The 72,089-nt window shown below is 32.6% G+C and overlaps 4 protein-coding genes, 1 long non-coding RNA gene, 1 other non-coding gene and 2 pseudogenes across 6 annotated transcripts; 3 read left to right on the forward strand and 5 right to left on the reverse strand.

Moving 5' to 3' along the window:
• Positions 1-8,201: 8,201 nt before the first annotated feature.
• On the reverse strand, positions 8,202-8,999 carry LOC101264245 (NAC domain-containing protein 22-like). The gene has a single exon (XM_004228715.5). The coding sequence runs from the start codon at positions 8,997-8,999 to the stop codon at positions 8,202-8,204; it is 798 nt and encodes a 265-aa protein (XP_004228763.1).
• Positions 9,000-27,657: 18,658 nt separating this feature from the next.
• Positions 27,658-28,304, forward strand: LOC138341886 (secreted RxLR effector protein 161-like). Its single transcript, XM_069293985.1, has 2 exons — positions 27,658-27,805; positions 27,982-28,304. Exons 1-2 carry the CDS (start codon positions 27,658-27,660, stop codon positions 28,302-28,304), a joined length of 471 nt encoding a protein of 156 aa, XP_069150086.1.
• Positions 28,305-31,943: 3,639 nt separating this feature from the next.
• LOC101263931 (mitochondrial dicarboxylate/tricarboxylate transporter DTC-like) lies at positions 31,944-32,297 on the forward strand. Its single transcript, XM_010318291.1, has one exon. The coding sequence runs from the start codon at positions 31,944-31,946 to the stop codon at positions 32,295-32,297; it is 354 nt and encodes a 117-aa protein (XP_010316593.1).
• Positions 32,298-42,979: 10,682 nt separating this feature from the next.
• Positions 42,980-45,333, reverse strand: LOC138340826 (uncharacterized). Its single transcript, XR_011213672.1, has 3 exons — positions 45,174-45,333; positions 44,132-44,327; positions 42,980-43,362 (listed from the first exon to the last, which is right to left on the reverse strand). It is a non-coding gene; the product is annotated as an uncharacterized lncRNA (long non-coding RNA).
• Positions 45,334-50,328: 4,995 nt separating this feature from the next.
• On the reverse strand, positions 50,329-50,491 carry LOC112940766 (U2 spliceosomal RNA; annotated as a pseudogene).
• LOC138341888 (uncharacterized) lies at positions 50,365-59,647 on the forward strand. The gene is made up of 8 exons (XM_069294002.1): positions 50,365-50,399; positions 50,556-50,611; positions 50,756-50,876; positions 56,351-56,547; positions 57,453-57,843; positions 58,045-58,737; positions 58,879-59,038; positions 59,159-59,647. The coding sequence occupies exons 1-8, from the start codon at positions 50,365-50,367 to the stop codon at positions 59,645-59,647; spliced, it is 2,142 nt and encodes a 713-aa protein (XP_069150103.1).
• Positions 59,648-67,670: 8,023 nt separating this feature from the next.
• Positions 67,671-67,844, reverse strand: LOC112940770 (U2 spliceosomal RNA; annotated as a pseudogene).
• Positions 67,845-69,717: 1,873 nt separating this feature from the next.
• LOC112940763 (U2 spliceosomal RNA) lies at positions 69,718-69,911 on the reverse strand. The gene has a single exon (XR_003245034.1). It is a non-coding gene; the product is annotated as a U2 spliceosomal RNA (small nuclear RNA).
• Between the last annotated feature and the right edge of the window lie 2,178 nt (positions 69,912-72,089).

The raw sequence follows: 72,089 nt of genomic DNA on the forward strand, positions 1-72,089 counted from the left end.
CCCGGTATTCCATGTGTCGATGTTGAAAAGATACCATGGGGATGGGAACTACATCATCCGTTGGGATTCAGTTTTGCTTGATGAGAACTTGTCTTATGAAGAGGAGTCTGTTGCTATTTTAGATAGAGAAGTTCGCAAGTTGAGGTCAAGAGAGATTGCATCCATCAAGGTGCAATGGAAGAATCGACCCGTTGAAGAAGCCACTTGGGAGAAGAAGGCGAATATGCGAGAAAAATACCCACATCTGTTTACATATTCAGGTACTCCTTTTCGCCCTTGTTTTCCTTCTTTTGATCGTTTGGGGACGAACGATGGGTAAATTGGTATCTATTGTAACGACCTGTTTAGTCGTTTTGAGCAACAGACTTCAATTCTGGAAAAACTGGCAGAAGCGACGGACCGTCGCAGGGTCTCATTTCAAAACACATAGAAAATCTGAAATTGGGTACTGAAAATCGACTCTCTGAACTTCGTGACGGAATGGCAGGACGGACCGTCACAGGCGTGACGGACCGTCACAGATTGTTCAGTGGAAGTTGACTCTCTGACCCTTGCGACGACCTGCAGGACGGACCGTCGCAGGCACGACGGTCCGTCACAGGTTGCGCAAATCCCAGGCAGAATCGGATTTCCTTACGCGTTTTAAGGGACATTTTTGGACTATTCTTTCTTTAATTATAGATTTCATGGGTTTATATTAATAACTCAAATTCTTGGGGGTTAAAAGAGGTAACTCTAAGGTAATTAATGGGGTATTATTGCCATCTTTTATTCTTAATTATATACTAATTAGGGTAAAAGAAAGAGGGTTTGAATAAAGGAAATAGAAAGAACAAGAGAAAGAGAGAGAATCGAACGAGAAGGGAGAAACAAAGCTTTGGGGAAATTCTTGCTTGATTCAACTCTTCGGTGGAGGTAGGTTATGGTTTTCATGCTATTCGTAGTAAACTCTTAATAGCGAATGACATGTGTTAGTAGTATTGTAAACCTTCTATATGCTTAATTGTATGCTTGCATGAATGATGTGATTATGTAATTGTGAATAAATAAGCATGATGAAGCTATTGAATCCCAAATCTTGAAAAGAAACCCTAATCTACTTTGTTAATGATGATGCCTTGATATAAAAGAAGGCTTGATGAATGAAAGTAGTGAGATTAGGGGATCGGGTGCCACGTTCCGGTACCAGGATAGTATATGAGGATCGGAGTGTCACGTTTCGACACCAGGATAGAATATGGATCGGGTGCCACGTTCCGGTACCAGGATAGTATATGAGGATCGGAGTGTCACGTTCCGACACCAGGATAGAATATGGATCGGGTGCCACGTTCCGGTACCAGGATAGTATATGAGGATCGGAGTGTCACGTTCCGACACCAGGATAGAATATGGATCGGGTGCCACGTTCCGGTACCAGGATAGTATATGAGGATCGGAGTGTCACGTTCCGACACCAGGATAGTATGTTGAGGAGCGGAGTGTCACGTACCGACACGAGGGGAATAAAGATAATAAATCTTGAAATATGTTAATATATACAATCTAATGAACTAAATTCCCAAATGAGTATGATGAGGAGGTGTGAGTCCTCATTGATGTGCTTGGTGTTGTAACCAAGGGTTATGGTAACTGTAAATGCTGCATGCTAAGGATATTAGTTGATTTTATGATATTGCTTAATACATACTGTTTTCTATTTTGAGTTGGCCGATGATATCTACTCAGTACCCGTGTTTTGTACTGACCCCTACTTTTATTGTTTCTTCTTGTTTATTTGCGGAGTGCAGCAAACGTGCTGTCATCTTCGACTCAACAGTGACTCAAGCCAGTCTTCGTCACACCGGATCTTCAGGGTGAGCTAACGCTTCTAGCTTGGACTGGATCTTCTCCTTCGTGTCTTGATGCCTTGAACTTCCGGCATGGACTAGCTTCTTATGTATTTTTAGCTTCTTAGAAACTCTTAGAATTAGTAGTTTAATGTAGATGTTCTTGTGATGATGACTTCCAGGTTTTGGGAATAATAATAGTTATTGATTTTATTAATGAGTTTAAGTCTTCCGCATTACTTTATGTTGATATTACCTTGAAATATTAAGGTTTAGATTGGTTGGTTCGCTCACATAGGAGGGTAAGTGTGGGTGCCAGTCGCGGCCCGGATTTGGGTCGTGACACATCAGCAGGTACTGGAGTATCTTCACTTGTAAATTTCTGCAGACAAAGAGTGGTAAGCCAGAAAAATACTCGTTGCTGCCATCCTTTGAAATTCACACTGTGAATTTACCCGGTTTCTCTGCTTGTGATACAAGAGTTCGGGTTGGTGCAGCAACAGCACTGTAACACCAGTGTTTTCCATTTCTGATAAACAAAATTGATACAATATAAGTAAGCAATAAATTATAATTGCAGACTTGAAGGAGTATAAAATCACAAAGATTTTTGTCTCCACCAGAAACACAGATTTAAATTAATTTCCTTAAGATTGTTGTCAATCTGTGTTATGAAAATTAGAAAAATTAGATGAACATAAAATTTATTTGTAAAAAATAATTGAATCTGTAAAACTTACCAGAATCTGGAATACTCTTTTTTTGATGATTTAGGAAGAAAATCAAGTCCACTGAATTCACAGTGTCCCCTTAAGGAAATTATTCCCCTCTAGTATCCCAGGTTTGATTTGGAATATAACCTCCCAGGGTAAAATGATCTTAATCAATAGAGTATAGATACCAAAAACTCTACTGTCAGTGAATCAATCCACAGCATGAAAGTACACGAAGAAATATTATTTTTTAAGAAGAAGAAGATCAGAAAATTCGTTAGGAAATATTCTGAAGACTGAATGGTATTTATAGTCAAGAAGAATATATTCTGAAAGGTTGCAACCCTTTCAGAATTGACACGACCATTAATGAAAGGTTGCAAACTTTCAAATGGTATTGACTGTTCCTGAAAGTTGCAACCTTTCAGAACAGTGGCGGGAATTTTTTTTAAATATAACGGAATTCGGGTTAATTAAAAAGTTGAAAACATTTCGGTTAACTTCTGTTACCAAATAATTAATTGAAATCTCTCGATCGATCATTTGTCAAATCCGAAGCGAGCGACGACGACGCGAGAGGGTTCCCTCTTTCCAACCCTTTTAACAATTAATAGGAGTGTTTATTTATTTAAACTCTCCTATTTTCATTTTCATTACCGATGAGGGACTATTGCCCATTAAAGTATTAGATGGCTTTTTAAGTTCCCAACCTTTTAAAATTCTAAACTTTTTAAATTTCTCTCCTTCCCTCTATTTCCCATCAATTCTTGCTACATACCCAACAAAGTTCACAGAGAGAGTTAGGTGCTGGACAACAAGACTTCTCGCATTATTCAGTTGATTAAATCTGTAACTTTTTGAGTGCAAACCTACTGGGCACTAATTTTTGTTCATCCAAAGAGAATCAACTGATTGAAAGAATATGCAAGATTTATTAGTGTACAGGTTCAACTATTAACTCTAGGAAATCATTGATTTCATGGGAAAAGTTGTCTTCCTAAGACTGCAGGTCCCAAAACAGAATCAACTTGAGTTTGTGGGATAATGTTGCTATTTTGAAGTTATTATGGGCAATACATTAGAAAATGATTGCCTATGGATAAAACCTACTATATACAGAATCAGAATATAGATCAATGCCCTATTCCATCTACTGCAACAAGGGTTGTGAGAAAGATACTAGAGATGGGAAATTTCTAAGGAATATGGTGGCACAAGGTGATACTACGTCAAAGCTGAATACAGTAGTGGTGGGTCGTAAGTTCTCTATTCATAAGATGTATCTTAACCTGTTGCCAATTCATCCTAAGGTTTGCTGTAAAAATAGTTTACACAACAAAATAGTCTCATAAGTTTATATTATGGTTAGCTGCTTGGAAGAGGTTAGCTACTATAGACAGAGAGGTTGCTCAAATTCGGCACTCAAGTACCAATTAAATGAGCCTACTGCGAGGTACGGGTTGAGACCTTTTGATTACCTTTTATTTGCCTCTCATATTGCTGGCTCTTTGTGGACAAAAATGTTGAACTGGATGGGATTTTCTAGACCTATGGGAAGCACGCATACTGAACTAGATTGGGCAAACAGTTGGGCAAGCAAGAAAACAGGAATAGGTCAAACAACCAACTTTGCAATGGTGTCTACGTTATTTGGACGGAAATGAATGCCCATAAGATTTCAAAAGTCTGTCTTCCAATGTGAAAGGTTATGCTAGGAGATTGGACTCTACATCTGTGTGCGTGGTAGAGACCTGCAGAAATGGTCGAAACCACTGCAGAACCTAAGCAAATTTGAGGTTACTGATACTTTATCGTGATAGGTAACTAATGTAAAAAGTTGATTCTTTCTATTTTCCAGTTTCGACAAGGAAAATGTAGTAGAACATGATTCAAAAATAGGTAACTAATGTAAATAGTTGAGTCTTTTTATTATCCCGTGGCTAAACTAGCATTTTGTCGTCTTATTCTGTCTATGGTTGTCGTTGGCCATTAACCAAAAAAAAATTCTCAAACAAATCGAATGGAAGAGTCTTCACGTGCTGGTATGTGAGCAAGATCTCACCGGAAATTTTCATGTTTGATCGGCAAGTGAGTGAGCTTGTGACTTGTTTCAACCCTCAAATTTTTCACCAATTCTCTGATACCAAGTGAAAAATATAAGAGAAAAATATTATTGAATTGTGTATTGATATTATTACAGAGAGACCTAATTTATAGACATTATAATACAAATAATTATTATTCCTAGTTATATTTGTTATTCTAAGTAGGATTGTGTACACCTATTTCTATTCTATCAGTCTCTCTTGGAATAGGCTAAAACAATTTAATATAGGAATTAAAAAAGTGGAAAAAGATCAAAATACTGGGTTTCTGAAGTTTGATTAAGAGTTCCATTTACGATATGTTTTTCCATTTACGAGTCGTAAAAGTCAGATATAGTCGAGTTTTAGGACTTTGATCCACAAGCTCATCTACGACATGTGCTTCTTGCTCGTGAAACTCAGGCTAAATTCCCAATCTCTGAAGTTGATCTACTGATCCCATATACAGTTCGTGGTTTGTTATATGTCCTGTAGATGGCGCCTGTAAATCCCAAAATTTCTGCAGACTTAAGACTTTAGAACTTGTGGGGTGTGAGACCATCTTTGCCCCAATTGTTTAGTACTTCCCTTGTGCTACCTGGCATCACCCATCTGATTCCACGGGTTGAAAATTTTCCATATCTGATCTGTCACATACAATGTAAAAAGAGAAGGTTGGTTATCCCATGTCAATATTACTTCTTTGGCCATGAGCGATGTCAAGAATGCTACTTTAAAATGTAATCTTGGACTCTCCAGATCAGCTTCCATGGCCAGCAGCACACTATTCTTGGACAAGTTCTGTTCTCTATATGCATGTCCTTTGCCATTCCGTACTTATCTCCAGTAGTGCCTTTGAACTGAGATATGGTACTATATGATTCAGTTATCCGAATTCCCAATTATCTAGAAAACTTCTGAAGGTATGCTCCATCCCTGCTCAGACCATTCTTCAGCCAACTTATGTTGTTGGCATAAGTTGTAGATGTCTGGATATATTTGTTTCAATTAATTGTCCATTATCAATCCAATTCTCCTCCCAAAACGATATGTAAATTCCAAAAAAGAATGTTGCAAGCTAATGGCATTCTTGTGGCTTTTTAAACCATGTTTTCAGCTGAAATTTTAATGTTTAATTTATCTATTGCTAAGCTCTGCTTATACAATCTTCAAGTTGTCCCAAATGAGTTAATCTAATCCAGAAACTAGGTCAACCAGAATAAATAAAATTGTGGAGACTTTGTAGCTTTACTTCCCTTCACACACTTTTTCATCCATTGTCTGCAATTCTCATACTCCCTGTAATCTGTTGATCATTCTCCTATGTTATTACCAAACACTACTGGTCCATCATCCATGAGGGGGGTTGGGCACTGTGATTTACAGGGGTTCACAGTGGGATATTGGAGGGCACAAAAACTAGTGGAACTTTTGGATTGTGCTCAATAATATTGACCCTTTAACCAGAGAAACTAGACAAGCTAGGAAGGGAAGTAAATTTTCTTTGACATTGTACTACTTTCAACCTCGATGCGGTTGTAGCATAATTTCTTGTTGGTTTTAACCCTCACCTTCCAAAGGCCAACTGTAGCAATATCTCATCCCTATTGAACCATATTCACAAGAGTTTTACCTTTCAAATCTAAAGATTCATTATGTGATATAGGAAAGCTCCTAGGTGTTATGACTTGTAACGAGCAAAGTCATTTTCGAATGTTTTCTATCATAGATTTGATTATGCAGTGTACTTGTTTTGGTTCAGTACTATTGGTAGTTATTGTCTTTCTAATGGTTAGGTGATAGATAGCCTCCTTTGTTACTTGATAACACCATAACTAATAACAAAACAATGGGAATATTATAAGAATGGCTACTCTTGTTTTCGTTTCTCTTTCTCTATGGACACTGCTATCTTCTTTGTTGGTTTGATATTTTACTCTTGCAATTCTTTTCATTCTATTCTGGTCTGAACTTTATCTTCTTGTCAGGATTCTATATTTCATAACTGACTGGTCTCTCATTTTTACAGCTTCCAGATCCTGTCGATAATATGGAAATGCTTGTTACAGAGTAACCTGGGATCTAATACACATCTCAAGCCAAAAGTTGGAGCGTATCTTTTGTTGGGTATGTAGCAAGAATTGATGGGAAATAGAGGGAAGGAGAGGAATTTGAAAGGTTTAGAACTTGAAAAGTCCTCTAATGCTTTATTGAAAAAGACAATAGTCCCTCATCGGTAATGGAAAGGAAAATAGGAGAGTTTAAATAAATAAACACTCCTATTAATTGTTAAAAGGGTTGGAAAGAGGGACCCCTCGCGCCGAGATAATTTTTCAATACCATTTGAACGTTTGCAACCTATTCTTCTTGCCTATAAATACCTGGACTTGCCTATAAATACCATTCAGTCTTCCAACGAATTTTTGCAACCTATTCTTCTTGCCTATAAATACCTGGACTTGCCTATAAATACCATTCAGTCTTCCAACGAATTTTTTCTGATCTGTGAGTTCAGTGGACTTGATTTTCTTCCTAAATTTTCAATAAGAGTATTCCAGATTCTGGTACGTTTTTACAGATTAAATTATTTTTTACAAATAAATTTTTGTTCATCTTATTTACTGGTTATAAAAAATCTCAGTTACTTTGTGTTTCTGAATGATTTATTAGAACCAATAATTTCTGATTTTATAACACAGATTGGAAACATCTTCTACTTCATCTTTGATGCCAGGATTGTTAACACTGCATGAATATATCATGTAACGAGTTTATCCTTGATGTATGCCTCTCTTCCTCCCCTCCTCCTGCCCTGTTCCCCTAAAAAGTTGAGAACTTGACAAAGAAAGTAATGGAAAAAACCCAGTGTTGGAGTTGAATGTCAAATTTTTATCTGGATGATGAGAGTGATAGACATAGGAAATTAGTAGCTTCTTTCATTGTTACTTCGTATGTTGCTGCTGCAATGCTAGATGACATAATAATTGGCAGGAAGATCTAAATACGCTGATCGAGTACAACAATTCAGAATGGAAGAATGCTGCAGACATTGACATACTCCAAATGCAGTAACCTCAAACTTCACCACAAAAAGCAACATAATAAAATCTAGTACAGAATAAATGACATACAGTCTTTCATGCTCTCTTTATAGAAGCATATAAGCCTCTAGCAACTCATTATAATGTACTACTTACTTGAAAGGTGTATGGTTCCACAAAAGATATTAAAAACAAAAGAACATCTGAGAAGCTAGAACAGAAGACGAGTTCGCAATAGAAACATCAGTTACAAAGGAAAGTAGAAAAATAAAAGACAAACAAGAAAGTAGTAACTACTGTAAGTCTTTTTATCCCATTTATTCCTTCTGGTAAGTTACATTAGCCATAAGAAGGTACCCCTTCATCACACTTGTAATTATTGCTTGAAGAAAGGGATGAAATAATAAAGTAACAATCCAAGGCAAATGTTGGCCAACCATCATTGAGAATAGAAAACCAAGACTGTTCAACTTCACTAAAAGTGCAAGAATTCGAATTTATACAACTTGTTCAAGAATTTTACTAATTACATAATCAAGCAGTAATGCTTCTTAGAAAATCAAAGTCAGCAGGTAAATATTGATAATCAAAATCTAGCATGGATGTTGGTTCAAAAGTAAAAGGAGCTGGTAATGTCTCAACGAAGATGCTTGTCCCCTCGTGCATTTCATTCTGCAACTCCAACTGGGGCAGATATCCCCCTGCATCCACTCCCCTTCCTTGTAATTCCTCAGTAAAACTAGTCGATCCAACAGTGGCAGAACTTTGATCTTCCAAATTCGTGGACTCTTCAGGAACAATATTCACCAACTTCAATTTTTCTTTAGTCTGAGTTTTGGAGCGAGTTCTCTTCTTAATAGAACAGAGAACATAATCTCTGCAATCCTTGTCAAATTTATCAAGAAGATACTCAGGGAGGGTGTATTCCTTCATCAGCCAATCACCATTTTTCTTGTTATACCCTTTATTCATATAAGACATGCTCTTCTTGTATCCAATAACTGGTCCGCCTTTCCTTCGAACGGATTTGCTCTTGTCTTGCTGTTTCCAACTTCCCTTATTTCCCACATCACGACTATATCTGGACTCGCTTTTTTTCTTGAGTTTTGTGATGAAGAAGCGATATTGACTACAATCATTGTCCTCGTCGTCATTAGAGCAGGCTACTCCATGACTGTAAATATCCCATGGTTCTTGTTTCCCGTAAGTATCAACATGAGTGGTAATGAATCCAGAATCATTCATGAATTTTCCAGCAATGAATCTCAACAAGAAAGTAACAGCTTCTGCATCAGTCGGACTGAATCGGAAACCCTCTTTCAAATTCCCCATTATACACTCAATATTTCTTCTTTTCTTTCTACTCAAAACTTACAAGAATGAATCAAATAGAAGAAAACAGAGTTACCAATTTATAGAGAGGTTTTCACGAAGACGCAGTTCTTTAACGCTGCATAAATTTTTTTTGGAAACTTCTTTACATTTTATTTTTACACGGTTTGTAATTTCTATAACCAAAAATAAAATATTTATGGTAACTTTTTTTAGGAAAGAGTTGTGACTATTTTTGATAGATTAATATTTTCCAATTGTTGAACAATTAGTTATTCAATAAGGAAATAATAAATATAAGTCTACTTTCAACTATAATTTTTCTTTATCAGGTAAGTAACTCTAATTTAACACCTTATTTGGATTTTTTTTTATCAATATATTGTATTGTATTGTATGTGAAATAATTTTTTCTTTTTTTTTTTTGGAATAATTTAAAACAGGAATATAATACTATGCAACAGTTGAATAAAATTCATGGTAAAAAATATATGCTAAATCTTTATTTATTTATTTTTACAAATTTTAATTTTGTATAATCTATCTATATATAGTCAGAGAATAAAGATGATACGTCTCATCACTATTTTTAAATAATTAAAAATAATTACATATAATAGAATTAAATAATAAATTACTATTTAATTGATAAAATAATTTTTTAAATTAATGACACATTGCAGCAACACAAAAAAAAATCTTTTAAATATTTAGATAACAAAATTTTAGAAAAATAATAAATTAAAAAGTATAAATGGAAAAAAAAATCATAAACTATTGTGAATCAACCATTTTCAAAAAGTAAAAGTTAAAGTTTTTAACTCTTATTAATAATAAACAAAAAACAAAAATGGCCACTAATAAAAAACATTTTTTACAATGATAAATATTTTTAAATAACGAATCACTATTATTATTTTTATAAGTAAAATTTAATTTAAAATTTTAATTGGTAAATAAAAAAAATGAACAATTACAAACAAAAAGATAAGAACACAAATTAATTTTTTAACAAAAAATCAAACAATTAAAAACGACGTTTAGGACTCTTTTTGTTAATTAAAAAATTAATAATTTTTTTATAAACAAATTAATTTAACTATCCTTTTTTAATTTATTTTTTAAAAAATGGTAGTTATATAAATTAGAGCAACTTTCACATATAGCAAATACAAAAGTCATATTTGTATGCTATAACAAAGTTTGCATAATTGTGCTTTATAGCAAACATAAATATGTAAATTTTGCTATAAATATACAAAAAAACAGTTGTATAATTCGCTAGATATATACAAAGAAATCAATTGTATAATTCGCTATATATATACAAAGAAATCAATTGTATAATTCGCTATACATATACAAAAGAAAGCAGTTGTATACAAATCAATTATATAATTTGTGTATGTATGAAACGAGAAAGAGAGAAAAACAAAAGAAAATTGGACATGGGAACATTTATATTGTATAATTATAAGTATAAAGGACGAAGATATATATATTTGTATATGTATATACAATTTTTCCTCACTTAATACAAATAGAAACACAATTTATATATTTTGTTTCTGTTTGTATAAGCGATAAAGGAAAGGGTGGCGAGCGAGATCTGGGAGAGCGGAGAGCGCGATCTGAAAGAGGGGAAAGAGCTAGGGGAACGAAAATATATGTATATATATAATTTTTTTCTCGCTTTTATACAAACACAAATGCATTTTATACATTTATGTTTGTATAAAAGCGAGAGGGAGCAAGAGAAGGAGGGAGAGTCGCGAGCAAGAGTTTGAGGGAGAGACCTGACTGGAAAACAGATTGCTACAGGGCACAATAAAATCAAAGTATGATTATAACATTTAATTTGATTTATTAGTTTCATTATATACAATTTTCTCTATAAATTAATATCCAAACGTAAGTGTTTATAATTTGGCTAACTAAGTTAATATTTAAAAGATAAAAGAAACTAATCTTATCTTATCCCTAGAAAAAAGTCAATCGCATTACATGGTATTTGAATAGCACGAACATTTCTTAACTCTTTCGCATGCATCTTCTTAAGAATCTACTAATTTCAGAATTTCATATTCTCTTATATCTATTCAACCATTTGAACATGTTAACATTTTTTGCTTTTCCTGATTTTTTTTATATTAAATTTGTTAATGACAATTGATCTTTTAGTGTTTGAAGTGATGAGTAATACATATATAATGGTGGTTGTATGCATATTATTTTAGGTATTAATTAGTTATTTATATGTTATCGGTGTCAAATTTGAACATGAATAAAAATTGATACCTTTCTATGAGATCTACTTCTATTTGATATATCTATTGAAAATTCTATCAAATCGACGAGAAACATTCTCCTATATAATGGAGAATTATGTCTATGTCTACTTTTGTAATTATAATTGTGCAGGTAGAAATTGGACAACTCTAATTTGAACTTGATTTTTGAAATTTTATGAAATTTTAAAGACTCTAACCATATATAATTTTAAATGTACATCTTTAAATTATATAAAAGTGTGTTTCATATGTTGAGAAGGTGTCATAATTTGAAATTAACAACATGATTTCATCTTTTGTAGAGTTAAAGGAAATTCAAAGTCATTAGTTTATGAGAATTTACAGTTTCTACATATTTTTATTTGATAATTCATTTTTAATTAAAAAAATTAATATCTTATATAAGTTGTAAGCTTTATGTTTTGTACTTATTTTCAAATAATTATTAGACGTTGTAAATCAAATAATTTAATAAAGTCACAGAACATATATGGTCAAGCAAATGAGACAATAATTTTAGTGGATTTTTTCTCCAACACTTTCCATGCTATGTTAAAGTAAGAACAGAAACACAATAATAACTCAAAGGAAATATGTGTAATGCATGTGTACAATTGTTTTGATTCACTTTTTTTTAAAGAAAATACGTGATTTATAAATATATCATGTTCCTTTTCTTTCCTTTTTTTCACAGAGGGGTCTTACATCGGGCTGATAACAAAGGAGTATAAATACACCTTAAGAGTATTATATTTTTGAGTTGGTTGTATCAATTATTCTATTTAAAAATCATTCAATGCATAATTAATTTTGTTTGATTTTGTAAGGTTTTTCAGGTATATTGTATTAGAAAATAATGTGATGATTGTTATTTACTCCATTTTAATTAATTTATGTGATGTACTTTAGCTAGGAATGAAGTTCTAAAAATATGGAAAGACTTCACAAATTTTCAATATACCCAATAAAAGTTAAAAAAAATAAGTACACTTTAATTAATTTTTTTTTGCAAATAATTTAGATCAAACATAAATAAAATATTGATATTGTAGTTAAATATTTGTCAAATAATAAATGTGTCATTAATTTTTTTAATATCTAAGAAAAATGTGTCTTTGTTATAAATAATTTGTATTATAATAAATGTCTAATTATGTGAAGTCAGGATATTATTGAGAACCAAGTAAGATTTTCCCTATAAATAAAGGGTTTTCCTTCATTCTAAATAAGATTCGTGAAAGATGAAGAAATCCTAAATATACTTCATAATGAATAAGAAATCTTTCTCTTCTCTCTACTTTATTCGTCTTCTAATTTCATATAGTTTCATAACAATTTTATAAATTTAAAATAAGAATATTATTTATTAATTCAATATTATTATTATTATTACTATTATTATTGTTATTATTATTATTATTAAATTATAATCTGAACAATATCACGTTATAAGTTATTTAACAAATTTAAGACTTGTACACAATATTAGTAATTGCAATGTTGAAATATATGATATAATTTTTTATTTCAAATTTCAAATTTTAAAATATTTGAATTTCAAGATAACTATAATTATACATAATATGCTTCGTCAAATAATTTATATTCGTTATTTTAATTTAAACAAAAATATTTATTTTAAAATATTTGCGCCACGCGGATACATAGTGTAATGACAGCCGGATGATGACAAAAGAGTTTAAACTTATCAAAATGAAGATCTAAGAAAGCAAGTATCAACTTATACAATTTTATACCAAATCCCTATTTTGGATAATAATTAATCAAAGTTATGGCACAATATTATTTTTTTTTTAGGATTTTTTTATTTCATTTAACTAGTTAAGTTATATACACACAAATTGAGGTATAATGTACCAACGAGGAGATCCTCGACGACATAATATATTTCTAATTTTTTTTTAATCAAATGTATCTTAAACTTAACATAGATTTGAAACTACTTATATTGTTGAGTAGCTAAAGCTTAATAAACTAATTCAACTAGTTAATCGACAAACTACATTAAATAAAAAAAGAGAAATAAATATTAGTGAAATTATTAAATATACTAAATGAATTCCGAGAATTAAAAAGAACATTAATAATTATTTCAATTTAAATAAAAAGAAAATTAAACTATAAAAGAAATTTAGAAAAATGAATAAAGGGATAGGTTTACCATTTAGGGTCTTATGCAAAGTTTAACAAACTTTGAATTAGTTATTCCTACATTTATTAGGGATAAATAAGATCACATATGGTGTATAAGCCATTTACCGATTAAATAAAATAAAGTAATCAAACAATGTATTAAATGAATTAAATTTTAATCTATAAATTATTCTTCTTAATATCGCCTAACAAACGAGTCCTTAGTCTTTACATCATACTTCAATCTTTTCCAAAACCATTGAACGATTTATCTCAATATGGTCTTCCCAAATCCATACGAGTTATTTTAATAAGGGTTAGCACCCGGAGTTTATGCAAATTGTTTTCAAATCCTAATTTACTTTTATCAAGTAAAGCTAAAATATCATGGCGTAGATTGATGTTTGCAACCAACCAATCAAGAAAAAAAAATCCATATCCTAATTCTTTGTATCATATAACACACGAAAGCTTTATGAATGTTACACCCCTATTAGGTCAAAACCACACTACACAGAAAAAGAAAGCAATAACAAGAATTGATTGGAATCACAATGCTTACTTCAAATTTAAGATAAAAGAAATAACTTTGTTTCATGGTCTTCACAAAAGCTTAAATAGAGAGAGAGAAATATCTATGGTTTCTCGCTATAGGGGTATACAATCGAATTGATCGGTCTTCAAATATCAAACCAAATCATTTCTATAAAAATTTTAAATTTACAAACCAAATCAAACTAATAACATTCGGATTTTTTTGGGGTTTTCAAATACCAAACCAAACCATAATGTCGAAATTTTAAATTTATAAATCAAACCAAACTAATTAACTTTGGATTTTTCTAGATTTTTGGATATTTTCGGTAAACCTTACATACAAACATATTATTAACTTGTACTCCAAATATTTCTTTATTCCAACCAAAATACAATTATCTAAGGCGTTTCTTAAAAAAATAACACAAAATTTCATATGAGTATTGATTACACAAAAATATTCAATAAAAAATAATAATGAAATCATCATATAAAATAAATATTGTAAAGTCATAATGAAAGTAATCATAATTTAAAAGCACTAAATCATACTAAAATAAGTTTAATAAGTATTATTTACATTATTAAATATTTAAGGAAAATAAAAATAAAAATATGTATTTTAATTGTCTAAACCAATGCAAAACTAAAAAACAAATATTCAATATTATTGTCATTCTTAGTGTTGAATTGATTTCATTTTTGCATTAGTATTAATTTGATTTTGATTTAAGTTTTATTATAACATCAATATCCACAAACTATAATCTTTATTGGACCATTCCGAATTTTAAGTTTCAAAATTGAATGATATATTAAAAGATAAAAACAACGAAATAGTATAAAAAATATTTTAGAATGATATCAAAGTAAATATTTTTACGTATAAAATAAAATTTTAAAATTACATTTATAATGTTGGGTTGATTTGATCTCGTGTTGATTTTTTTAGTTAAAACCAAGCCAATTAAAATATAGTCGGGTTTTTTTTCATTTGACTTGCGTTGCGGTTTGGTTCGATTTTGTATTCTCCTAATTTTGGCATAGGTCTTCCGAACAATTTGATCTTCTACAAATATACAAATCGTAAATGTAACGTGCGGTCTGTACTTTTCTCTATAACTTTATCCTTTTACATCTTATCCAATATTTCTGTCATGATCCAAAACCCATCATGATTGGCACCCACACTTACAAGCCGTTAGGATAACCACTATTACTATCCAACTAAAGCAAATTTTCAAGAACTAACACATTTAAGTTACAGAAGCAAGTTAAATGACTAAAAACGAAGTTCCATTAACAAACAAAAGATCTAACAACTAAAATTTGCGGAAGATAAACCTAAGATCTGAAAGTCAATGTACCGAAACTATTAAACTAATATCAAGTTTAAACAAGAGAATATTAAACTAGCTAAACAAAAGGTCTAAGTTCGGAAATGATGGACATAGACGAAAGAGAACTGTATGGCAGCCATGAAAATATGACTCACCCTTGATGTCGATGCGATAATCTCTAGTCTCCAAAGCGAAATATGTCAATAGTCGCTTGAAGATGCCTTATACTTAACAAAAATAAGATCAAGTTCAGAATCAGTACACAACCACCGTGTAATGGTAGGATCACGCAGCGATATTTCTAGTGCAATATAAACAAGTCGAACAAATATTATATTCACATGCATATATATCAACATAAAAAACATTATCAACATGACAATTTGGCAACACTTTTTATATGTTTAACACATCATTGGTCCTCTCACAGAATTCAAACTCAAACTGTTAATGTACTGGTGTGGTAGCTGATCCCAGTTAGCTTGTTGAAACGTCGAAATCTGATCCAATATTTATATCGGAACGTGACAATCTGATCCAAGTTAGTTTGCTGGAACGTGGCAATTTAATCCAAGTTAGCTTGCCGGAACGTGTCAATTCGATCCCCTCAACACAACATTATCGCATACATAAGTGCATCATCAAGATCATAAATTTAGATCATAGTTGCATGACTACATCATTTATCTATCTCACTTACAACAATTATGATCAACATTGTAACCTTCATATACATACAAGTATCATAAAGAATCAAGAACATGCATATATCACACAATCATGAAATCACAACCATCATCTACCTCGAAACAAGCTTGAAACCCTAAGAAACTTGATACTTTCCTTTCAGATTTGTTCCACTTATTCTTGGCCTATAAACAATCACAATAACACGAAAATCAACAAAGAATAGCTAATTACCTGGATTACTAATATTTCTATACACCCTAGATCAAACCCATGATCCCAACTAGTCGATTTAGGGTTAATTAAACCACAAAATTTATCAAGAAACCCTTCCTCATCAGTATTTACTCATTCTATTACGTTCTACGGATCAAAAGTAAATCTAGGGAGTTAAAAACTTACCTTTAGCCTTAATAATGGTGGAAAACGAGTTGGAATAGACCAGGGATCATTCCTTAGCTCTCTAAGTCAAAAAGTGTCAAATAAGGTCGTTTAGAAGTTTTATTTATGACTTCATTCACATTTGTCCCCCTACATCGCCGCCCATCCCACTGTAGCGGTGTCGTTGAAGCGGCACAAATCTCGCTGCATTGGCACCATTTGAACCAGTGAGCCCCGTTGAAAAATCTTAAAATCGATGACTTTTAACTCCCATCTCGTCTTCTACAGCGGCATGTATCCCTATGAAACAACAATTTTATGATGGAGAGTTCTTAGGGAAATTTCAAATTCCCCCCTTTTACAATACACCCTCAGCCCACTACGCTCAGAAAATGTCCTTAACGCTAAGATCATTTCCCGGAGTCTACTCATTGAAATTTTATTTCGTAAAGTCGTATGAATTCCTTAATGAGTTATCTAACCGATTATGTAATCGAATTCACATTTAATCCACTCGGTTGCTATCGTATATCCCTACACCTTGATGACTTCGATTTTCTCCAAATCTAGACAAGGTTGGGAAAATAATAACACTATGAGAAAAAATTCGGTCCAGATTTTTCCCTCATTGAAATTCTATAACGATGAAATACGATTTTTATAATATATATCAATTTACTCATCACTCATTCCTGAGGGACAACACTTAGGAAAAGAGGGCTATGGAAAGAGTGAAGTAGTACCTGAATCAGTGAACAATTGCATATATTTGTCTCACATGTACTTTTGTAAGACCCCCAAAATGAGTTAGGGTGTATAGAGCATACCATGTTTTTGTTAAGTTTCTAGGGTCCTAAAATTATTTATAATATGATATTGAGGCAATATGTAAAGTTTGAGGTGATTTGGAAAAGAAACGTCAAGGGACGACCAAGACGTTCGATGACTAGTCACCTATGTGCCTCATGTGTCTATGCGTGTTTATATATTGTATGACATGAGCTTATGAAGTCTTAAAATGATTTATAATTATGTTTATATATAGTATATGGAGTTCGTGAAGTATGGAGGTCAAACGTCCAAGACGTTCGAAAGTTAGCCCTTAAGACGCTCAAGTGTGTCTTGATGGAGCCTAGCTTGTTTGGACATGTTATGGGTATTTTTTTTGGGTGAAAATCATGTGTTAAGGTTTGAATTTATGTTGTAAACTTTCGGGTACGACTTCTAAAGGGCCCCGCAAAAGGGCCCACAAGAAGGACACAAGGCTGGTTGAGATATTGCCTTGACAGTGTTAATCGACTGAACCAAACGACGGCCCGTTGGTGAGGTCTCGTCGATGGAAACTTAACCTGGCAAGTCTCAACCCAAAAACAGTCCAAGTTCCGATCGACGAAAGTCACAGATGGCCAGTCGATAGTGATCCGTCGATGGTGGCCTCCAACACTGCCTTGCGGCTATTTTAGTTTAAAAGGTGAATAAGAAATTCACCCCACGTCATAACCTAAATCTAATTGATTAATTTACCTATATTTAGGTGTATATAATGGATCAAACACGTGAACAACCCATTCCCACTCCCTTCTACACGAAATAAACTTTTACCTCCAAAAATCTTGTCCCTAGAAACCTCCATTGTTGGTGAAGCTCAAGAACAGCTTGGAGCATGGATTCCTATGGTTTATTCACCAAGTTTAGAGGTCTTCATGTATACAAAGGTATGGGGATCCTTCATCTCAAATTATCCTTCCATCTAGAGAGTTAATCTCAAAGTTTTCAAAGAGAAAATATGATCAAAGTTCATCTTCTTCAATCTATCCTTGGGTTCTTTCTAAAAACGTTTTAAATGTTTAAATCATGATGAATTTATTTTAATGTATTGGATTGAACGTGATTTTAATTCAATTGGATGATGAACCCATGTTTCCTCCCTAAATCGATTTAGTCCTTGTCTGGGCTTTGTGATCATGGCTTGTTAATGGTTGAATTGCGATTCTCTTGCTTTGAATTGTCTATATATACTATTATTTACATGAATTGATGTTGAATTGATGATGAAGTATCCTTTTGGATCAATGTATGAAGATTTTAACATGCTTAGCTTAGTTTTCCATAATTCACTGTAACATTGGCCTTTTAATAATTTAATATGGAATGCGATTGTGTAGGGATGGTTGTGTCTACTGTCTTACTTGAATATTATTGATAAATTTTAAATAAGTGATTCATGTGGGTCAATGTCGATTAGCCTATGTTTCTTCTATATTTCATTGATGTCTAAAGTAGCATGTTCACTCTGATCTAGAAGTTATGACAAATTGTAGTAGGATTTTGTGTAGACTATGTTGTCCTTAACTGCTGCCTTATATAGATGATATTAATGAGTTGTGGGTATGAAATCTTGATGATCAAAGAAAAGGAGTCTTGGCATGAGCTGATCTAGGTTCTTCTTGCCTACAATTTGAATGTTGTAATGAACATTATCTGATCCTAATTCTAGAGTACATGAAGCAATGATTTAGATTTGATTTATATCTATTTAGATACAACCCTAAATGTATATTATTGACACATTATCATTAATGAGAAAAACTAGGGAAGTTACTTGATTTTCTATGCCTATCTATTGTCTAGAACAATGGTAATGTTTTGCACTAGTTGTATCATGATCTTGTAACGACTTGTACATAGTCTCATTCATGATTTAAGTACATATATATACTTCTCTATAATGTATTAATAGTGAGAAAGGTGTATTGATCAATGATGGTCAAAGATTGATGAATTTTTAAGAATGACTCATTCCTCTACTTTTCTATATTAATGAAGTTGTTGACGCCTTGTATGGCATTATGTGGTATGGTCTACTTATGGTGGCGATGTTTACTTTATTTTCATTATATATGTGTTGATCATGGCCTTGAAGGCGAATTGATAGTTATATGAAGGAGGGGTTATGATGATCACCTTCTGTGTAATTTGTGCCTAGTCTTTTTCTCTAGTTGTGAATCTAGGTGATGTTACTGTTATGATGAGCATGTAAACGGCTATGTTAAGGTTATATGTACTTGTTGTCTATGATGAGGTCTTATAATTCTATATGTGATGTAAAGATAAGTACATAAAGACTAAATCGTATTGTAGGAATGTTGTAAGTATTAAATAATGAGTCTTATGCTATGCTAACCATTCTATGATGTTGTGTGATGTATCATTCACTAGGATGACTTGATAGATGTACTAGCATAGGCAAGGGAATGGGACTTTGACTATGCATTGGACTTGTGCACCTTGATGGGATAGTTCCTAGGTTGGTCTTCTAAGGACATGCATAGGATTGTATGAACATGTTATGAATATGACTTATATGCTATTATGTTAAGTATATGATTTCATGAAGTATGAATGTGCATAGTGTCTTGGAGTGTTGATATGAATGAATCGCTCATATATGTACACATATAGACTTATGCATTGTTATATGAACATGTGTGACATTATGTGTTATGTGAAAGGTTTGCTCACATATATGTATACACACACATGAATGATGATCTAGTCAATAAAGGAGCCTTGAGAGGTGTGTTCAAGTGTATCCTAAGCTAGATAGTGCTAATACTTATGCTACGTCCATGTGAAAGGATCTTCTTACATGATTTAGGTTGATGAACTTTCATCTATGGTCTATGAGTTAAGCATATGAGGGGATGAATCTCCTAAGCCTATATTTTGTAAAGTAATGTGATAATGACTTTTTAATAAAGGGAAATTAACTTAGCATTGAGTGAACTTGTCAATGGAGGAGATGAATTTCCATAGACTAAGGTTCACCCTAAAATCCTATGAGATGAGTCCCGAATTACCAAGTAGTATGTAGAGGGAGAATACCTATCTCTTAGTTCCATAAATTATGCTTCCCACATAGGATCTAGCAAGTGATATCACCTAATGTGCTAGTATGATACTTATGTCTAACCTTGCAAGTAACATGCCCTCTTTTTGGTGTGAGGGGACAACACCAAATTCCATGTTTAGCACCCATGGTCTTAGTGTCGGTTAAGGCTATAGTTTTCCTATAGTAAAATTAACAACAGAAGTAAGTAAATAGGATCCTAACTAGGAGGACCTAAGGGAGGTTACTTAGAATAGGTGGAAGTAATGAACCCATCTAGACATTGCACAAGTAGATCCTTAGGAAGTCCTAGGTAGGTGACCTAATGTGCATGATTATAAGTATGCCTTTATGCATGGCATGGTAGTATTTTTCTATTTGTCTTGAAGAAGTGCATGGTATGAGTCTATGTCATATGGTTTTATTCTTATATGCATTATGTGAGTCTTAATGACTATATGATGAAGATTATTGATATGAATGGAGTTGTCCTTATGTGTTATGTTGAGGTAAAAATTGAATGCTAAGGTTTGTGGTCTCATTAAGGGTTTATTAAGAATGTATGGGGTTATGGAGCTTCATATGTTCATTACACTAGTAGACTAAGATTGGGGTCATGAACAAGGTCTCAAAATGATGTATATGAAGAGAAGTAAATATATGTGTAAATTGGTGTAGCTTATTTAATATCCTAAGGTTTTGACTTAAATGTGTCTTTGATGTATTATGCTTATATGAGGATATCTGTTGGTTATGTAGGTTGTATGTATGCTTTTTTGTGATCTTAAAGTGATGCATTGCACTAAGTATCACCAGAAGGTTACTTGGGAGGTTAAATAAATAAAAGAAAGGTAAATCAGTTCACTGTAAAGTGACTTCAATTATGTCATAAATTCAATATGTGATCTTATGTGATGTTTGGACTTTGAATATGTCAATATGAAGTATGTGAATGATATAAATGCAATTGACTAAAGGTTTTATAAAGATTTACTCAAAAAGGCGTGAAGTATGATTTCAAGAAAATGTCCCTTTTAAATGCATGTTTTTACATAGTTGTCATACTTAGTGCATTCTTGTACTAATCTCATTCTTCTCTACTTTTTACACAAAATGTAGGTTATGGATGCTTAAAAAGGATGTCTATGATTGAGTAGCTTGATATGATTCCTAAGCTCAAGGAAAAGGGTCCTTAAGTTCCAAGGATTCCCTACTCATGTCTTACTGTAAAGTTTATTAAATGTTGTATAGTTATGTCTTATGTTTTTTAAGGGTCGTGTCCCTAATGTATTCTAATATTTTTGAGTCTAAGATGGCAAAGAGACTTAGAGCCTAAGTATGTAATATGATATTATATAAACTTAAGTTTCTAGCATATGATGTGCTATGAAAAGTTTTAAATTATACGTTAAATTTACGATGACAATGCGATGAATGATAACTATGGGCTCGTATAAGACCTCCGAGAGGTCAAGTACGCCATATTACTTCTAGGAGGTGCTCCCTGAATGTGACAACTCTTCAGTATCCCAAGTAGATTCCTTGATTGGACAATGCTTCCATTGAACTTTCACGGACTTAATTTCTTTGGTCCTCAACTTACGAATATTAGATCAAGATTAACAATCAGTTCCTCCTCATACTGAAGGTCTTTATCTAGCATAATTGAATCCCAATCAATGATATAGTCACATGAAATATAAGATATACTCCGGACAAATTAGGGGTAGCACCAATCTATATGCCATCAGTCCTACGCATTCAAGAACCTCAAAGGGACCAATAGATCGTGGACTCAACTTACCCTTCTTACTGAACCTCATCACCCCTTTCATGGGTAATACCTTACGAAGAGCATTTTCTCCAGTCTGGAACTTATGTCCCTCACCTTATGATCTGCAATATACCCTTATCGGAATAAAATGAGCTGATTTAGTCAATCTATCAACCACAACCCAAATAGAATCAAACTCTCAAGGAATTGGGGAGACCAACCATAAAATCCATAACTATTATTTTTTCCCGCTTCCATTTCGAAATTGGCATCCTTTGAAGTAGTCCAACATGTATTTGATGTTCATATTTCACTTGTTGACAATTATGACATTTTGCCACAAATTCCGTGATGTCTTTGTTCATCCCCGACCATCAATAAATTCTCTTCAGATTTGTATACATCTTGGTCACACCCGGATGAATAGAATATTGCGAACCATGAGACTCCGCTAATAATTTTTTAATCAAGTCATTTACTCGAGAACACAAATTCTACTCTAATAGTTTAGTACTCCATTCACATCAAGAGTGGTCTCTTGAGACTTATCAATTGCAATCTTCGTTCTAAGTTCTTTTAATTCCCATGTTTGAATTGTTTGGCCTTGACTGTTAGGACCAAAAATAAGCAGGTGTAAATGCGAAAGCTAGCAAAGCAAACCTCAAAAGACCACGAGTAAGAAGACAACGAGAAATATACCAAAAAACACAGAGATTTAACGTGGTTCAGTCAATCTACCTACGTCCACAAAGGAGATGAGCAATCCACTATAAATATGAGAGTACAAAATACAGAGAGAAACAACCTCAACCAATTCACTCGGAATACATGGGAGGTTCACACAAGTGGTAACGTATCAAGCTTGTGACCCACAAATTCTCCCTCTAACCAAAACTCTCAAAGCCCTTAAGACTACATTGTAAATGCTAATTAAGTTAGAAGGAACATGCCTCTATTTATAGAGTCCTAAACCTTTTCCTACCAAAAAAAGGATTAGTCAATTCAAAACCTTTTCCTAAAAGGAAAACCTATTTATGGTAAGAAATCAGGGCAAATAAAACCCAACATTGACCTCCTCCATGAACATTGACTTAGCTTCAATACTATCTAACACCTAAATTTTTTCGGAGATGCCTAACTGCATTAACTTAAATTCTCTTCAAGATTTTCCCATCAATCTACACCCTTCACCTTCGCACTATGAATGGACCTACAGTTCGTAGGTCATGTCCATAGGTGGCTTCTTCTGCAATATTTCTTCAGTTGTCTCCTACCTCTCATGTCCGAACTTATTTTCTGCAAACAAGATAAAAACACATCAATACCAATACAAAATAACCCTAAACACACAAATATTAAGTGAAATGCATTAAAAATGTCGTAAACTCATTGTCTATCAATGAGTTATGAATATTTTTGGCAAATTTAGTTTAAAGAATATGAACAAAACTGACTATAAATAAAAGTAATATCTTAAACTACAAAAGATATATCTATTAACATAGATTTGTTGTCCTTCATGCCCCAAGTCATTGTTGAGCGTTAGAATTATTTAGGTTATACTCACTTTTATTTTTTTTAATGTTAGAGAATATTTCTTTAACATGAGTGTAAACATTTTTATCTACTTGAACTTTCACAATACAAGAATTATTATACATACATTTTTTTTCTAAATGAGTCAGAAAGCTGCATTGATGAAGCATCTAAAAAGACCTTCAGATCATAATCTTATTGAATAATGAATTTCTAAAAGGGTCAACAATATTACTTTGTTGTTGTTTCAAATTTGTTTTTCTCCTTCTATAAATTTCTTTAGAGTAACAAAGTAATAATAACGAAAAATGATAAACCTTTGACCTCAGATAAGTAGATTGTCTCTAAATATATTTATTTATGTTGTTGTGGCGTACATTTCTTAACAGTCTTAATTTATTTATAACTAATGTTGATTATCGAAAAATCTCACACATTTTTTTCACATGGAATTATCTAACCATAAAATTATCAGATTCTATATTTTGATGTAAAAAAATAGAAAAATTGATGTTTAATTGCTATATTAGAACATCACTCAATTTTAACTAGACAATTATATCATCTAAAAGAGTTGGTTTAGTTCTTCTGAATCAAATTCAATGGAAGATGAATTAACATGAATATTTGGTATGAAGATAATTAGTACAAATAAAATTCAAGAAAGTATCTTGGTAGGTGAAATTTAGGTAAATCATAAAATGGTTTCACATGTTTAACCTTGACATTTTTGACACATAGTGATGTTATGGATGACATCAATAGGATGAATTCATTCCTATAAATAGGTAGTTCTTAATTCATTTTCAAAACATTCTCTGACTTGCCTTCTCACCTTCTAATAATTTGTTGTTCTTTCTTGTAGTATTTCACTTGTATTCTCTGTAGAGTGAAATAAATATTGGTGTTGTTGTTCTTTGGTGGACGTAGAATTATTTTGATCCGAGCTATGTTAAATATTTTTGTTCTTCCTGATTCTTTAATTTTACGTTTCTGCTAACAATTGGTATCAAAGCTAATGTTCTATCTGAGTATGCTCTTTGTTGGAGCACAACCTGAACTTCCACATCAAAAAATAATTACTTGGTTTTCTATAGTTCCAAATACATTGTAGTAGAAAACGAAGAACAAGTAAAAATGAGTTTCATGAACTTTGAAATTGATATATTAAGTGTGTGCAACAACTCCAATATATGGAAGATCCATATGATGGCGTTACTGTGGATGGAAGGTTTAATCCATGCTATTGACGAAAAGTACCCCGATAAGATATCAGATTCCAACATGGAAAATATTGAAGGAGATGCATTGAGTGTAATCCAACTGTCCTTTGCAACTAACGTACTTTGTGAAGTGAATACAAATACAGAATAGACGACCTATGAGTTATGGGAAAGACTGAAAGGGCTTTACTAGACCGGTCAGTGACAACAAGGATGTTGTCACAACGGCGTCTTCATTCATTTAAGATGGATTCAAGTACTTTTTTGCAAGACCATCTAGATGTGGTCAATAAACTTGTGATGGACTTACAAATTGCTCGAATTAAAAAGGACAAGGAGGCGCTTGCATGTTCTTTGCTATTTTTATTAACTTCAAAATATCGTGATATTGAGAATTCAATGATGTATAGGAAACAACCTATCAAACTTGAGCAAGTGCGGCAAGCACTTAACTCTTGTGATGTGCGGATGAATTTTGAAGAAGACAAAAGTGACAAAACTAGTGGACTCTTTTGTAATAGGTTGTACTAGCCAACAAGGAAGGAGAAAATCGAAGTACAAATCAAAGTCTTGTGTGAACAAAAAGAATGCGGAGTGTTGAGGCTGTCATAAGAAAGGGCATTTTGAACGACATTGAACGACATTGCCCTATGTTGAAGTCCAAAGAAAAGGAGAGTGCATTCATTGTTGAGCAAGTACATGATGATGATGATGATTATGTACTAATAACATCATGCAATAATGGAGTATATGACAACAATTGGGTCTTAGACTCTGGTTGTACTCTGCATATGACATTCCGAAGATATTAGTTCAGTGACTACGAAACAAGTGGAGGAACCATACTAATGCTCAATAATGCAACTTGTAAAATAGTTGGCCTTGGTTTAGTTCATGTTCACTGCCATGATGGAATCGTGAGGACTATTATAGAAGTCTACAATATTCCTAATCTGAAGAAGAATTTGATCTCTCTAGGTACTTTGGATAAACAAGCTATAAGTACATGAGCGAAGGAGGAACTATAAAGTGACTAAAGGGTCTTAGTTATGTTGAAGACCAAGCTGGACGATGGCCTCTACAGACTTTCAGAGAGCACCATTATTGGCTCTGTAAATGCATCTACAGTGCAGTTATCTTATGATGACAAGGAAAAATAATGGCACATGAGACTAGGCCATATGAGCGCACGGTGATTGGAGATGTTGAGCAACCATAATCTTTTGAATGGTGAGAAGATCCACACAATTTAATTTTGTGAGTATACGTCCTAGGGAAAGAAAAAGGTCATCTTCAACACTGGCAAGCACAACACAGGAGGGGTGCTAGATTACATCCATTCAAATTCATAGGGTCCCTCTAAGATTCCATCAAAAGGAGGAAATAGGTATCTTCTCACATTCATTGATGATTTTTTACGAAAGATTTGGGTGCATTTCTTGGAGGCAAAAAGTGATGCTTTTGAAGCATTTAAAGATTGGAAGATTTTGGTTGAAAATCAAATGGAGAGAAAATCAAGTATCTTCGCACAGACAATGGCTTGGAGTTTTTCAGTGAAGATTTCAATGATTACTGCAAGATTCATGGGATCGCAAGAATGGAGTTGCTGAGAAAATGAACAAAACTCTTCTTGAGAAAGGTCGTTGTATGTATGCTCTTACAAGCCAAGATGTCCAAAGTATTTTGGGCTGAAGCAGTTCATACTGCTTGTCATATTGTTAATCGATCTCCAGCATCAGCGATTGACTTTCAGACTCCGAATGAGGTCTGGTTAGGTGAACCTTATAACTATTCATACTTGCAAATATTTGGGTGTCCAACTTATTATCATGCTAATGAAGGAAAGCTTGAACCAAGGGCTAAAAAATTCATATTCGTAGGGTATGTAGATGGAGTAAAAGGGAACAATCTTTGGTGCTTGTCTTTACTCAAATTTGTATTTAGTAGAGATGTTGATAAATCCTCTATACTTGATACTCGTAATGTTTCTATAGAGCTATCAAGAAATGAGAATAACGAGTAGGTGGAGATACCGGTAGAGCTTACCAAGGAACAAGATCAAGAGAATCAAATTAATGAGTTAAAAGATGCAGATATTGAAGAACTTGTTGCCAATGAACCATACACAATTGCCAAGGGAAGGGACAAAATGCAGATACTGAAATCGAAACATTTTATAAAGCAAGAAAATATGATTGCACATGCATTCGTAGATGCAAAAGAAAAAATTACGGATCTCGAGTCCTCTTCGTATGTTGAAGCAACTTCTTGCAAAGATGTTGCACAATGATAGTTAGCCATGATGGAAGAGATGGAGTCTCTTCAAAAAAATGAGACATGAGTCATAGTTAAAAGGTCTAAGGGAATGAGCACAGTTGGATGCAAATGAGTCTACAGAAAGAAAGAAGGTATTCGAGAAGTGGAAGATGCTATGTTTAAGGCGAGATTGGTTGCAAAGGGTTTCAGCCAGAACGAGAAATTGACTACAATGAGATTTTCTCTCAAGTCATAAAACACATATCAATTTGCGTGCTAATAGCATTGGTTGAATAATTTGATTTAAAGCTTCAACAACTTGATGTCAAAATTGTTTTCTTACATGGTGATATAGAAGAGTCAATTTATAAGGATCAGCATGAAGGTTTCATAGCTGAAGGAAAAGAAGACCATGTATGTCAACTGAAGAAGTCTTTCATTGTTTGAAGCAATCACCTAGACAGTGGCACAAGAGGTTTTATGCATTCATGACTAAACATGGATTTTTTAAGAGTGCATTTGATAGTTGTGTGTATCACAAAAAGAAGTCTGGTAACTCTATGATTTATCTATTATTGTATGTTAATGATATGCTTATTGCTTCTAACAACATCACAAATATAAATATTTTGAAGAAACTGTTGAGTAAGAAATTTGACATGAAGGATTTGGGAGTTGCACAGAAAATCCTAGGAATGGAGATTGAGAAAATGGTGTTGTACATCTTTCTCAAAAAAGGTACATTGAAAAGGTTCTTGAGAGATTCAATATGCATATAAGCAAGCCTATAAGTACACTTATAGCTTCTCATTTCAAGCTTTCATGACTCAGTCTATGGATGAGGTGGAACATATGTCCAAAGTTCCTTATGTGAGCGTAGTTGGTAGCATTATGTATGGTGTGTACATGTTCAGATATTGCTCAATATGTAAGTGTAGTAAGTAGGTACAAGGAAAATCTAGGAAAACAGCACTGGAAAGTTGTCAAATGGATATTGAGATATCTCAAAGGAGTTCCTGATGTTGGTCTAACCTTCCAAAAAAGTGAAGATATTTCAATTCTTGGTTATGTAAATTCTGACTATGCAACAGGTCTTGATCGAAGAACAACTGGATACATCTTTACTCTCTTTGGCAGTGTCGTTAGTTGGAAATCAACTTTACAGTCTGTTGTCACTTTATCTTTAACAGAGGCAGAATACATGATCACAACGAAGACAGTGAAAGAAGATATTTAGTTGGCAGGTTTGGTGGCAGAATTGAGTTCGATTCAGCTGGAAACAATTCTAAGATGTGATAGTCAAAGTGATATTCATTTGATTAAAAATCAAAGATTTCATAAGCATACCAAACACAGTGATGACAAATTCTATTTTATTCGAGATATCGTTGAATAGGGATCTATCAAGGTTGAGAAGGTTATCACAGACGATAACGTTGCAGACATGTTGACCAAAATAGTCCTACTTTCCAAGTTTGCACACTGCAAGGACTTAGCGGGAGTATGCATTAAGTGATGCAACTCTTGGAGAACAACTGCTAGGTGGAGCTAGTATGTTTAACAAATATTTGATTCTTCTTGTTTATTACAGTTGGATTGCCCAGTAAGCGTAGAAGTTTTGGCCGGAGTTGTTTATACGCATGCTTGGAACGCAAACCAAAGTGGAGATTGAAAGAGTTGCTTTGGTCCTTGTGGAATTAAACTCAATGGAAGATAAATTAACATGAATATTTGGTAATAAGATAATTAGTACAAAATAAAAGTTAAGATAGTATCTTGGTAGGTAAAATTTAGGTAAATCATGGATGACATCAATAGGATGAATTCATTCCTATAAATAGATAACTCTTAATTCATTTTCAAAACATCCTCTTATTTGTCTTCTCACCTTCTAAGGCATTTGTTGTTCTTTCTTGTAGTGTTTCACTTGTATTCTTTGTAAAGTTAAATAAATATTGATGCAATTTTTCTTTGGTGGACGTAGAATCATTTTGACCCGATTTGTTCTTCCTTATTCTTTAATTTTACGTTTCCGCTAACCTCATCAAACATATATTATAATAAATTATGTAAAAGATAAAAATGATTCGATATCATATTTATTTTTTGTTGGCATCAATCTTCTGAAGGTATGCTCCATCAGCAAGTTGTAGATATATTTGTTTCAATCGTCCTCTCCCAAAAAGATATTTAAATTCCATAAAAGAACGTTGCTTATGATAAAAGGAAGGAGCCTGGCTTATGGAATTCTTGTGGTTTTTTAAACCTTATTTTCAGTTAATTTTTATGTCAAATTTATCTGTTGTTAAACTGAGCTCATACAATCTTCAAGATGTCCAAAATGGGTTAATTTAGCTCCAGAAACTAGCTCAACTAAAATAAATAAAATTGAGGCGGGTTGGGCACTGTGATTTGCTGGGGTTCACAGCGGATATTGGTGAGGTTACAAGGAATTCAGTAGCTGGAGCAGCTGAAGACGGCCATGGAGGTCACAAAAAGCTAGTGTAATTGTTGGATTTGTGCTCAATAATATTGACCCTTTAACTAGAGAACTCTGTTAGTAAAGTGCGTTGAGTGGAAGTAGACAAGGAAGGAAAGTAAATTTTCTTTGACATTATACTACTTTTAACCATGAATGCTATTGTACATTAATCTCTTGTGGATTTTAACCTACATCTAGTTCAAATATCACTTCTTGAGGGGAGAATGAAAACACGTTATACCCATGGTACTTAATGGGATTTATCTTTACAAAGCATTATTAACTTTACTGTCTAACCGTCATCAAAAGGTCATATGTAGCAATTAATTTCTTATCCTATTGAACCATATTCTCGAAAGTTTTACCTTTCAAATCAAAAGAATCATATTGTGATTTAGGAAAAGCTCCTAGGTGTTATGACTTGTAACAAGAAAAGCTTTTGACTGTTAATTTGTATTATTGATTATGCAGTAATAGTTTTGGTTCAGTTTACTATTTGTAGTTATGGTCTATCTAATGGTTACTTGATATATCAAGATGATTTGAATGTTATAGCAATGGCTACTCTTATTTTTCTCTGTTTCTCTATGTAACCTTCATGGAGACACTTTGTTTAATAGATGTAGAATTCTGGGATATTTTACTCTTCTCCTCTGTTCCCCAGTAGAGTAAACATATCAGAGCTTAACAAAGAAAGAACCTTTATTTAGAATAAAAAAAAACAAAAAAACATTGTTGGATGGCAATGAAGAGATTACACTATAAAAACATTGCAAAATATTACACTTACAAAAATTACAATGTTAAAATCTAATTAATCTTTATTTAGAAAAAAAAACATTTATCCAATTAAATTGGGAGTTTGAAACTTCTTTTCCATGTTGCTAAAAATTAAGATTTGATAACTATTAAGCAATTCATTTTGATTTGAAAATTTTAAACAACCAATTATATAAATAAGTTACAGGTAAGGCCTAATTAAATATAACTGACCACTTTAAAATTTCATTAACTTTTAATTTTTGGATTTAAGATAAATAATATTTATTTATCTATATCTAGCAACCGTTAAATTCTATCTTGAACAAATATAATAGTTATAAGTCATTTAGCAAATTTAAGAATTCACAATATTATATAATAACGACATTAAATTAAGTTGAAAATTATATTTTAGAATTACAATTTTCTAACTTATTATTTTTTTAAAAAAAATTGAATGCACCATAACTATTTATTTCACATTACATACTTAAGCGGATAACTTCAAATCAGCAACCTCTCATTCATATTCATATGCTTTCGGATACAATTCATATTCAAATTCAAATTTTAAAATATCCAATACAAACTTTGAGTAAATCTAATATAACGGTTGTATTAATTAAGATTATTTTTACCTTCAAATCAATTTTATATTATATTTTTACAGAAATTAATACGGAATTTTTTAAAAAAATATTTTGATTTTAAATTTAACATATATAGAAAATGTATTAACATGCGATTTAATTTCATGATATCCAATATTTTGATATGGAATGTTATTTATAAAATACTAACAGATTTTTTTTATTGCAATGACATAAAAAGAATAAAGTAAAAACACATAAAAGTATTTGAAGTATTTCATAGTTGATCAAGAAAAAATTATGTAAAAATTAGGCAAATCACAGTCTAAAGGACAAATTACTTTCTATCCCTACTCTTTCACTATTTACAAAAAAATCCTTTTTTTTTTATAGTTTTTCGGATACATAATATTACAGAACGATACTTAAAGTAAAGTGGTCAGATACTTTAATTTTTGAATTGTTGTTATCAGTTACTGTGCACAAAAAAGGATAAAATTAACCATATGAATCACGCGAACGTTTAACAAATTTAGCATCATAAACCTCTAATTGATTTGGGCATTTTTGAATTTCAAATTGTGAAACTTTCTCATTGTTTTTTGAAAAAACAGTAAAAGTTTGTTTCAAAATATTCTGAAACACAAATTTATGAAGATTCAAAAATGAATATTTCGATCTTGTTAAGGCATTCTGGATCATGCGAAAGTGATGTTATATATGAGCGATAGAAAAGTGATAGGATAGTGGTTGGGAAAATATTTCGTTTCTGAATCTTATTTTAGTAATTGCGGCTTCGTTGGGTATTGATGAATCAAAAAAAATATATCGAGATCAGGTATGTTGAAGGTAATTCATCTCCATTTTATTATTGTTTAACCAAGTAAAAAAGCATGTTAAATATCTCTAATTTGTAAACAATTGTAGGTTGTTGCATCTTCTAGGTTTATTTTTTCGGTGTATGAAGGTGGGATAAGATACATTATTTGTCTTAAGAGGAAAACTTGTTCATGGGTAGATTTCAACATGACAGAGTGTGGACATGGGTTTGTTTGCCTCTTATGATCAGAGTGTAGAGTTCTTCAGGGACAACCTTGGCATGGGCGAGGTTGCTACAGTAATAGGGGCCAGCAGTGTTTCTGGATTCTTTGTTGCTGCTTGCAATTTACCATTTGATTACGTGAAGACCCAGATTCAGAAATTGCAACTAGATGCTGAAGGAAAATTGTCCTACACTAGTTCTTTCGATTGTGCCATGAAGACTTTGAAGGCAGGAAGACCCTTCAAATTTTACGCTAGATTCCCAGTATATTGTGTTAGGATTGCCCCTCATGTTATGATGACTTGGATTTTCCTTAACCAAATTCAAAAGGTGGAAAAGAAAATCAGATTGTGATTGTTGCAAAAAAAAAAGTTACATCCACTGAAGATGAGCTTTATTAGAAATAACATCTTCGCCTTGTTGTATTAGTACTGTTTTCGCTCTTTCTTTATCCTCACGCCATCAAAGGCTTTAAGATTTTTGTGGTGACACATTGACTTATCGGAAATTTAGGTTAAGACATTTGGTCTTTTCAATATTACTACCAATATAGTTTTGGAAAAACTACTTTATTCACACTGATGGGAAGATTCTTTTAGCTGAATAATCTATGTACTTCAAAAACCGTCTTGAAGTAGGTAGTATGGAGTTTCACCATTTTTGGTGTCATCTTGAACTTGATCTTGTTGCTGATAGAATATATGTCTTCACTTAACAAGTAATGGACCAGGTCCCTTTTTACACTAATGAATAAAACCAGAAAGTTAAATCCAGTAAAATCAACACGATGATTTTACGTGGAAACCTCCTTGCTTAAGGGAGTAAAACCAAGACCTGTCTCACAGGATTTTCAATCGTTTTCACTAATCTTCAAAAGCAAAAGTAAAACACGATTACAACAAATGTGAGAAAAGTTTTTAATCTCACGTTTAAGCAATAGTCTCTATTGCTTAACAAGCCTAAGTAGAAAACAATTTGCCCACTACGCTCTCCCACTTTGACAACCTAGACTTTTAACACTACCCACTGATTCCTTTATAGATTCAGGAATAGTTTACAGTTTAAGAACAAGAGAATGTATTCCTAAACAAATACACGAAAAGCTTGAGAGAATGCTGTTGTTCTTGGAATAATTCTGCCTTTGTTTACTTGCAACCTTTGCAAATGTTCTTGAAGAGTTTTATCTCAAGTTGCAAAAACTATGAAAGATGTTTAGGAAAGTGCCTTTTATATGGACAAGTCACTTTCCTTAACTTCTTTGCCATTGGTTGGAGAAGTCTCACTTTCTGACGCCATCGGGAAGTGTGCACCTACTTTCTGTACCGTCTCCAGCTGGCAGTCAACTGGCTCGTTACAATGAGAGTCTGGTACCTCTACAAGGTCCCTTGGTTTGTTTCATCTTCATCACTCAAGTAAGAAACCTGGTACCTTTACAAGGTCCCTACGTTTGTCAAATCATCAAAACTACAAATAACATTTTCCCCCTTTTTGATGATGACAAACAATGATCTCAGATCTTCTCCAACTTTGTTCCCCCTTGCTTATTCCCCCGCACTGTATCTTCCCCCTCACTGTATTCCCCTACATGAATAATCATTTAGCTACTTACAGTGTTACTTCCCCCTTTTGGTATCATAAAAAAGATATGCAGTAAACCAATGATGTCAACAGAAATACTGAACAAGATCAAAGCTAATAAGCAATCAATCAGTAACGGAAAAGCATGCACAAAAGAAGATAATCAGAACAACAAAGGAATAAGTTAACCAGCATGCCATCATAACATTAATACATTAAAATCAAACTGAATATCCATTAACAGAATGATAAGCCACACAAAAAAAGAAGACACAGGGGATGATTGTTTAACAGGCTAGGAAGAGGGGGGAGGATGAGACAGGGACTGGATGACAAGAGTGAGTCGTGCATTGGCAACATCATTATCTTTGATAGCCTTTTCCTGCAAGGCAGTTGTCTTCGCCTTCAACTCAGCATTCTCTCTCTCTCCAAAGCTTGTACCACTGAAGCACCAGGTCCCTCAGTCTGTGCAGTAAGCAGTTTTACTTTGAGTATAGCAATCTCTACCTCTTTACCACTCAACCGCACAGTGAGCTCCTCAACCTCGTGCTTAAGCTGATCCTGATCTTTGATAAGTTGAGCCATTTTTCTCTTTGGATATCCTCTTCCTTTAATGCACTCGCACTCAACCAAGGTACTCTCGGAGATAGTCTGCTTAACCGTCCCAACCTTTCCAACACTGAGAGGAATTTGAAAATGCTTGAATGCCTCCGTGAGAAAGTATCCGCAACCCATTCCGTGAACACCTTTCCTCTCAATGACAGTTTTGTGGATATGCTCAAGCATTAGGCCAGGGAGGTTCAGGGCTTCGAAGCTACACAATATCTCCATCACAAACAAATCAACAGCAATTGCTACTGTCCTCTTTTAAGTGCGAGGAAGGAGAACTTTGTTGATGAACTCAAAGACCAACTGGTACTCACTCTTCATGATTTTCTTATAAATCCCAACAACCTTGGTTGTGGGTGTCTTAGAAATCACAGAAGCAAACTCAGAAGAGCAAGTTCTGCCCAGTACAGACCGGGTCCCCTCTCTAGGCACCCTGAGAATTTTGCTCAACACACCCTCATCTAAATATACAGCAATGTCATTTACCCGTGTGAGGATGCTCCCATCGTCCTTGAATTGAACATTATAGTAAAATTCGCGCACTTTTTCTTCATGGAGGATGGGGGATTTCCTGTCGAACAAGTGTAACCAAGATTGGATCTCTACCATATCGTGAAGAGAATCCATGCCATGAAGAGTTATGATTCCCATATCAAAAACTCTCCCTGCCAAGACGGCTTGGTTTCTCAGGCTGTCAACAACTTCCTGCATGTTGACACTTTCATCTCTCCTGGCTTGGGAACAAGGTCCGTGTGACCTCTTCCTTTTCCCCTCAGAACTCTTCTTTTTTGACTTAGTGTTTTCAACCTTCTTTGTGACCTTTCCCTTTTTCTTCTCTGACCTCTACTTCTTAGTTTTCTTTTGACAACTCAACAACATTAGTCTCAGGCATTTTGAAATTTGATACCTTGAAGGTTCTGGCACTTCTAACTGCAGCAGTAGAACGTGCATTGGACTTCAAGGCATCAGCCATCAACTTTTAAGCAGCAGACCTAGTGGTAGATCTTCTCCTAGGGGTCTCCTCTACAACCTTTTCCTTCCCTTTTCTAGATATCTCACCTTCTCTTCGCTTAACCTTCCATTTTAAAGGTTCCTCCTCACTTTCAGAGTCAAAGGAGGAGGAAGAAGGATACCTTTCTATATCAGGCATTTTATCAAAAATGGGTTGAGTAGTTCTTACCTCTTCCCTCTGCCAAACTTCAGTTTGTCCGCCATTGCTTCTTCTCTCATCATAGTCAAGCTCTCAATCATCAACTCTTCACTTGCTGCCAATATATTGGACTCAGATGCCTTATGCTTAGGAAAATCTCCTTCAAAGAGATTGTCAGGCAACATATCTTGAAACGGACCAAGTCCGGTAGGCACACAAGAACTGTTTAGATCTATGGCATAGAAAGGGTTATCGGGTATGTCTTGTTGAGAACAGAAAGGGGGATTGGGTCTGGCCTGTACAGTTGCCGGAGAATAGAAAGCAAGAGGCTCAATTTCGCTAAGAGCATCTAGCATCTGTTTAGAGGAAGATGAAAGAGAAGACATGTTTTACACACAAAAGAAAAGTTTCGTTGAACAGAGAAAAGAAGAAGAAGAAATAAATTTTGCATTTTTAGCTTTTGCTAAAACCCTTCGTGAAACAAGAAGAATGTTAAAGGACAGATGTGGATTTCAAAAGAAGTAAATGGTGTTTTTTAAAAAGGCGTGAAAAGATGCCAGGTCCGTGATTGGATGTGTCGTTTGAGATAGAAACGATGGGACTAACGGTCAGAGTGACTGATGACTGACACGTGGCATTATCAACGGTCATATTTTTCAGTTTCAATTTAATGTATAAATGCTAACCTGGACAGGCACCAGGTACCATAGCACAGTTAAATCTCATTCCTTAGTTGTTCTAGTTGCTTCCCTTGCTGAGCAGGTCCTTACTGAGAGTATACCTACAAAAGGTACAAAAAGGATCTTTGTTCAGATATTTAAATATTCACACAAAGGATACCTGCACTGCAATTTTAGCCATCAAGGGAGTTCAACTGTTGGAAGCTAAGAACATCACTTGGAGATCAACATGCACAACTTCAACCGATTTCTCTCAAATTGATCCTTGCTGAGAGCCTTGGTGAAGATGTCTGCAATTTGCTCCTCCGTTGGACAATATGTGAGCACAATATTTCCCTTCTCAACATTATGTCTCAAAAAGTGATGTCTAACATCAATATGCTTTGTTCTCTTATGATGGACTGGATTCTTTCCCATACTAACAACACTATTATTGTCACACATAAGAGGAATTGCTTTGATGTGAATCCCAAAATCTTCCAAGTGTTGCCTGATCCACAGCAACTGAGAACAGCAGGCTGCAGCAGCTACATATTCAGCTTCAGCAGTTGAAAGAGCCACAGAGTTCTGCTTCTTGGTACCCCAAGAGATAATTGATGATCCAAGGAAATGAGCCATTCCAGAGGTACTCTTCCTGTCAACTTGATAACCAGCAAAATCAGCATCTGCAAAACCAACCAGATCAAAAGTGTCACCTGCTGGATAGAAGAGAACCAGGTCCCCTGTTTTCTTCAAGTATCTGAGAATGTGTTTTGCAGCCTTCAAGTGTGAATCACGAGGACATGCTTAAAACCTGACACACATTCCAACACTTTACACAATATCAGGGCTGCTAGCTGTCAGATATAACAAGTATCCAATGATTCCCCTGTACATTGTTTGATTCACAAGAGGATCAGTTTCCTCTACTACCAGCTTGGAATTTGTTCCCATAGGAGTATCAATAGGTTTAGAATCAAACATATTGAATTTCTTCAGCAGCTCCTTAATGTACTTCTCCTGACAAATTGAAATCCCATTTGACGACTGCTTGATCTGCAGACCCAGGAAGAATGTCAATTCACCCATCATGCTCATTTCAAATTCCTTTCCCATTAATGATGAGAATTCTTCACACAAATGTTCTGAAGTAGGTCCAAAAATTATGTCATCCACATAAACTTGAATAATAAGCAATTGTTGTTCTCTTTTTAATAAGAACAAAGTATTGTCTATCTTGCCTCTTTTAAAACCATTCTTCAGCAGAAACTTTGACAGCCTTTCATACCATGCTCTAGGAGCCTGCTTCAGACCATACAGTGCCTTATTCAATCTGAACACATGATCTGGTAGATTTGCATAAAGTAGCCATAGCGTTGATTGCTCTCCTTGTTCTATCGTATGGGCGAATTATCTTAACGAAAGCCTTCTTTGGTTTGGCGGGAAGATAATGGCATAAAAGAAGCATTCCACTTTTGGAAAGAGAAGAGTCAGTCTGCTTCGCACCTCTGTCTTGCATCTTCAAAACCAGGAGGTTGTTTGACAAATACCTCCTCCTTGAGATCTCCGTTCAGAAATGCACTCTTCATATCAATTTGATATAGCTTGAAGCCCATGAATGCAAAAAAAGCTATTAAAATTCTAATAGCCTCCATTCTGGCAACAGGTGCAAAGGTCTCATCATAGTCTATTCCCTCTTCTTGATTGTATCCTTGTACCACCAACCTGGATTTATTTCTAGTAATCACTCTATTTTCATCAAGCTTTTTTCTAAAAACCCATCTGGTTCCTATTATTGTTCTCCCTTCAGGTCAAGGAACCAGGTACCATACCTTGCTTCTTTCAAACTGGTGAAGTTCTTCTTGCATAGAGTTGATCCAATCTGCATCACCCAATGCTTCTTTCACATTCTTGGGCTCAATAGATGATATGAATGTTGAGAATACAACTAGATTTCTTATTTTTGATCTAGTATGAATTCCAGAATTCAAAAGGGAAATAAGATTATCAAGAGGATGTGATGAACTATGCTTCTATCTTGATCTTGGAGCAGATTGGTTGAGTTGATCAGCACCTTCTTCTTCATCAAGAGAGACATCATTTTCTGGGGATTTGATGTACTCTGGCTGGAATTCTGAGAAGTACCAGGTACCTCATTGCCCTTTTCAACCTCATCAGCCTCTTCAGGTAAAATATGATTCTGATCATCATAGTCATTTTTCAGTTGTTGTTCTGCATCAGCTTCACTCCCTTCAATTTTCTTCGAATTGAACAGTTTCATAACATCTTCTTCGTCATCTGATCTATTTTTCTTCAAGCTTCCATCTTCATCAAATACAACATGAATGCTTTCTTCAATGCATTGAGTTCATTTATTGAATATTCTGTAAGCCTTGCTGGATGAAGAATATCCAACAAACACTCCTTCATCGCTCCTAGGATCAAATTTGTCCAGATCATCCTTTCCATTATTCAGCACAAAACACCTGCATCCAAATGCTCTTAGATAGCTCAGAATAGGCTTTATGTTGTTGAGCAGCTCATAGGGGGTCTTATTCAAAACAGCTCTTATCAGACACCTGTTGGTAACATGACATGCTGTGTTAACAGCTTCAGCCTAGAAATTTTGAGGAAGATTTGATTCAATAATCATAGTTCTGGCAATGTTCACCAAGGTTCTGTTTTTCCTTTCAGCTACTCCATTTTGTTGAGGAGTTCTTGGAGCAGAAAAATTATGACTCGTACCATTCCCCATGCAGAATTGATCCAGTTTTGAGTTCTCAAACTCAGTACCATGATCAGATCGAATGCTACAAATGACTTGATTCAATTTGGTTTGAATCATTTTGAAAAAAGCCACCAACTCTTCAGCTGTGTCTGCCTTTGATTTCAAGAATCTTGTGCAAGTGTATCTCGAGTAGTCATCAACAATCACCAAAATGTACTTCTTGCCATTTCTGCTTTGAACCTTCAAAGGTCCACACAAGTCCATGTGAAGCAACTCTAGTGTTCTTGATGAAGTTACCTGCTTTTTAGGCTTAAAGGATGATCTGATTTGTTTTCCTTTAACATAGGCTTCACAGATTTTATTTTCAGCAAACTTCAGCTTTGGTAGACCTCGCACCAGGTCCTTATAAATCAGTTTGTTCAATAAAGATGAGCTCACATGCCCCAGCCTACGATGCCAAAGATCAGTATTCTCATTCTGAGCACTAAGACATGTTAGGTCATCTCCATGAGAAGTTTCTAAGTTGGCCACATACATATTTTTACTTCTGTGTGCAGTGAGAATTACCTTAATTGTAGTTAGACTCACCACAGTGCACTTCTTAGAAGTATACTTGACTTCATTTCCTTTGTCACAGATTTGAGACACACTCAACAACCTGTACTTCAATCCATCCACATGATACACATTGTCAATTGAATCTTCAAGACATCTTCCAACTTTGCCAACTCCCAAAATGTACCCCTTCTTTCCGTCACCAAAAGAGACACCTCCTCCTTGAAGTGTCTTGAGTGAGAGGATGTTTTTTACATTACCAGTCATATGCTTAGAGCATCCACTGTCCATATACCAGCACTGACTGTTGCTTCTCTCACTCACCTGCACCAATAATCACTTGTTTAGCTTGGGAACCCATTTCAATTTGAGTTCCCAGAAGCCAGACAAAGGAGTGATTAGATTGTATTTAGTCCAATAGGGTAGATTTTGAAGCTTTCTAACAAAGGACATTGGAGCAGTAACAGATTTTTTCTTTAAAAATTTGTGAGTTGAAACATGCTTTGGAGGAACAGGTCTCTCTTCTGATAAATTTTGTGTTCGAGCATAATTAGAGAGTCTTTCATAGGAATTCCTCCAGCTAGCACACTCTCCCTTTAAATGCCCATTCTTCCCACAATGAAGACATAACAGATTGTCAGACACAAACACATACTTACTGTGAGGATTATAAGGAGGAGTGATGTTCAATCTTCCTAGTCTTTTCTTATTGAAATTACTCTGATTTGTTGCATTTGACAGTAACTTTGAGGATTTTGTCCACTTAAGGGATTTTTCAAGTTCTTCCTTAAGTTTGACAATATCCTGTTCTAATTTGTTACTCTTTTCAGCCTGTAAACCATTTGACATTCCATTTGGCTTTTCAGTTTCTTCAGTTATCTTATTTAACTGGTTCTTAAGTTCAGAATTATCAGACTCTAGAGACACCATTCTTGACATTTTCTCTTCAAGTTTAACTTTGTTTTCAGTTAAACTGTCAAGTTCAACATTCATGGTGTTTCTTTCAGATGTTAACTCGATTACAGAATCAATCATGACTTTTGCCAATGTTCTCAATTTTTTAAGAGAATATTTATCCAAGTCATTTTTCATATCAAGAAGAGTTACCTGGTTGTCCTCTTCTTCATTTTCTGTATGAGCCATGAGAGCAAACATTTCATTGAAAACGGTTTCCTCCTCATGTACAGCCACCATAGACACATCTTTTGGTTCATTAGGGTCTTCTGAATCACATGAAGAATCACCCCATTGTGCAAGAGCCTTTTTGACCACCAAATCTGCAGCAGCTTTTCTATCTCTCTTACCGAGTACCAGGTCCCTTCTATTCTCTTTGTCACTTCTTGGTTTATGATGTTCCTTGTTTCATTCTTGAGTAAAGGACACTCTCTAATGAAGTGCCCAGCTTTTCCACACTTGTAGCATGTATCACCTTAAGTTGCATTTCGAGTACCATTTGTTCCTCTTTTATAAATTTTGTTTTTCCTCACAATTTTTTGGAATCTGCTGATGAGATATGCCATATCATCATCACTAGAATCTTCATCTGATTTGTACTTCAGCATCAATGACTTGTACTTCTTGGCTTCCTTCTTTGATGAATCATAATTTCAATTCATCTCATGTGTCTTCAGATTTCAAATCAAAGCATCCATAGTCAGCACCTTCAAATCTTTGGCTTCTGTAATAGCATCAACCTTGCTTTCCCAAGATTTTGGAAGAATTCAAAGTACTTTTCTGACTTGTTTGCTCATGCTTATAGGTTCACCAAGACTTCGCAGCTCATTTGTAATGGAAGACAACTTTGTGAACATGTCATGGATTGTTTCTCCTTCCTTCATTTTGAAGTTCTCATACCGTGAGGTAAGCATGTCAATCTTAGATTCTTTGTTTTGTTCAGTTCCTTCATGTGCAGTCTTCAAACAATCCAAAATTTCCTTAGCAGACTCACAAGCTGACACCCTATTGAACTATCAGGTCATATCCCACATACAAGAAGAGTTTTAGCTTTGTAGCCCTTTTCAATCTTTTTTCTATCAGCTTCGTCGTAATTCTGTCTAGGTTTTGGAATAAGATTAGTTTTCTCTCCATCCTTTTCTTCCATCATATGAATAAACGGTCCATCCAGTACAATATCCCATATTTCGCTGTCTTCAGCCATGAGGTAATCATGCATTCTAACCTTCCACCAACTGTAGAAATGTCCATTGAAACGGGAGGTCTTGTTGACGACTAACCTTCTTCGAGGTTAAGTGGAGCAGCCATTCTAGAGCAAATATCACTTCCTTGGTGTTAACCAAATAAATAGTGCCTGCTCTGATACCACTTGATAAAATATATACCTTCACTTAACGAGTAATGGACCAGGTCCCTTACTACACTAATGAATAAAACCAGAAAGTTAAATGCAGTAAAATCAACACGATGATTTGACGTGGAAACCTCCTTGCTTAAGGGAGTAAAACCACGACCTGTCTCACAGGATTTTCAATCATTTTCACTAATCTTCAAAAGCAAAAGTAAAAAACGATTACAACAAATGTGAGAAGAAGTTTTTAGTCTCACGTTTAAGCAATAGTCTCTATTGCTTAACAAGCCTAAGTAGAAAACAATCTACCCACTAAGCTATCCCACTTGGACAACCTAGACTTTTAACACTACCCACTGATTCCTTTATAGATTCAGGAATAGTTTACAGTTTAAGAACAAGAGAATGTATTCCTAAGCAACTACACGAAAATCTCCAGAGAATGCTGTTGTTCTTGGAATAATTAACTTTTGTTTACTTGCAGCCTTTGCAAATGTTCTTGAAGAGTTTTATCTCAAGCTACAAAAACTATGAAAGATGTTTAGGAAAGTGTCTTTTATATGGACAAGTCACTTTCCTTCACTTCGTTTCCATTGGTTGGAGAAGTATCACTTTCTGACGCCATCGGGAAGTGTGCACCTACATTCTGTACCGTCTCCAGCTGGCAGTCAACTGGCTCGTCACAATGAGAGTCTGGTACCTCTACAAGGTCCCTTGGTTTGTTTCATCTTCATCACTAAAGTAAGAAACTTGGTACCTTTACAAGGTCCCTACGTTTGTCAAATCATCAAAACTACAAATAACAGTTGCCTATTTTTGGATATACACTTATTTGTTAGCATAAAAAAAACATGACGGGATACCTTATCTGCATGCAATACAATAGTAGTTTTGAAGAAGTGGGATATAACAAATGTATATCCCTACTGCTCTGATTACTATAATGCATTATTATAATGTATAATGATACTAAATATATCAAATTTGATTGTTTTATATCAAGTGTAATTTTACTAAGATATATTGATAAGTTATTTAGTCTCATTTATATTAAACGTCAAATATGTATCTGATAACAAAATTTTGTTGGTTATTATGATTTTAATCAAAGTTATATGATTCAACCTGGTAAATTAAATAAATTATTTTGTACCAATTGTTACACATACAAATTTGTATTTTTATAATAAAATGTGTATCAAATACTTAAAAATTTTATGGATATTGTGTATCTAATGATGATATAGTATCAGAAGTTGTGATTTACTTCAAGATTACCACATTTGAATATATACTACTTAAATTGAAAATCAGTTTGCTTAACAAGTGTATACAATATAGTATCAGATATTCCGTGTACAATGGTTATATTGTATCAGCATTATTTGTTAAACCATACTTACAAAAAATAATTTATAACAAGTTAATATAAATTAAATTATATACTTGGAGACAAAAATTAAAATTGAAATACATTTCTTGACAAAAAACATTCTTCAAATTAATATTTACTTAGTAAGATTGTGTTGGAATGATAAGTGACAATACAAAATACTAATTAACGTAACTTCAACACAATAAAAACCTAACTATTCTACATTAATCAGTCCACCTTCTACTGGTGTAGTGTAGCCACTCTTTGGCCTTATAAGATCTTCAATATCGCTAACATATCCAGCCTTGACTTTGTCCATACCATACTTGGATCCTTTATTGAATAATTTCATACCTTGATCCTTTATTAATGATACTAAATGTTCAATAAAGTTGGAGTTGTAGGTAGGACCAAACTTTAGAGTGCTCTTTGAAATATGTTCAATTACATAAATCATATTCTGCAAATTAAATAAACAATTTTTATCAATCTCTAACAGATATAAACATTATACAAAATTTCATTAGTCGTGATATAAAGAGACAAAAACAGAAACAGGCCAAAATGATCCTTAAACATATATATATTAGATACATTAATGTTTATGTGCAACACATAAAAGGTGTAAAGTTTCAAAAATTGCATTATCGTTATATAAAGTGACAAAAACATAAACACGTCAAACTGATACTTAAAAAAGTATCTAAGATACATTAATGTTAATGTGCAAAACATAAAAGTATCACAAAAATCAATATTTCTTGTGTGCATTGAAATAGTTGATATTTTATGAGTTCAATTCACTTTTAGGTACATTAATGTTCATGTATATTGATACTAAATAACACCTACAGGGCAATCTAATACTTGAACAATAATATTAGATACATTAATGTTTATGTTATTTGATACTAAGTAACAACAAAACATTGAAGTTAAACATATATATTAGATACATTAATGTTCATATGCAACACATAAAAGGTACACAAATAAACAAATTTCATTAGTCGTTATAATAAGTTGCAAAAAAAAAAAAAAAAACAGGTCAAACTGATACTTAAAAAAGTATCTAGGATACATTAATGTTCATGTGAAAACATAAAAGTATCACAAAATTTTGCGTTCAATGTGTGCAGTGCAAAGTTGAAATAGATGATACTTAAATGAAAAAATAAGAATCATCAAACTGAAGAAAAAAATATGAATATGAGTGAAGATGTACATACTATGGTTAGTGTTGGTCAAATAATTGGAGGTGTCACCTTTCTACCCATTTTCTTTGGGGTTTTCGAATCTTTTGAAGTTGATGCATGTTTGTTCTTTATAGATTTTCTCTTGCTAGAACTTGAATTTGTCATGACTTTCGGGTCATGCGACTTTTTAGAACTCAATTCTTTGATGTTTTCGATTCTGAAATAAAAACTAAATATTTATTATAGTTAGCTTGATATTGTAAACCAAAAAAGTAAATACACAAAAAAGAACAAAAAAAATGAAGAAATCAGAATTTAGAAGACGATGACCTATTTTTGACTATAATCTAGATGAATAGCGATAGGTTTCTTTTGAATTTCAAATTTACTTGAAATTGGTAACTGAAAATTTTAGTGGTAAAAAATTTTTGGGCGAAATTTTTTGGAATGGGAAAAGTCTAATTTTTAGTTCCACTGTAAAAAGTACTGGTTAAGTATCATTGGGTGTCAAAAAGAGATTTTTGAATTTTAATAAAAGAGTAGAGAAATATTGGGAATAGGGAAAATAAAATTGTGTAGTTAAGTAATTATTCCAAAAATTATCATAAAATTAATAGTATCCTTATAAAAATTTCACCATATTAAATTATCAAAACTAAAATGGTAGCTGATACAACTATAAATATAATATTTTAATACAATAAAATTAATTGTATGCTAATAATATTAATTTAAAATGCTCAAATAAATAAGTTAATGATTAATGTTATTATATTATTATAAATTGGATTATATTATAAAGTGCATGATACATTTATTGATTATTTTTAATTACAAAATTATTACATTTTAAATATCCGCACAACACGCATACATAGTGTTTAAAAGACGAAAAATCTGAAATACATAAAAGAGGAAAATCTCACAAAATACTTGGTGAATCTGACAACAAACTCATAAAAAAAATCAAATAATATGTTTAAAAGACGAAAAAATCTGAAATACAAAAAATTTAGTGAATATGAAAACAAAATCACAAAAATTCTTACAAAATACTTGTTGACTTAAAATTTACCTTTTATCAATGGGTGAAGAATCTTTTGAATTAATTGGAGATTTCTTGAAAAAGTGTAGGAAATTCGAATAGTTGATTTTCTTGAACAAGGAAAGGAGATAACAATGGTTAAAAAGGAAGAGAGAAAAATGAGTTATTTGAGATAAAATCTAAAAAGAGGGATAAGTGGGTAATGAATGTATTTTTTTTTTAAAAAAGAAGCTACCGTATAAAAGAGGAAAAAATTGTTTAATGTGGGTTTGATTTGAGAAATAAAAGGAAAGGAGATTAGTTATATTAGGATACAATTTTTTATTATAAAATATTGAGATATTGACATTTTTAATAATTATTTTAAAATATAGTTATTTTTACTAATTATGTTAGGGATTGTGACTAGTTTACTAATTTACCCTAAAAATACTGTCTTCGTCCCAATTTATTTGACTTACTTTTCTGTTTAGTCAGTCCCAAAAAGAATGACACATTTTTATATTAAGAAACAATTTGACTAAAAAATCTCTATTTTATCATTAATGAAATGATTTACAAACACACAAATTTCTATCGTTCATTCTGGACCACAAGTTTTAAAAGTTTTTCTTTCTTTTGAATTTCGTGCCGAGTCAAACTACCTCACATAAAATGGGAAGGAGGGAGTAATAGATAAAGTCAATTACTTTATGTCTATATGACTATATCCACCCAAAGTCAAATCTCAAAACGCTAATCCATACAGATTTCACTTTTCACTTCTCCGTTCTTAATTATGCAGAGTGAAATAGAGTGTTGCGGCCTGCGAGCCATCGTTTTCGATTTTCACTTTTCACTTCTTTGTTCCATCTCGTTACTCTTGAGTCTTGACTGTCTATTTGCTTCATGAATCACAACTTTGCATGAAGAGTAAATTTCTTCTTTATTTTTATTTATTTTTTGCTTTTTGTATAGGTAAATGGTAATGGTAGAATAAAACTCAGAAAGATTTGAGAATGACAAAAATTGTTTTTTTGTATGTGTAATGAAAGATTCATAATTTACTTTTTTTGTATGGGTTCTTATATATCACATCTTTTCTTTTATGCGCATGGAAGAAATTGGTAGCAAAATAAGTGAAGATAAACTTTAAATGAAAGCATACTTAATACTTCTTCCCCGAATGAAGTTGAAGCTGATGACATTGAAGTTTCAAAGAAAAGAAAAGTCCTGTTATGACCCAAAAAAGGGCCCAAAATGATATTTGAACCGAAAAAATAAATTGAGTCGAAATTGCAAAAATCGAGTTGAACCAAAGTTATTTCAGTTTAGTTTGACTTTATATTTTTGTCAAACTAAAATCTAAAAAATCGAAACAAATTTCACAAATCGAACTGAACTGACCTAATGTCCAGCCTTATAACAATGGTAGAGTTTCATCATATCACGGTATAAAATCGAATAAAAAATCAAATCAAACCACAAAATCAAGTTAAATAAAAAAATCGACTAATAATTTGGTTTGACTTGGTTTAGTATTGGGGAGAAAAGAAGACTATATTTGGATTGGTTTGATTTTACCTAAAAAAAAATTAACTCGAGACCAGAACAACCCGACATTATATATAATTTTTAAAAATAATTTTATATATAAAATATTTACTTTGGTACTAGTAGTAATGCTAAATGGCTAGAACTAAATTTAAAAGGTTTGTAATATCTTTTTTAGTTTAAAATAAACTATTTTTTTATTTTTTCGTTAAAAAATATTAAAGTTAAGAGAATAAAAATGTTCAACAAGGTAAAATAACATAGATAAAATATCATTCTTGCCAAAAAGATTTTTCTTATTTTTAAATAAACTTCGTTTACTTTTTCATAGTTTTTATAGTTTATCATATTATTTCAAGTTCTTGAAATTTTGAATGGTCCAATAAAGATTATAGTCCATATATATTAGTAACTCTAATAAAACACAAATAAAAAAATCAAACTAATACTAGTGCTAACAAAAAAATCACTTTAACACTAAGAACAATAATAATAATTATTCTTTAAATTTTTACAGTGAATTCATCTGTGTTTTGCGCAATCATAAAAAAACACAAAGAATTCACTAAGTACATTGGGTTTGTTTATTATAATTAATATACTTTTAATGTAAATAAGTAATGATTACAATTAAATAGTGAGTAATATTTCAATCGTGAAAACTTCTACATACCTATTTATCCATACAATATATGTTTGACTATATACACACACATCATCTTCTTGTTTTAATTTTTTGTGATAAGTCTAACTCTAATTTATAGTTCCCTAAATATAAAACAAACCAATATTAGTCAGTACTTTATATCATTCATTGGTGTTCTTAAAATTAACTTTATTTATTTTGATTTTTTTCACCTTCCTCTGACCATATATTAATCGTAATTATGCTTATTGAATTCAATTTTATAGAAAAACAATAAAAAAAATTATGGAGTCATATGAAATTAATACAACTTGATCTTATGATGAAAAGGTAAGATATAGCCTTTCTTTATAATATCTATAACGATGATCATGTCTCAATTATTTTGAATAATATAAATATTACTTGTTTTTATGTAAATAGTTTTTTTTTTTTTAAAAAAAAAAAGTTTTCACACAAGCATAATTCTTGATAGTTTTATAACTTACATAACAGACACCAATAAATAACGTATATTAATCATTAAGATTTATTTCTCTTAAGCAATCAATTATAGATTTAAAATTTTGATTAGTAATTAGAAGATCTTTTAACATTATTAAGTTACTAATCCAAGAGAAAAATAATTTTAAATTTTAAATTTAATTTATACTTTGACAAAATTTCAACCATAATTAAGATAAATTCTTGAGAAAGTGGTATCTCTTTAGGATCTACTCTACCATTTTAAAGTATTAATTTGAACTAAAAACAATCATAAACTTACAACAATCAGAAGTTCATATAAAAATTAAACTTAAGAGACATCATAATGATACAAAAAACAAAAAAAAAAAAAAAGAAATAATACAATACACGTATCATTACGACTTTCATCGTTAAAAATATAAGGAAAAACAAAATTAATATATTATTATCTAAAATCTCGTCTATATCCACTTCACAGGCCTATCAATATTCATGAGCTTTCTTCTTAAATAAAAGTAGAGATTCGTCACTCTTGTTGACTACTTCAAGTTTACCACTATTCAAAATCTTTCCTCATATCAAAAAGTGTAGTTGGACAATTCTGGCATCTATGCCTTCTTTCTTTTTTTGTTATCCGTCATTCTTTCCTGTTATTAATCTTGTGTACCATTAGTTGTTCACTAAAGCTTTCTTATCAAATCTTTTTTAATTTAAAGGGGAAAAGAGTCTAATATATCCCTTAATTTTGTTTTGAAGTTAATATACCTCTTATTATGAAAGTAGCTCATATATATCATTACCGCTATACAAACGGCTCACTTATACTCATGCTTTTACAAAATGAGCTCACATATACCCTTTATTTTACGGAAGTTAAAAAATTAGTTTTAAATTTATATTTTTTACTTTTAATTTTTTTTAAAAAATTATTTAGGGGTATATATGATTTTTCTATCAAATTTCAAGATATATTTTAATTTTTCATACATAAATTATTTTTTGACTTCTTTTATTATAATTATTTGAGTTTCTTATTCTTATTTTATTTTTTTCTTTCTTCCTTAGTGTAAAGAAAAAAAATTTAAACTATTCTTTTTTTCTCTATTGTAATTTAATTTTTGTATTCGAAGAAAAATATTTGGTCATCTACAATAAGTTTACAAAAATATTAGTGAAACAAAAATAAATTTGATTATCAAAATAAAAATTATAAATTAGTCACTGAAATAAAAAGACTAAAAAAAATATGTTTGACGAGAATTAAATTTACTCATGATTATATTTTCTTGAAAAATAGAAAAAGTTAGATTCAAATTATTATTTTTTTCATTTCCGTTAGAGGAAAAGGATATATGTGAGTCATTTGTAATAAGTAGGGTATATATGAGTCACTTTCATAACAAGGGTACATCAGCTCTATATGACAAAGTTGAGAAGTATATAGACTCTTTTTCCTAATTTAAATCACACATATGACCAACTCTTCGTGTGTCTCAATAATATAAACAAAGAAACGAAGGAAACAATGATCTGTATAAAAAAAGAAAACCTAGGGGGGAATAGATCAAGAATATGTTAGGATTTGTGAATGCAACTTCTTAATGTCATTTTCCTTACCTTGAACAAATAATAAAAAGATGAGATCTCCATTAGTAAGCATTAGATAGAAATAATACATAAGATATCAAGAATTGATCAATAAAATTTGAATTACTTGTAACAACATTAGTACTTAGTATTGAGTGTGATCTATAGGCAAGAAAGACTTTATTGTCTACAAGATCATATCTTATTAGGAATTTTCCCTATGCCACGTTTTCAAATATAGCAATTTCATCTACAGGTAATATTGTAAGGCAAACTAAACCTTCCTCCACTTGTGCAAATGTGCTTGAAGGTGATAACTCTAAATATGCATTTGTAAAATGTGCAACAATCGTTGGAGAATTGATTGTGACATTTTAAGACTCGTAACATAGATGAAAAGTCCTTGACGGATCATCCGTCCTAGTAGCACTAATTGAATCAACCAGTGTTATTCCATATTAAATATTAGGTTGTTATATTATCAAGCATCAAGCACCAGTGGTCTAGTGGTAAAATAGTACCCTGCCACGGTACAGACACGATTTCGATTCCCGGCTGGTGCATTCTTTGAGTGCTTTGAGCCTCTTTTTTTGTTTTTGATACTGAAAAAAAATCATCACCGAAAGCATTCTAAGATGCAGTATGGAATGGTTTCAACTCATCAACAATGTTTGCATCACCATAGCGTCTTTTTTTTTTTAGATACTAAAAAAAAAATTATCATCAAAAACATTCTAAGATGTAGTACGGAATGGTTTCAAGTCATCAACAATGTACGCACCAGATGCAAGTGTTGTTTTATTTAGGTGGGTCGGAAAATAACGTGATACTTGTTATATCAAGTGAGGTTCAAAATCATGACACCAAAAATATTTCGTAGATTGATAGAATTCTTTACATAAGAACCTTATAACATATCAATTGAGATAATCAAAATTTGAAATATATTTGGTGGGGTGCACCAGGCCAAGATTATAATGCAACACCATGGCGATGATTGAAGATCCCGATAGCAAGCTATCGTGATAGACCTTCCCCTAAAAATACAGAGTTAATGTCATGTGAGTAAATGACTCACTACACTTAATCTTAGCCAAAAGGCCGAGAAAAATATGCTTTTACATGTGTTATGCCGCACTATTTTATGTCATTTTGATACATAAAATCTGGCTTTCCAGCTATTATGGGACTATAGAGCTTCTATACTTTTTCTCCGAAGGGACAGGATTCACTAGTAATCTATCTCTAGTTTTACTATTTAATGATGAGACTATCTAGTCTCTTTTTATTGATATATAGAACAACATAAAAAATCATGGATGGTTCAACTAAGGAAACAATTGCAGAGACAATGAAATCAAGATCATTCTTCTAACAGGTTTTGGTGCAAAAGCAACGCTGACGGAGGCCACGACTGTTGCCACCAATGAAGCCTTCGGCCTGGCAAACAGAGGCACAGTTGGTATTGCTAATAAATGTCCCCTTGAAACTACGGCTCTGTGATCACAAGTTCTTGCCTCTGCATTGCTAATTGGTCCCATATCTGTCAATTGTATGCAAAATTGCAAATATCAAAAATGAAGAGTCATTTAAATTATAGAGTACCAATTATAAATTTAGAAAATATATATCAAGGATACAAATTTATATGAAGAGGCGGAACAATAAAATGAAGGAATTGAAGATTTGAAACATGTGCAAAACGGTTTTCTAAAAACGATATTTGCAAATAGTTCTAGTACATATGATTGTTGGATTTTGAAAGATGTGAATGATAAATGAAGAGTTGTAACTATTCTGTGCAGAAAAATTGTTGATTTGAATTTTCTTTTTGAATAGTTTTTACTTTTATGAAAGTTTCAACTTTTAAGAAGTACAATAATCTTTACGGGAAGTTGCAACTTTTCCATAAGTCCAAAGGGTGTTGACCTTTCTGATAAGACACAATAAACACATGTTGACACTATCCTTTGTTGGCTATAAATAAAAGGGTTTCCTCTTATTTCTCAACAATGTATTTCTGAATTTTTTTTCTACTACTAAATCTAGCATATATTCTAAGTATATTTTATTGTCGTTCAATGATTTGCTGACACCATGATTTTAGGTAACAATACACAGGTGAATAATATAATTCTATTTTATTATGATATATTTCATTAACCTCGGGTACTTGAGGGAAATAATTTTCTTAAGGACACGTTGTGCATTTAATGTGCTCGATTTTCTTCTAGAGAAATATATATTGCATGTTATTTCTAATATGTTTTCGATTATATCTTTCTTACATGTTTTAAGTTTCTTCTAAAATACTCTTTAAAACTTTGTTATTTCTTATCAAATTCTATAAATATATTATTTTAAGTATCTTATGAATACATGATGAACAATAATGACAAGCGTATGAATTTCTCAACTAAGCAAATAGTGAAGAAATCCTATTGGAAAACAAGAACTTGAAAACTTGATTTTTTTGGAGAATGTTATAAAGAAATGTATTCTATAAAAAATTATTTGTGAAGCTGACGTAGTTAGATTTAAATAGAATTGATGATAACCAAAAAATAAAAAATACGCATTCTTTTATTTAGAAGACACCAATTAAAGAATGAAAGGAAACACTCTTATTTCATTTAAGAAAAACCTTATATTATTAATTTAATTTAAACAAAATTCCAAACATAAATGATGAAAGAAGACACCCACATTCAATGTGGATGACATAACTTGGTAACTTAATATGGTTCATTATAAATATCGCTATTGATTTATGCGATTCTAAATATATTGACATTAATTTAATTATTATGAATATTTTTGTGCGATTTATAGTCATTAAATGTCTTTTTTGTTATAGTGCTTTGAGCTGGTATATGATAGTGCAGAACATTTCTTACATTGTTAAGGAAGTACTCCCTCCGTTCTATTTACTTGTCCATATTTTCTTTTTTAGTTGTTACTATTTATTTGTTCATTTTTACAAATCAAGAAAGGACAAAAGAAAATTCATATTATACACTCATTTAAACTTTTTGAAAATTTCCACGTTATAATTCATCCTTTTTGAAAGGCATAATACAAATATTAGATCCTAAATTTGGTTTCAAATTTTAACTTTGACCTCCAACTTTCATTATGCTCAAACATGCATTTTAACTATTCAACTTTTAAATAAATAAACACATGAGTCCTACATGGCAAAATACATGTAGGACACCACGTTGGACAAAAAATGATATGTAGCATGACACATATGTCTATTTGTTCAATTTTATACAAGTTTAAGCGTCTACTTGTGCACACCAAAAGTTGAAGGGCATAAATGTGATTTGAAGCTAAGTTAAAGGGAACACTTATATATGATTGTTAGGTTGTGGAGCCTGATTAATATTATGATATACTGTCATATATTAGGTTGTACTATTTTTTCTCCATTTATTCTCTGTAACGTAAAATACTCTGAATTATTAATATATATACCCATTGCCGTGGAAGTTTACCCACGGGGTGTTACCACGAAATATTGGTTTCTCTCTTTCTCTCTCTAGATCTATCGTCTCTCTCTCGAGAAAGTTCTTGTGTTCTTCATTCATCAAGTGTGTATGTGGATTCGATCCTAACAATTTTATGTCTTTTTGAAACTATAATCAATAAGGGTAAAATTATAACTTCAATATGCTAATCATTGTTAACTTATTATGTATGTCATTTCTCAAATTGACAACAAAATAGAAACGGAGAGAAATTTTATAGTTACCTTAAATATAAAATATTTCAAAATTTCTATTTTCACATTAATCAATACGCTATAGAAATCAACCTCAGTTGACTATTATATGTAGTGCATCTTCAATTCGTCTTGCAACAACATTAAAGTAAAATAGTTAAACCATACTAGGGATTTATAAAACTATATAATAAAATTAAATATTATGAAAGAAGAAGGTAAACCCAGGCCAAAAGCATCATTTTGAATTGAACATGTATATACGTCGCCATTTATTCACACATGTCATTGCACTCATATAATATACTTCGCTTCATTTTATATGTCAATTTTTTACTTTACACTTGTATTAAAAAATAATGTAATTTTATTCTTTTATTCTTATTTAATGTTTTCTAAAGTCAACTTTATTTACAAATGATAATATTAACTAACTATTCTATCAAGGGTATAATAAGCAAAATATGACAATAAATACATAAATTTTATAAAATGACAATTATTATGATCCAACTATTTATAAAAAGAGCTGACATATAAAATGGAACAAGGAGAGTATCGTATTCCACACATATCATGGATATTGTTTGTATATGGTACATTATAGAGATTTGTCCCAAGGTGTCAGACGATCCAGTGGATTGATGATCTTTATGCTCATCCTTCTTATTAGTATATACTTGTATATACCTAGCTTTAATACCGTAGTTGATCCTCTCTAATCTAGATAGTGGTTTTTCCGGTGTTAGTCATGACTTTGTAATTTTGAATCATGACAAAAGCACCATATATACTACACTTGATCTTACATTTGCAATTTTATGGATATGAAATAGTTCAGACATGACACTCTATTAGAAAATAAGAAAAATGGAATAACAAAATCAACAAGCACCATCGGTCTAGTAATTAGATATAATGTGAAAGCTAGCAAAGTAAACCTCAAAAGACCATAAGTAAGAAGACAAACGAGAAATATATCAAAAGTCACAAAGATTTAATGTGGTTCGGTCAAGCAACCTACAGCTACAAAGGAGATGAACAATTAGAGGCAGATCTAGGATTTGGAGGTACAGGGTGTCACAACGTTCAAGTAATATGAAAGGATCGATTGCTTTATTTTTGGGTTACAACTCATGTTATTAATTTTATTTATTTTTATAAATGAATCGATCGAATATGCATGTATTCATATTTTCATTTAGATATTATGTAATTAGATATATCTAACCAATTTAATTTTATTTCCTTTTTGGAATTTGATGTCTTCTTCGCTTAAACTTTCAAGAAAAAAAGATTTTTCACATTAAAATTTGAGCTTGTATAAACCATCTAATAGTATTAACATAATATATTCATCTTCGTTGACTTTATGTGTTATTGAAAATATATAGTTAAGAAAGAATAAAAATTGTAGTTTCAGCCTAGTCATCTTACATAGCAAAAACGTCGATGAAAATCGCTAAAACCTTTGAATTTAAAAAATCATTTTTGAAACTTATGTTTTTTTAAAACTACTATTTAAATATATTCTTCATAATATTTATTTGATGCTCATAATTCAATATTCACTAATTGATAAGAAAAATAAACACGTTACACTCATAACAAGAGATTAATAATTAGTGCAAGAGAAAATAAAAAAAACTCAATATTAATTATGGAAAGGGGTCAATTTGAATTAATAAAAAATAGTAATAAATAAATAAGAACAAATGTAGAAAAAAAAAAAAAAAGAAAAAAAAGGGTCAATTTGAATTAATAAAGAATAGTCATAAATAAATAAGAATGAATAGAAAAAAAGAACAGGAAAAAAGAGAAGAAAAAAAAAGAGCAAGAAAAAGAGGAAGTGTTGATGGCCAAGTTGGAACCTTCATAGCCTAGGTGGGAGATCTGCTCCTTTGCCAGCTGAGCTATTTCGCAGCACAATTATTTGGTGGCAACCCTTTAGTCAAACCAATTGACCTCCTCTACTTTAAATCCTAAACGGACAAGGGCCTAAAATACCCTTAAAGTATTGAAAAATAGTATAAAATTACCCTTCATCCACCCATTGGCTCCAAAATGCCCTTTTCATCTACCTATTGGCTCCAAAATACCCTTGTCATCCACATTTGGGTTCAAAATTGACCACTTTTTTAATTATATTGAAATTAAACTCTTTAAATATTTTTTAAAATACTTGGCGTTCAACTATTGATTATAATTATAATTTATTAATATAATTTATAAACCAACCCACTACCCACTCATTACTAACTAGACGTCACCCAATTAATAATCCAATTATAATATCAAAATCGTCATAAACACAACTAAAACACGATGAAATTATAGATTTCTGAAGATGACATTCAAAATTATTCGAGTCCGAATCGAAGCCCCAATTAAATTTTGGTTGAGCCGCTTATTTAGGAGGACACTTTCTTTCAAAATTGAATTAGAAATTTATGATTAAAGGTAAAGAAGTAATACATCCCGAATTAATTCATGCACTTTTTTTAAAATATAATTTTATAAATATTTATGGTTTGTTTTAAAATTTTAATATATTATTTTGAAAAAAATTTACCTATGAAATAACATCACATAATTGAGACGTAACAATGATTAAGATGAACATAGTCAGACTTTTCAGTTTATCGGTGATTTTTATTTAGCCACTTGAATGTATGATAATTACTTCTATAATTTTTCAAAACACTCAATTGACAGTAGCTTGCATTAATAATGTGACGGGTTCATTAATTTAGAGGGATTTAATTAGTAATGGGGTGGGTAGTGGATTGATTTATAAATTATACTAATAAGTTAAATTATAACAAATAGTTAAGCGCCACGTATTTTAAAAAATATTTAAATAGTTTAAATATAAAACCGTCAAATAAGTGGTCAATTTTGAACCAAAAGGTGGATGACAAGGGTATTTTGGACCCAATAGGTGGATGGAGGGTAATTTGTACCATTTCCAATACTTTAAGGGTATTTTAGACCCTTTTCCGAATCCTAAAATGAACATTGGCTAAAATGTGTCATATCAGTTTTGCTCCAAAAATGTAAAGGTTTGTTAACTGCACAAAAATCCTATGAAATCCTTCAACTTAAAATTGAAAGAAAGATTTCCAACTAGAATTGGTGGGTTGTGCCAGACCAAGGCAGTAGTGCAACGCCTAGACGACACTTGAAGGTCCCGATAGCAAGCTATAGTAATTGTTATTTGCAGTTTTGATGATTTGACAAACTTAGGGACCTTGTAAGGTACCGGTTTTCTTACTTGAGTGTTGAAGATGAAAACAAACTCAGGGGCCTTGTAAAGGTACCAGACTCTCAATGTGACGAGCCGGTTGACTGCCAGCTGGATAAGGTACAGAAAGTAGGTGCACTCTTCCCAACGATGTCAGAAAGTGGGACTTCTCCAACCAATGACAAAGAGTTTAAGGAAAGTGAATTGTCCATATAAAAGTCACTTTCCTAAACATCATTTGCAGTTTTTGCAACTTGACAAAAAACTTTTCAAGAACGATTGCAAAGGCTATTACCAAGAAAAACGGCATAATTATTCTAAGAACAACAGAAATCTCTGGAGCATTTTGTGTAGCTGTTTAAGAATATATTCTCTTGTTCTTACATTGTAAACTATTCCTGAAACTATAAAGGAATCAGTGGGTAGTGTTGAAATTCTAAGTTGTCTAAGTGGGATAGCTTAGTGGGTAGATTCATTTCTACTTAGGCTTGTTAAGCAATAGAGACTATTGCTTGAACGTGAGATTTAAAACTTCTTCTCACATTTGTTGTAATCGTGTTTTACTTTTACTTTTGAAGATTAGTGAAAACGATTGAAAATCCTGTGAGACAGGTCGTGGTTTTACTCCCTTAAGCAAGGAGGTTTCCACATAAAATCGTTGTGTTGGTTCAAACTGCATTTAACTTTCTGTTTATACTTATTAGTGTAGTAAGGGACCTGGTCCATTGTCTGCTAAGTGAAGGCACATATTCTATCAAGTGGTATCAGGGCAGACACTCTCTATTTGGTTAACCCCAAGGAAGTGATATCTGTTCTAGAATGACTGCTCCTCTTAATCTAGAAGAAGGTCAGTCTTCAACAAGACCTCCTCGTTTCAATGTACATTTCTACAGTTGGTGGAAAGTTAGAATGCATGATTTCCTCATGGCTGAAGACAGTGTGTTATGAGATATTGTACTTGGTAGACCGTTTATTCCAATGATAGAAGAAAAGGATGGAGAGAAAACCAGTCTTGTTCCAAAGCCTAGATAGAAATACGATGAAGCTGATAAAAAAAGATAGAAAAGGGCTACAAGGCAAAAACTCTTCTTGTCTATGGGATAGGTCCTGATGAGTTCAATCGTGTTTCAGCTTGTGAGTCTGCTAAAGAAATTTGGGATTGTTTAAAGACAGCTCATGAAGGAACTGAACAAGTCAAGGAATCAAAGATTGATTTGCTTACCTCACGGTATGAAAACTTCAAAATGACGGAAGGAGAAACCATTCATGAGATGTTCACAAAATTGTCCTCCATTACTAATGAGCTGACAAGTCTTAGTGAACCTATCAACATGAGCAAACAAGTCAAAAAAGTGCTTCGAATTCTTCCAAAGTCCTGGGAAAGCAAGGTTGATGTCATCACTGAAGCTAAAGATTTGAAGGTGATGACAATGGATGCTCTCATTGGAAATCTAAAGACACATGAGATAAATCGAAATCATGATTTATCAAAGAAGTAAGTCAAAAAGGATAAGTCATTGATGCTGAAGTACAAGTCAGATGAAGATTCCAGTGATGATGATATGACATATCTCATCAACAGATTTCAAAAAATTGTGAGAAAGAACAAAGGTTTTAAAAGAGGAACAAATGGTCCTTGAAATGCTACTCAAAATGATACATGCTACAAGTGTGGAAAAGTTGAACACTTTATTAGAGAGTGTCCTCTGGTCAAAAATGAAAACAAGGAACATCAAAAATCAAGAAGTGACAAAGAGAAGAGAAGGGACCTAGTACTCGGTAAGAATGATCGAAAGGCTGTTGCTAACTATGTGGTCAAAAAGGCTCTTTCTGCATGGGGTGACTCTTCAAGTGATTCAGAAGATCCTGATGAACCAAATAATGTGTCTATGGTGGCTGTGCATGAAGAGGAAACCATTTTCAATGAAATGTTTGCTCTCATGGCTCATGCAGAAAATGAAGAAGAGGATGACAAGGTAACTCTTCTTGATATGAAAAATGATCTGAATAATTATTCTCTTAAAAAATTGAGAACATTGGCAAAAGTTATGATTGATTCTGTAATTGAGTTAACCTCTGAAAGAGACATCATGAATGCTGAACTTGACAGTTTAACTGAAAACAAAGTTAAACTGGAGGAGAAAATGCCAAAAATGGTGTCTCTAGAGTCTGATAACACTGAACTTAAAAACCAGTTGAATCAGATAACTGAAGAAGCTGAAAAGCTAAATGGAATGTCAAATGGCTTACAAGTTGAAATTGAAGAAAAATTGAAAAACTCTGAGAAAAATCTGGGATTGTCCTTGGAGAAGAGCAACAAATTAGGAAAGGATATTGTCAAACTTAAGGAAGAACTTGAAAAATCTCTTAAGTGGACAAAATCCTCTAAGTTGTTGTCAAATGCAACAAACTAGAGTAATTTCAATAAGAAAGGACTAGGAGGTTTGAATATCACTCCTCCTTTTAATCCTCACAGTAAGTATGTATTTGTGTCTGACAATCTGCTTTGTCTTCATTGTGGTAAAAATAGGCACTTAAAGGGAGAGCGTGCTGGCTGGAGAAACTCTCATGAAAGACTCTCTAATTATGGTGAAAGGCAAAACTTATCAAAAGAGAGACATGGTCCTCCAAAGTCTGTTTCAACTGATAGATTTTCAAAGAAAAAATATGTCACTGCTCCGATGTCCTTTGTTAGAAAGTTTCAAAAACTACCCTATTGGACTAAATACAATCTGATCACTCCTCTGTCCGCCTTCTGGAAACTCAAATTGAAATGGGTTCCCAAGCTAAACAAGTAATTCTTGGTGCAGGTGAGTGAGAGGAGCAGCAGTCAATGTTGGTATATGGACAGTGGATGCTCTAAATATATGACTGGTGACATCAAAAATTTCCTCTCACTCAAGACACTTCAGGGAGGAGGCGTCTCTTTTGGTGATGGAAAGAAGGGGTACATTTTGGGAGTTGGTAAAGTGGGAAGGTCTCTTGAAGATTCAATTGACAATGTGTATAATGTTGATGGGTTGAAGTACAGTCTTTTGAGCGTGTCTCAAATTTGTAACAAAGGAAATGAAGTCAAGTTTACTTCTGAGAAGTGCACTGTGGTTAGTCTAACTACAAAGAGGGTAAATCTCACTGCTTTCAGAAGTAAAAACATGTATGTGGCCAACTTAGAAACGTCTTATGGAGATGATCTGGCATGTCTTAGTGCTCAAAATGAAAATGCTGATCTTTGGCATCGTAGGCTAGGGCATGTGAGCTCATCTTTATTGAACAAACTGATTTCTAAGGACCTGGTCTGAGGTCTGCCAAAGCTGAAGTTTGCTGAAAATAAAATATGTGAAGCTTATGTCAAAGAAAAACAAATCAGATCATCCTTTAAGCCCAAAAAGCAAGTAACCTCATCAAGAACTCTGGAGCTGTTACACATGGACTTATGTGGACCTTTGAAGGTTCAAAGAAGAAATGACAAGAAATACATTCTGGTGATAGTTGATAATTACTCAAGATATACATGAACAAGATTCTTAAAATCAAAGGCAGAAACACTTGAAGAATTGGTGGTGTTTTTCAAAATGATTCAAACTAAATTGAATCAAGTGATTTGTAGCATTCGATCTGATCATGGAACTGAGTTTGAGAACTCAAAACTGGATCAATTTTGCATGGAGAATGGTACGAGTCATAACTTTTCTGCTCCAAGAACTCCTCAACAAAATGGAGTGGTGGAAAGGAAAAACAGAACCTTGGTGAACATTGCCAGAACTATGATTATTGAGTCAAATCTTCCTCAAAATTTCCGGGCTTGTAGACACGTAATTTTTGACCGAATTTAAGTTTTATACATTTTTAGAGCTTAAATATTTTTTTATAAATATTTTGACTTTTATCTTATTTTATTAAGTTTATTTTTAAAAGATATGAAAACCACAAAAAATTAGAATAACACTTTAAGGTATATTTTTATTTATTCATTCAAAGTTTTAATAAATTAGTGATTTTAATTTTTTATATAATTTTATCTAGCTATTTAATTCTTCTTAATTATTATTATTATTATTATTATTATTATTTTATAAAAAAAATTCAAAGAAATTAACCTACCCATTATCCCACCCAGGAGAAGAAAAAAGTAGTACAAAGGAAAAGAGAAGAAGAAATTTTAGAAATCAAAAGAGAGAAAAAAATCAGCAAAAGGGAGGAATAAAAAAATCAGCAAAAGAGAGGAAAAGAAAAACAAAAAAAGGAAAACTTTTCACCCTTTTTTTTCATAAGGAACACACGCACACACACAAAAAAACTCAAAAATAGTGAAATTCGAGGCTTTAAATTCGTGGTCCTTATCGAGGTATTTTCTTTGTAAATTAATTGTCACAAAAGGTAACTCTTGATCTTTATTACATTATTTGGTTTCAGAATCATGTAAGATATGATTTCAATGATATAAAGTGTTTTAAATTTATGTATGCTTAATTTTTACATTATGATATGAAATAGATTGAGATTTTAAGTTATTATATTTAGAGTAAAATTTATAGAACATGTATTTATTCTTGTTTGCTCTAAAGTTTCCTTTAGTCTCGTTCTTTATTAAAATTCGAAGCTTAATATTCTACAGTATGCTGTTAGTAATAATTAGATCAAATTTTGTTCTTATTTATTATGTTACTTTTTCACTTTGTATATTTAATTGAACTGTATTTATTTATTTTTTAAAAAGAGAAGAATGAAAATAATAATAAAATAAATCAAACCTACACTATCTTTACATTTCTTTTAATGCGATTTTTTTAATAAAAAAATCAATTAATTCATTCATGATGAAAGAATAAAAAATAAAAATTTAAATAAAAGAAAAAGACGTAAAAGAAATTTATAAAACATAAAAGTATAAAAACAAGAAGGAGAAAATATATAAAGAAAAATAAGGTAAAGTATAAGAAGAAAGAGAAACAAAATAAAAAAAATGAAAAACAATATTAAAGTGACCCAAAATGTACAACGTAAATAAATAAATAAAATTGATATTAATTACTGGGCTCTTTTCATTTTAATGACTAAAATAAGAAAATGTAAAAAATTATATGAAAAGGTGTATTATTTTAATTTATTTTTATCTTATGTTCTTAATAATATATTGTTCATTTTCTTTTAGAAAAATAAAACTAAGATAATGTATAATTTAGGCTTATGATAATGATAATGCTAATAAAATATTAAGATCCAAAAAACATTAAACTACTTTTAGTCTTTAAATACAAACAAATAAACTACCTCCTAATAAAATATGACAATTTTACAAAGTAATTTAAAATAAATCAAAGAAAGCGGGATATAAGTAAATTGTTAGATAACAAACATAATATATTTATAATTAGTCAATTCACATAAAAGTCAATAAAGTGACCGTGCTAGAACCACGGGATCGAGGGGTGCCTAATACCTTCCCTTCGGTCAATAGAATTCCTTACCCGATTTTTGATTTCGCAGATCGTAAAATAACGAGTTAACTTCCTTTTGATTAGGGATATAAATAAGGTGACTTGGAACATCGTAACTCAATTCCAAGTGGCGACTCTGAAAGAAATAAAATAATCCCTTTTTATAATTTCACTTAAATTGGAAAAACCCTTGCGCCGCTGCGCGAAAAAAGGGTGTGACATGGCTGAAGTTGTCAACACAGCATGTCATGTTACCAACAGGTGTCTGATAAGATCTGTTTTGAATAAGACCCCCTATGAGCTGCTCAACAACAGAAAGCCTATGTTGAGCTATCTTAGAACATTTGGGTGCAGATGTTTTGTGCTGAACAATGGAAAGGATGATCTGGAAAAATTTGATCCTAGGAGTGATGAAGGAGTATTTGTTGGATATTCTTCATCGAGTAAGGCTTACAAAATATTCAACAAAAGAACTCAATGCATTGAAGAAAACATTCATGTTTTATTTGATGAGGATGGAAGCTTGAAAAATAATGGATCAAATGATGAAGATGATGTGATCAAGTTGTTCAATTCACAGAAAATTGAAGGAAGTGAAGCTGACGCAGAACAAAAATTGAAATTTTTTTTTGATGATCAAAATCATAGTCTACCTGAAGAGGCTGATGAAGTGGAAAAGTGTGATGAGGTACCTAGTACTACTTTGAATTCCAGTAGGAGTACATCAAACTTCCCAGAAAATGATGACACTCTTAATGAAGAAGAACATGTTGATCAGCTCAACCAGTCTGCTCCAAGACCAGGATGGAAACATAGTTCATCACATCCTCTTGATAATCTTATCTCTCCCTTGAACTCTGGAATTCATACTAGATCAAAAACAAGAAATCTAGTAGCATTTTCAGCATTCATATCATCTATTGCGCCCAAGAATGTGAAAGAAGCATTAAGTGATGCAGATTGGATCAACTCCATGCAAGAAGAACTTCATCAGTTTGAAAGAAGCAAGGCATGGTACCTGGTTCGTCGACCTGCAGGCAGAACAGTAATAGGAACCAGATGGGTGTTCAGAAACAAGCTAGATGAAAATGGAGTGATCACTAGAAACAAATCCAGGTTGGTGGTTCAAGGATACAATCAAGAAGAAGGAATAGATTATGATGAGACTTTTTCACCTGTTGCCAGGATGGAGGCTATTAGAATTCCAATAGCTTTTGCTGCATTCATGGGATTCAAGCTGTATCAAATTGATGTCAAAAGTGCGTTTCTGAATGGAGATCTGAAAGAGGAAGTATTTGTTAAACAACCTCCTAGTTTTGAAAATGCTAAGCTACCAGATCATGTGTTAAAATTGAATAAGGCTCTGTATGATCTGAAGCAAGCTCCTAGAGCATGGTATGAGAGGTTGTCAAAGTTTATGCTGAAGAATGGTTTCGAAAGAGGAAAAATAGACAATCTGTTCTTATTAAAAAGAGAACAAGAATTGCTTATTATTCAAGTTTATGTGGATGATATAATTTTTGGAGCCCCCTCAGAACATTTGTGTGAAGAATTCTCATCATTAATGGGAAAGGAATTTGAAATGAGCATGATGAGCGAACTGACATTTTTCCTTGGTCTACAAATCAAGCAATCATCAAATGGGATTTCAATCTGTCAAGAGAAGTACATTAAGGAGCTACCGAAGAAATTCAATATGTTTGACTCTAAACCTATTGATACTCCTATGGGAACAAATTTCAAGCTTGTAGTAGAGGAATATGATCCTCTTGTGTATCAAACAATGTACAGGGGAATCATTGGATCCTTGCTATATTTGACTGCTAGCAGACCTAATATTGTTTATAGTGTTGGAATGTGTGCCAGGTTTCAAGCATGTCCTCGTGATTCACACTTGAAGGCTGCAAAACGTATTCTTAGATACTTGAAGAAAACAGGGGACCTGGTTCTCTTCTATCTAGCAGGTGACACTTTTGATCTAGTTGGTTTTGCAGATGGTGACTTTGTTGGTTATCAAGTTGACAGGAAGAGTACTTCTGGAATGGCTCATTTCCTTGGATCATCACTCATTTTTTGGGGAACCAAGAAACAGAATTCTGTGGCTCTTTCAACTGCAGCAGCATGCTGTTCACAGTTGTTGTGGATCAGGCAACACTTGGAAGATTTTGGGATAAACATCAAAGTTATTCCTCTTATGTGTGACAATACTAGTGTTGTTAGTATGAGAAAGAATCCAGTCCACCATAAGAGAACAAAGCATATTGATGTTAGACATCACTTTCTGAGAGACAATGTTCAGAAGGGGAATATTATGCTTACATATTGTCTAACGTAGGAGCAAATTGCAGACATCTTTACCAAGGTTCTCAGTAAAGATCAATTTGAGAGAAATCGCCTGAAGTTGGGATGATGATCTCTAAGTGATGTTCTTAGCTTCCAACGGTTGAATTCCCTTGATGGCTAAAATTGTAGTGCAGGTATCCTTTGTATGAATAATGAAATATCTGGATACAGATCATTTTTGTACCTTTTGTAGGTATACTTTCAGGAAGGACTGGCCTAGCAAAGACATGACTAGAACAACTAGGGAATGAGGATAAAACTGTGTGATGGTACCTGGTGCCTGTCCAGGTTAGCATTTGTACATTAATTTTAAACTAAAAATTATGACCGTTGATAATGCCACGTGTCAGTCATCGGTCATTCTGACCGTTAGTCCCATCGCTTATTCCTCAAGCGACACGTCAAATCATGGACCTGGTACCATTTCACGTCTTTTTAAACCCTCATTACTCCTTTTCGAAATTCTCATCTGTCCTTTAACATTCTTTTTGCTTCAAGAGGGAATCAAGTAAAAGTTAAAAGACAAACATTGTTCCCTCTTCTTCCTTTTTCTGATCGAAAAGCCATTTTTGTTCTCTTTCTAGTCAAAAATGTTTGCTCCTTCTACCTCCAAACAAATGATCACTGCTCTTAGTGAAATAGAGCCCATTGCTTTCTACTCTCCTTCTGCTGTGGAGTCCAGATCCAGTGCCCCTTCAAGTTCTTAGAGAGATACACCTGACAATCCGTTCTACTCCATAGATCTGAACAACACTAGCTTGCCTACCGGACCTGGTCCTTGGCAAGAAATGCTGCCTAATAAAATCTTTTTGAAGGAGATCTGCCTAGGCATAAAGCGTCTGAGTCTAACATCTTGGCAGCAAGTGAAGAATTAGTTATTGAAAGTCTGGCTATGATGCGGGAAGAGGCGAGGGCTGAGCAAACTGAGGCTTTGCAGAGGGAAGAGGTAAGAGACACTCAACCCATTTTTGATAAAACTCCTGACATTTAAAGGTATCCTTCTTCCACCTCTTCAGACTCTGAAAGTGAGGAGGAACCCCTAAAGCAGAAGGTTGAGCGAAGAGAGGGTGAAATGTCTAGAAGGGAAAAGAGAAGGTTGTGGAAGAGGCCCCTAGGAGAAGACCTACTACTAGGTCTTCTGCTCAAAAATTGATGACCGATGCCTTAAAGGACAATGCACGTTCTACGACTGCAATTAGAAGTGCCAGAACCTTTAAGGTATCAAACTTCAAAATGCCTGAGTCTGATGTTGTTGAGTTGTCTGTTGAGGAAGTTGAAAAGAAAAGTAAGAAGAAAAGGTCAAGAAACAAAAAGGCAAAGGATTCGAAGAAGGTTAAAAAAGAAGAGTTCTGCAGGAAAAAGGAAGAGATCACAGGGACCTGGTGCCTAAAATAGGAGTGATGAGAGCGTCAACATGCACGAAGTTGTTGACAGCCTGAGAAACAAAGCCGTCTTGGCTGGGAGAGTCTTTGATATGGGAATAATCAATCTTCCCGGCATGGACTCTCTTCATGATATGGTAGAAATTCAATCATGGCTGCATTTGTTCAACAGAAAATCTCCTATCCTCTATGAAGAAGAAGTGCGTGAATTCTATTATAATATTCAATTCAAAGAATATGGGAGTATCCTCACAAGGGTTAATGACATTGTTGTACACCTAGATGAGGGTCTGTTGAGCAAAATTCTCAGGGTACCTAGAGAGGGGACCGGGTCTGTGACAGGAAAAACTTGCTCTACTGAGTTTGTGTCCTTGGTTTCTAAAATACCCACAACCAAGGTTGCTGGGATTTATAAGAAGGTCATCAAGAGCGAGTACCAGTTGGTGTTCGAATTTGTCAACAAAGTTCTCCTTCCTCGTACTGAAAAGAGGACTTCAACAACTTCTGTTGACTTGTTTCTGGTGGAGATGTTGTGTAGCTTCGAAGCTCTGAATCTCCCAGTTCTTATGCTTGAGCACATCTACAAAACCGTCATCGAGAGGAAAGGGGTTCATGGAATGGGATACAGATACTTTCTCACAGAAGTATTCAAGCATTTTAAAATTCCTCTCAGTGTTAGAAAGGTTGGGACAGTGAAACAAACTGTTTCAGAGAGTACCCTGGTCGAGTGTGAGTGTATTGAAGGGAGAGGCAATCCCAAGAGCAAGATGGCTCAACTCATCTAAGATCAGGATCAACTCAAGCATGAGGTTGAGGAGTTCACTGTGCGTTTGAGTGGTAAAGAGGCCGAAATTGCCATACTAAAAGCAGATTTACTTACTGCACAGACTGAGGGACCTGGTACTTCAGTGGTACAAGCTCTTGAGAGAGGGAATGCAGAGTTGAAGTCTAAGATCACTGCCTTACAGGAGAAGGCAATTATAGATAATGATGTTGTCAATGCACGACTCACTCTCATCATCCAGTCTTTGTCTCATCAACCTCCTCTTTCCTAGCCTGTTAAAAAACCTCCCCTTTGTCTTTCTTTTTGTGGCTTATCTTTGTGTTATTGGATTATCAGTTTGACTTTAATGTACTAAATGTTATTGTGGAATGCTAGTTAACTTATTCCTCTGGTGTTCTGGTTATAATCTATTGTGAATGTTTTTCCTTTACTGATTGATTGCTATCTAGCTTTGATCTTATTTAGTACTACTGTTGACATTTTTGGTTTACTGCATATATTTTTTATGATGCCAAAACGGGGAAGAAAAACTGGTAAGTAGCTAAATGAGTATGTGTGGGGGGGGGGGGGGGGGAGGATACAGTGAGGGGGAAACAATGTGAGGGGGAATATAGTAAGGGGGAACAAAGCTGGAGTGGTGTCTGAGAATATTGTTTGTCATCATCAAAAAGGGGAAAAATGTTATTTGCAGTTTTGATGATTTGACAAACTTAGGGACCTTGTAAAGGTACCGGTTTTCTTACTTGAGTGTTGAAGATGAAAACAAACTCAGGGGCCTTGTAAAGGTACCAGACTCTCAATGTGACGAGCCGGTTGACTGCAAGCTGGAGAAGGTACAGAAAGTAGGTACACTCTTCCCAACGACGTCAGAAAGTGGGACTTCTCCAACAAATGGCAAAGAGTTTAAGGAAAGTGACTTGTCCATATAAAAGTCACTTTCCTAAACATCATTTGCAGTTTTTGCAATTTGACAAAGAATTTTTCAAGAACTATTGCAAAGGCTATTACCAAGAAAAACGACGGAATTATTCTAAGAACAATAGAAATCTCTGGAGCATTTAGTGTAGCTGTTTAAGAATATATTCTCTTGTTCTTACATTGTAAACTATTCCTGAAACTATAAAGGAATCAGTGGGTAGTGTTGAAATTCTAAGTTGTCTAAGTGGGATAGCTTAGTGGGTAGATTCATTTCTACTTAGGCTTGTTAAGCAATAGAGACTATTGCTTGAACGTGAGATTAAAAACTTCTTCTCACATTTGTTGTAATCGTGTTTCAATTTTACTTTTGAAGATTAGTGAAAACGATTGAAAATCCTGTAAGACAGGTCGTGGTTTTACTCCCTTAAGCAAGGAGGTTTCCACGTAAAATTGTTGTGTTGATTTAAACTGCATTTAACTTTTTGTTTATACTTATTAGTGTAGTAAGGGACCTGGTCCATTGTCTGTTAAGTGAAGGCACATATTCTATCAGTAATGAACCCTCTTCGTAAAAAATAGAGTTAAGAACAGATACTACGCTTGATCTTAGCCAAATGGTCGAGAAAGGTATAGTTTTCCATGTGTAATGGCGCGCTATTTTATATGTCAATTTGCTACATAAAATCGCTCTTTCCAATCAGTGTGGGTCTAGAAGAGCTAGTAAGTTTCACTAATTTTTTCTCTGGTTTTATATGTTATACTAATTCAATCCCATTTTAATTTTTTCTCTGGTTTTATATGTTATACTAATTCAATCCCATTAATAAAGTATTGATCAAAGAGCAGCGAATGAAACTATTGACGTTTTGTTGGCTCCAAAACAGTTTCAATAATGGTAGGAAAACAGAAAAGAGTTTCTAACAATATAATCTAGGTAAAGTGACTCATCATACGTAAACAAATAGGTCTAATTAATTAATTTTGAAAAGATCAAACTTTCTGTACAAATGAATCCTTTCTGAAATGACATTAGATTGAGGCCATGATCCAAACAGTCCTTTGGTTGTCGTCCTAAAGACACAAGGACAATAAGAATCCAAATGTCTGGAATAGAGTAGCACTTCTCCATCCGAAAACATATATTTCGGTATGGTTAATTGAATATTGGGACCTTGTATGATAAACAATTCAGTACAAGATTCTTTGACATAGTTTTTCATCACCCAAAATTTAAAAAGGTCTTTATACCAGACATATCATATATATATATATATATATATATATATATAAGATTCATTGACATAGTTTTTCATCACCCAAAATTTAAAAAGGTCATTTATACCAGATATATACACTTATATATAATTATTATTATTATAAGTGAGAAGCTCCAAAGTAAAAGATTGAATTACCATTTGTCTTTTTACTAAGTTAAAATTTGATTAAATATTTAATTAAATACAAATATTTTAATCATACAATGGTAGAATTTAAATCATTAAGTCCTTTAGTAATTAAACTATTATTTTCTTAACAAACAAGTAATTGATGTCATTTTTAATCATGATCATAATTCTCTGCAAGAATTTAAAAATTTATGATAGATAAAAAAAATGTATAAATCATCATCATATCATATCATTTCATTCATATATTATATTATTATAATATATATTATATTATATATAGTATTAAATATTATTTAACTAATATTGTCATCATTACTGTTTTACCCCTATATTGAATTATAGTATTATAAAATAATTAATTAATTAATATTAAAAAGATAATCATATTATGTTATACTAAATACTAAAACTAAGAAGATGTTAAATTAAATTACATAATTCATTCTTTTTTTAAAAACAATGCATTAATTTTCTTAGTTGAGTAGGTTAAGAATATGAAGGGTTACTTTCTATGGTTCAATTATATATACGGCGTAGATTCAAATGTAGGTCTAATGTATTCTTTCAAATTGTCTAATTAATTTTAAAGAGTGAATAAGTAATTTGAAAAGTTACCTTTGATTTATAATTATAGATCAAATTCATATTTTACACTGTAAATTGTATTTGAATAGTCATTAATTATATTACGCTAAATACTAATCAGGCGACATAATAGCACATCTGAGCCTCTTTTTTTGTTTTTGATACTGAGAAAAAAATCATCTCCGAAAACATTTTAAGATGCAGTATGGAATAGTTTCAAGTTAACAATAATGCTCGCACCATATGAGTCTTTTTTGTTTTTAATACTAAAAAAAATCATCATTGAAAACATTCTAAGATGTAGTATGGAATGGTTTCAAGTCATCAACAATGTTCGCACCATATGTAGGTCTTGTTTCATTTAGGAGGTCGGAAAATATTGTGATACTTGTTATATCAATTGAAGTTCAACATCACCACAACAAAAATATTTTGTAGACTCATAGAATTCTTTACAAAAGAACCTTATTGCATATCAATTGAGATAATCTAAATTTTGGAATAGAATTGGTGGGATGGACTAGGGCAAGGTTATAGTGCAACACCATGTCGATGATTGAAGATCCGGATAACAAGTTACCGTGATGGACCTTCACCTAAAAAATAGAGTTAATATCGTGTGAATCATTGTCTCACATATCAGACATTAAATTGATAAGAACATATATTACACTTAATCTTAGCTAAAAGGCCGAGAAAGATAAGTTTTTTCATGTGTTATGCCGCTATTTTATGTATTTTGATACATAAAAATTGTCTTTCCAATCATTGTGGGACTGGAAGAGCTCCTATGCTTTTTCTCCAAGAGACTATCTAATCTCTTTTTATTGATATATAGAACAACATAATTTATCATGGATGGTTTAACAAGGAAACAATTGCAGAGAAAATGAAATTAAGATCATTTCTTCTAACAGGTTTTGGTTCAAAAGCAACGACGACGGAGGCCACCATAGTTGCCACCAATGAAGCCTTCAGTCTGGCAACGGAGGCACAATTGGGGTTGCTAATACATGTCCCCTTAAAACTATCAATTGTATGCAAATGTAAAATATCATGTCATATAAATTATAGAGTATCAATTATAAATTTAGAAAATATATATCTAGGGATACAAATTTATATGAAGAAGAACAGTAAAATGAAGGTTTGAGAATATGAACAAAGAATATGCAATTGAAAAGACTTCAAATAAGTATAAAACCTTTTTCTAGAAACGATATTTGCTTCCTCTCCTCCACGAGATCGCTATGGGATTGTGTGGAAATAGTTTTGGTAGTATGATTGTTGGATTTTGAAAGATGTGAATGACAAATGAAGAATTGTAACTTTTTTGAAAAATTTTAACTTTTATGAAGAACTGTGACATTTATGGAAAGTTGCAACTTTTCCATTAGGTTGTGACTTATTTTGAAGGGTGTTGACCTTCCCAATAAGGCACAATAAACACATGTTTGCACTATTCTTTGTTGGCTATAAATAGAAGGTTTTCTCTTATTTTTCAACAACAAATTTCTGAAATTTTTTCTACTACTAAATCTAGTACTCTAAGTATATTTTACTGTCGTTCAATTGTTTGCTGACACCATGATTTCATGTAACAATACACCTATAAGTAAGATAGTTCGATTATGTTATGATATATTCCATTAAACTCGAGTACTTGAGGGGAATAATTTTCTTAAGGACACACTATGCATTCAATGAGCTCGATTTTCTTCTTGAGAAATATATTTTGTATATTATTTCTAATTTGTTTCAGATTTTATCTTCTTTACTGGTTTTAAGTTTCCTTTAAAAATACTCATTAAAACTTTGTTATTTTTTATAAAATTTACAAAGTTATTACTCTAAGTATCTTATGAATACATGATGAACAACAATGACAAGTCTATGAATTTCTACAATAAGCAAATAGGGAAGAAATTCTATTGGAAACAAGAACTTGAAGACTTGATCTTTTGGAGAATGTTGTAAAGAAATGTATTTTGTAAAAAATCATTTGTAAAGATTACATAGTTAAATTTAAATAGAATTGGTGGTAACCAAAAAATAAAAAATGCATTCTTTGATTTAAAAGACACCTACTAAAGAATGAAAACATACACTCTTATTTCATTTAAGAAAGACCTTATATTATAAATTTGATTTGAACAACATTCCATCATAAATGATGAAAGAAGGCTCCGACATTTGATGTGGATGAAATAACTTCGGAAACTTAATATGGTTCATTATAAATGTCGCTAATGATTTATGCGACTCTCAATGTATTGACATTAATTCAATGATTGTGAATATTTTTGTGTTATCTATTGTCATCAAATGTATTTTTTGGTGTAGTGCTTTGAGCTAGTATATTTTAGTGCATTCGTACATTGTTAAGAAAGTATTTTATAGTTATCTTTTAGATATGAGATATTTTGAAATTTCTATTTTCACATTAACCAATACACATAGAAATCAACCTTAACTGACTATTATATGCACTCAAAGTCATGTAATTTATTCATACGTGAATATCGTACTTTTGTATTTCATATAAATCGACATTGAATACATACTTTAATTAACATATATTATCGTTGGTGATATAATCTTCAAATTCTGAATTTTGTCTTTGATAAAATTCAACGTTAGAATTAAATGTCATATTTTTATGTGGATGATGAGAGTAATAACCATAGGAAATTAGAAGCTTCTTTTATAGTTACTTAGTATGTTGTTGTTGCAATGCTAGATGACAAAGTACTTGGCAGGTGAATTTTACATCAAACCAAAAAGTGATTCAAAAAGAAACTTGTGATATTGGACTTCAAAATTTGATAAAGTTATTTGAGATGAAAGAGAATGTGACTAAATGAGTTGTTGTAGAAATATTA

This window comes from Solanum lycopersicum, chromosome 1 (genome assembly GCF_036512215.1).
Source record: "Solanum lycopersicum chromosome 1, SLM_r2.1".
Classification (NCBI taxonomy): domain Eukaryota; kingdom Viridiplantae; phylum Streptophyta; class Magnoliopsida; order Solanales; family Solanaceae; genus Solanum; species Solanum lycopersicum.

What these genes read in the sequence shown, in the direction of transcription:
- LOC101264245 (XM_004228715.5), bottom strand. Translation starts at nt 8,999, where the DNA reads ATGGGGAATTTGAAAGAGGGTTTCCGATTCAGTCCGACTGATGCAGAA.
- LOC138341886 (XM_069293985.1), top strand. Translation starts at nt 27,658, where the DNA reads ATGCTTATTGCTTCTAACAACATCACAAATATAAATATTTTGAAGAAA. An exon ending in GTACATCTTTCTCAAAAAAG is followed by an intron (nt 27,806 to 27,981) that starts GTACATTGAAAA and finishes GTACATGTTCAG; the next exon opens with ATATTGCTCAATATGTAAGT.
- LOC101263931 (XM_010318291.1), top strand. Translation starts at nt 31,944, where the DNA reads ATGGGTTTGTTTGCCTCTTATGATCAGAGTGTAGAGTTCTTCAGGGAC.
- LOC138341888 (XM_069294002.1), top strand. Translation starts at nt 50,365, where the DNA reads ATGGCGATGATTGAAGATCCCGATAGCAAGCTATC. An exon ending in CCCCTTGAAACTACGGCTCT is followed by an intron (nt 50,877 to 56,350) that starts GTGATCACAAGT and finishes TGACAAACTTAG; the next exon opens with GGACCTTGTAAGGTACCGGT. An exon ending in TCACTGCTCCGATGTCCTTT is followed by an intron (nt 59,039 to 59,158) that starts GTTAGAAAGTTT and finishes TTCTTGGTGCAG; the next exon opens with GTGAGTGAGAGGAGCAGCAG.